Raw genomic sequence first — 60553 nt, forward strand, 5'->3', positions numbered from 1 at the left:
GAACCTGTTAAGATAAATCTAAAGGATAGGTTCACACATTTTCAAGTGTGTCTTAAAACAATAGTCAGGTGTCCATATGAACAGTGAAAGAGGTTTTCCTCACTGTAATCATTCCTCCTGTTCATACTGGCTATTAAAAGATCCCCTTCAAATGTGCTTTCAGTGTGAGTGATGGAGGCCAAAATCCACAGTGTGTCCACACAGTCATTTTGTGCAAAAATGCATTTAAGAGTTGATGTGAAGCTTATATGAGGCGTCAGCAGTCTGAGTTAGTCACATCAAGTAGATATCTGCCACATTTACAGTCTTTTTAGCATCAAATTCCCTCTTTGTGTTTCCCTGTTGAGCTGTGGTGGAAGTATAGTAACAAAAAGAGGGACTTTGGCACTAAAAAGACTGTAACGTTGAAAGATATCTACTTGATTTGACTCATTTGGACGCTGAGGCTCCATATTAGCTTCAGATAAACTTTTATTTACAGGACTGTGAAATTTGGTCCCCATCACTTACATTGTAAGTGCATTATGAAGGGATCTTCTAATAGTCAGTATGAACAGGAGGCACAGCTAAAACAAAACCCACAAGTCTACAATGTAATAAATCAGAGAAGTGTTTGCTCAATTATGATCAATTTGTGGCTCTTGTTTGTGATGTGTGTTCTCGTATTAGATCACACCCGCATTGAGAAAGTGCCAGTTCCATCGCCTGTTAAAACATTCATCACATCAGTTCTCTCATAATGTAGTGTCAGACCACAAGATGCAGCCCAAAACATAAATTGCCTTTGGTGCACAAATTCAGTGGAACTGCCTCCTACTAATTAATTTTTGATAAACTCAGTGTTTCATCCCACTCTCAAGTGTGTCGCTTTTCCTTAGTAGTTAGAGGTTTTTATTTTCTTTTTATTTATTATATTTAAAGGGACACTGTATTCCTCAGACATAAATGTCACCATTTGATGCACCGTACCAGATTATAACTTCAAGCTAATTTGCATCTGTGGTCCCTTGGCAGGTCAGAGCAAAGAAACAGCACAATAACAAACAGTACAGAGTAAAAACAGCATACAAATTTATTCAGAAAAGTACACTAGACACGCAATACAAAACTTACTGAGCGAGTGTACACAAAGTCACATAGTGGCCAAACCATTTCAAGTTTTATAAACTAGGCACAAATTTGAAAATAATTTGAAATTGTCAAAGCTCAGTAAATTGTATTTCTCCAGTACCCTACAGTGATTGAAATGCATTGGCTTTTTGTCCAGAGTTTTTAGAGTTTGTTTGTATGAGGACTCAAGAGGTCTTAAGGCTGTTTCTCCATCCGGCCACCAACATGTGATGCAATGCAGGTTAAAAGAAGTAGCATCTCAAATATAATTCCCTCGTATGTTTAATAGTCTCAAGGTATTTACAGAAAGAGTTCCCAGTTGTTCTCTGACTTTGACCCACACTTGGCCCTCACATGGTTCACTAAATATAGAAATCTTGCAGCACCTGTTGCCCTGGTGCTTGATAGAGGGCAGGACCATTTGTTTTTAGAGATTAAAGAGGCATAATTGCTTTTGCAGCATGTGGGACTTCCAAAAGAAAAGTGGATCAAGCTGATTTAAGTCTATAAACGGTGCATTTACTAAGTACTTATTGAGTATAGTTTTGAGGAATTTGCACTTTACTTAGTATTTCCATTTTATTCTACTTTATATTCTACCCCACTATATTCATCTGACAGCTGTAAAAACTCAAAACAAAACAAAACATGTGACCAGTTTATAAAATACTGCACATTGTTAAAGATTAAACCAGTGGTTACCAACTGTTTTGGCTTATGACTCTTTAAAAAAAGCAGTATAGTTGTTAGATGTCATGGTTTTACTGTATTTAAATAACTGTTTAAGCCCTGATGAGGTTTAATCATCCAATAGTTGTTTTATTTAAAGAAAGAGAAAAGTTCCAAAGAAAATGAAAGAGATTTGTGTTGACTTTGCATTTTCTTATCTCCTTTCCCATGAATCACCTCAGGACCCCTCAGATTTCTCTGGTGACAATTTGGAGGGACCCAACCCTGAGGTTGGGACTATTTGACTAAACTACCTATATGGAGTAGTTAAAAATGTGTTTGGTTAAAAAGTAGTTAAAACATATGCATTGCTCCATCAGTTCTTACAATTTAATAATATCATATATAATAAATATACATCAGTTTCAGGGGCCACTTTTCTGCAGAATGAGTGCTTTTACTTTTGATCTTTTAACTATCAGCCTATTTAGTGGAGATAAATACTTATATATAATATAATATTATTAATATAAATTATTATGTATATATTAGAATAACAGAAAACAACAAAAGTAAAAACTGGCTATAGTTTGATTTTAATTCAGTATTAACTAAGAATCTTTGCGTTTGGATTGCTGAGACTAAACTTATCAATATTGGAGAGATGGTTGATTTCCGGTGTGGTCTGAATGTTTGTGAAGGCTGTCTATGTCATGCTCTCACAGGACCTCAGGCAGTCAGAGAGGCGAGTAATACATTCAAGTCAATAAAGGATCTCCCCGGAGGCCTCATGGTAGTGTCGGTAATGCGTGTGTAGACGCTGTGGTGTTTACTGGCTCAGCAGCCTCTGCGCACATTCCTGGAGCATCAAGCCAAGCTGACGGACGCACAACCGCTCTCCACACGGGCTTTAGGAGCTGTACGGAGGCGAAGGAAGGAGAAAGAGGAGGAGGAAGAAGAAGATGATGTGTGCTGCCTTGAATAGAGGAATAAGCGTTAAGGACGAGTCGAGAAAATGCGCGGCGCGCTCTTGGAGGCTCTTGCCTCACCTTATGCTGTGTCTGTCTCTGGTTGCATACGCGGCGCTGGGTGCGATTATGTTCCAGTACATTGAAGGAGGGAGCGAGACCGATATCCAAAAGGAGTACCATGGCTTCTTGGGAGAGGTTGTCCGCCTTTTCCGGAATGAAACCAGTGAGTGATCACAAATATCCTCAACAACTTATTCAATATGATGGGCCATCTAATATCACGGTGGAACTAGACTTCAGTAACTCATGTAGGGCTATGTTGACTTTCATGGACTTTTTATGGTTGCTGTAGTGATTTTGGTATGTTTTCCTTCAATTCTAATGCTGAAATAATTTGGACTCTAATTAAGCCTAATGTATATAGTATGCGTAATCTCTGTCAGGACCCGTTCACGTTCAAGAGTTAAGAAACTAACGTTTGAACTACGAGCCTTTATTGATCTGTTCTACACTGGGCTATTTTCTCTTTACTTTTAGATAACACAGAGGAAAACATAGTGAAGAAAGTGAAGGATAAGATGGCAACGTTCAAGTCCATATGGTTCCAGAGACCTGACAGATGGACCTTTTTTGGCTCCATGTTCTTCTGCTGCACTGTGTTCACAACGGTTGGTAAGTGACTGGGGATTATGATCCAGCAAGATGATATAGATATGATAATCAATCAAAACGTGAACAATTAAAGGTCTTACAGTGGCTCTTGAAGAATGATTTTACTCAAAGATGGTTATAGTCGGTTAACTTTTCTTAAAATTCTTCTTTCTTTCAAAAAATTCAGAAACGTTCTTAAATTTTAGAAAATAAAAGGTCATGGTTAAAAATGAGCTTTTATTTGAATGGAAGACGTCAGATGTTGCAACTGACCTCAACCCTGGGGAGAGTTGCAACATGATCAGCGGGGTGGCTGCAACATGTTAAAAATACATTCAATTTCACTAATTAACTTTTGCTTTTTGTCTCAATGACTATGGTATTCTGAAAATACGTATTGTTTTAACAATAATATTATAGTATTATTTATTCATACATTAATATTATAGTGTTATTTATTTATTTAGTAATATTTTGGAACCCCCTCTTCCTCACTCATGGCATACTGAAAAACAAACAGAGTACAATTTCTGCTTTTATTCACTGTGTGACAAACAATAATGGCTTACTGTTTGCTAATGGACTATTACAATAAGATTACGTTAATATGAAATAATGAAATGATTGTTATTACATTATTAACATTATTAACGATGATTGTGCACATCACAATGACTTGTGTATGTATAACGTTATAACGTAATATTTTTTTTGCAAAAAAAAAAAAAGTATACAAATTTGTATGTAAATATCATTGTGTGATCTGTTTTGATATAGCTCCTTAGCTTGGGCACAGTTGCAACAACTTGTTGCAACCATCCCCAACCCCATCAGCCATGACAAAATATCATGTACTAGCTGGACACTCTGACCTTGACACATGCTAACCATGTCACTTAGAAGAGTCAAAAGATGTGAAGTGAAAAAGATTACTTTCATGTCGCCAAAACATGTTTTTTTTTCAATAAATGCAGCAGCCAGGGCTGGACTGGAAAAATCATTCAGGCCAGGAAATATAGCATGAAATATAGCCCCAGTCAGGCCATTTTTTAAGCGGGGGGTCTGGGGGTCCCCCACTAGAAAAAATTTAGTTACAAAGACTTGATTTCCTGCATTCTGGTGAATTTTAGTGCATGTAAATAACAAACTAATGAGCCAACAACTGCTTAATACAATGTACTATTATGAATTTCAAATAAAATCAAAAGTACATAACATTAAGGAGGGAGACGACATTAGCATTGGTACAGTCGTACCAATGCTACTCTCTCCACCTTCAAAAAGAAAAAAAGCAAGAGCAAGCCATATCTTTTAATGTATCATTATAGTACAGTCAACCACTCTCTAAACCTATTCAAAGAACAGAGCAAGAACTGATATACACCCATCAGAAGTTTGAGTACACCTGTTTAAAACTATATTTTCCATAAAATTACCATAAACTATATACATTTGTTTTTTCTAACATATCTTGTACCTGCAGGTTGTTCTGAAGTAGTGGGCCTCTGTACTACTGTGGCACTAATGCTACTCTCTCCATCTTCGAAAAGAAAAAAGCAACAGCACAGCACACCATACCTTTTAATGTACCAATATAATACAGTTAACTCTCCTCACTTATTCAAAGAACAGAGCAAGAGCACAATATACTACTCAGTTTACTGATATACAGTATATAATGATAACAGTCACTCATCAAAAGTTTAAATATCCCTTTAACCTACACAAACATTAAATAACATAGATCTTTAAGTTTCAACAAATTACAGTAGTCTGAATAGTGTGACAGAAGACATTATGTTGTCTTGATAATTTTAAATTATGAGCTGAAAGTATGAACTCGCTGACTGAAATTTTCAACAAAATGGATGAATTTTCAAATAATATTGACCATATTATTTAGACTAGATATGCCAATTATGCCATCAATATTTTTGAGGAAATCAGAAAGGGAACTATCACTTTTATTATTGATTGTCCAGTTTCTTGGCAGCTTTAACATTGACAGGGGACGATGATGTTGCATTGGTAACATTAGCTACGCTAGCTAGGTAGCAAATGTTAGCTAACTAGCACATTTATTTACCTTTCTTTTTTGTCTCTCTTTCCCTCTCTGCTCCACCCTTCCTCTTTTTTCCATTGTCCATCTTGTTGCTAAGTCATTTAGCTGCTCTAAATGCACTTGCTCCCAAACAAAACGTCTCTCTCTCTCTCTCTCTCTCTCTCTCTCTCTCTCTCTCTCTCTCTCTCTCTCTCTCTCTCTCTCTCTCTCTCTCTCTCTCTCTCTCTCTCTCTCTCTCTCTGCGGCGGGCCCACCGGGCCATTTAACAGGCCAGGCCACCGGGAAAAGTCCTGGTGCTCCTGAGAGAGGGTCATCACTCAAGCCTCAAGCATGTTTCTGATTGAAGGAATAAGACTTGTTGCAACTGTCCCTTGTTGCAACCATCCCCAGTCTCCCCTACTAATAATCACATTTAGGTATTATGTTATGCTTACTAGTTTTGTAAAAATGAGCTGTGTGTTTTTTCCATTAGGTTACACAGTGCAGACATTAGGTGCGGTTGGAAGTGATTCTTTCTGGCATTCTCTTAGAACGATGATTTGTTTTTGAAGGACTGTTTTTGACTTTATTTCATGAGGTTATGGTTAGGTGCAGCCAATGCCAGTACACCTTTTAGCACTCATCTAGTAGAAATCCTCTAACTTATGCTGAAACTAAACAGACAAGTTTCTTGTCAAGCCCTTAAAGGATAACTCAATTTATTAAAACTTGGGTCTTATTCTGTAGGTGGGGCCATTGGTTGTATTGGTTATGATAAAATGCACTCTCCAAGTATGCTGGGATCTGTGAACAAAGGCAAAATTGTTAAAAGGAAATCTGATGGGACAAGAAATGAGGTATGAATGTATGATGGTTTGAATCTTAGTCTTTGCCCTATTCCCACATCTCAGCAGTTAACATGCAGAGTATAATGTTATTATAACCAATAAAACTGATAATGAAACAAGTTGTAGTAATCCTTTATTAAGTTAACCTTCAACTTGGACCTTTTCCTCATCATCTCTGTATCTTCACTTTGTTGCAGTTAAGTTTTATTTGTATAACAAAGAAACCTCATTTTAACTCATCAGCAGATTATTTGTGACCACATTAGATTGTAGCTTGGTAGGCTACATAGTGATCAAATCTGTAGCAGTTTCAAGATTAACAGAACTAAGAGTCCGCAAGCGTGTTTGCTGCTCTCTTTGGCTGTACTTAGGCACAGCGAATGCTAATGTCAGCATGCTAATATGTTCACAGTGACAATTCTAACATGTTAATGTTTAGCAAGTATAATGTTTACCATGTTCACCATCTTAGTTTAGCATGTTAGCATGCTAACAATTGGTAATTAGCACTTAACACAAGGTAAAGCTGAGGCTGATGGGAATGTCAAAGTACTGGACAAATCAGCATTTTGACATGATGGTGCTAGAAGAAAAGTCAATTATTGCAATTAATTTGAGGGGAAAATGTATGTCTCCAACAAATTTCATGGCAATTGCTGAAAAAGATTTGAAATATTCACTCAAAATCACAAATGTCAATCTCATGGTGGTGCTGGTGAAGAGCCAGGGGATCAACAAAGTCAGTAGGATTTGTCCTCATGGACACCATAAATGTCTGTTTAAATTTCATGGCAATCCATCCAATATATGTTGAGATATTTCAGTCTGAACCAAAGATGTTGGGCAGAATGATGGACATTTCCATCCCTGAACCATGCTGCTAGAATGCTAAAAATTGTACCACTAAATAATACTTTTTGTTTGTTAGTGTGATGTTCTCAGAGCATGATAAGGCTGAATGCCTTCACTCAAATATATCTAAGACTAGAGCAAGTGGAAGTGATGTTGAATACAGTGGAACTGTATAAAAAGAGAGATACTCTGAAAAGGATGGAGGATGTTTCAAGCATTCGGTTCTGCTTTAAAACATTATCAGGAGCAATTAGAGGTATTGGAAAACAACAGCTACTAAATAAGCTTAACATGTTTGCCAGCCAATTACTAAGTTGCATCCATTAGCCTGTTGACGTCTCAGCCTTATGCTGTTCTCACTTTCCCCTCACTTTCTTTCTCTCTCAACCCAACTGGTCAAGGCAGATGGCCGCCCACCTAGAGTCCAGTTCTGCTTGAGGTTTCTTCCCATTAAAGGGGAGTTTTTGCTCATGGTTCAAGTTATTGCTCATGGGGGAATGATGGGTCTCTGTAACTTAAAGTGTATGGTCTAGACCTGCTCTATATGAAAAGTGCCCTAAGATAACATCTGTTATGATTTGGCAGTATATAAATAAAACTGAATTGAAATTGAAACATAAACAGGTCAGCACACAGTGTTCTCAACACTGGGTCAAATGAGTATGTGTAATGAGAAAGGGATCACTAGTATTGATGAAACCACAGAGAATTCAGGTTCAGGTTCAGGTTACTTTATTTGTACCTGTAGGTAGAAGTGTAAAGGTAAAGTGACTAATGACAAATCTAGTGACTTTTTGGGCAGACCGTAACTCCCTTCAAGGGAGTTGCCAATATCCCTCAGTGAATGTGCTCTCATGTGGCTGTCTCTGTGCGCTGACTGTGTTCAGTGGGTGGGACAGAGCAGCAGCACCCTCAGATTTGGTTTGCAGTAGACAAGGCACCCAACTTGACACACATTTTACAGACAACACAGACAATAGACAGACATGATAAAAGTGCTCAAGGCTGCGATAATCAGGACTTGAAAAGAGACAAATAACAATAAAAAAAACACTAAGATAAATAACAACTAGAATAAGTCAAGTAAAATGCAGGTAAAATTAAATAAATAAATAAACATTGCTTCCATAGCAATTTTGACCCGACTCAGCAGTTCTCCTGAGTATGAAGTGTTTCAGCATCTTTCAACTTAGTGTTTTGGTTTTCTGGCCTTCAACTTTACTGTTCTGGTCCAGTTGCATCAACCTTTGTGTCCAGTAGCAGCAGCCAGCTGTTTTCAGTAATAAAGCTTTGATAAACCCACTTTACACTACCTGCCAGCACCAAACAGCAGACATACAAAGACAGAGACTAGTTGGTGAACATGGTGGAGCATCTAGCAGCTAATAAGCCAGATATTTCCCTTGGTAGTTTGTGGAGAATCAAAAGAGCTAAAGGAGAGTGAATATTGGAGTTACATTCATCAGGTGGGCAAAACATGACCACAGTGATTGCTAATGTTGCTTTGTGTCTAGTGGATGTGTAAATAGGCAACTGTTCGCTAACAAGTTCGCCAAATCAACTTTTTAAGGTGATAATATGTCCATGCTGGGTTAATTGCTTCTTCTGCTGTCCGTGTGACCAGAAAAAAACTCAGTAAATGCAGGTTTAAGAAGTAGAATGTCCTTGTATTTACTTTAATAAATTATGTTGGTATTTTTGTGTATAGTTCTGTTGTCTTTTTTAGCAAACCCTCTTTTGTTTATGTCTACTATTATACATCTCCAACTCATTTGTGTTACAGCTGAACCTGTTCTGCCTACAATGGGTACTTTGAATTTGGAGTCTGCATCGTTTACTGTTTCTAATGCCCCAGGCTTGTCCAGGTGCTTATTTTGACTCATCTTTTTCTTGTTTACTGTCATATGGTCTATTAGCTAACAGGCCATATGCAAATAAGAATCACCAGACTGGAAGGAGTTAGAATCTGCTCATGGTCATTCTTTGTAAACATGGTTGTTAAATAGCCTGCGTATGAATCATAACCTGTCAAACTTATGAGTAACATGGAGGGAGTTTAATGGCTTTGACTTTAGCTAAATCCTTAAAAAACACACACACACACACACACACACAGACACTAACCCCACTGTGATCATTTGCTGTGGAGCAAATGGAGTAGTTGATTTGTCAAAAACTATTTGTCAGCATGAGTTACACAGTATTGCAGTTCTTATACTTTCTATTTACTATTTCTATAGTATATTTCTATTTCTATATACTTTCTACAGTCAATGATATTTGTTAAACTGAAAAATGGCAATAATGTAATATCATTCATGTGAGCATGTGTAGCTCACATTCTGAGGAAGCTGTGATCTTTATGTTCTTTCACTCAGCAGGACCAATCAGTTGTTGTCAACTTAGCTCTTTCTTGCTATTTGATGACTTTTAAGACCGCTGTAGTGATGATTTTCTCCAAAAAAGTGACTAATGACAAATCTAGTGACTTTTTGGGCAGACCGTAACTCCCTTCAAGGGAGTTGCCAATATCCCTCAGTGAATGTGCTCTCATATGGCTGTCTCTCTGCGCTGACTGTGTTCAGTGGGTGGGACAGAGCAGCAGCACCCTCAGTTGACCAATCATCAGCCAGACAGAAATGTGAATGATCTTATGATCAAACAATGTTTTTATTCTAAACATTTTAACTTGACTATTTAAGTTTTATTTTCTGGTCAAATAGTTTAAAATAGTGAGTTGATTTCAGTGTCTGGATCATGACAGCTCTACAGTCTGCACAACAACCTATATAAAAGTTTTTGATATTAGAGGTAGATTTAGATGCATATTGATGTGATGATAGCTATGAGAAAATGAGTCATTTTCATTACTTTCATTTTTTGAAATGTGTATATACCATTCAAAAGTTTGGACACACCTTCCTATTCTCTTGAATGAGAAAATGTGTCCAAACTTTTGACTGGTACTGTATGTAGTTACCTTATGATGTCACTAATATGCAGATTAGCATGTGACATCATCCAGCAACATCTAGTGACTTTTCGAGCTGGCTTTAGCCAGAGCTGCCAACTCTCACGCATTGACCGTCAGACTCACACAACCAACACTTTTCACATGCTCTCAAGCCACACGTCCATTTTCCCACGCAGTGAAAAACAAATTTATAACTGATAACGTTGTGACGCAAAAACAGCACGCAGACAGAGAAGACAGAGCAGCACAGTGCAACAGCATCAGAGGAAAACAAGAAATATACACAGATTTATTATATTGTAATTTATTCCCATGCATGCTGCTCAGCATAATCTCAGCCAGCGGCTCTTGGATCAGCAGCATAGCATCTCTTCTAGGGGTGGAGCCAAATACAGTATTCAGAAAAGCACAAAGCACATTTATTTCGTACAAATATTTTTTTAATTATTTGTTTATAAATAAAAGTGCACAGGTCAGGACTCAGTTCCATTGCTCTCTCTGTCTCTCTCCTCTCTTCTGTTCTGCTGTCTGTCTCTATGTCAAGGATGTATAAATAGCTGCAGGTCTAATGGAACTAAGTTTGGGCTGAGTGGTCAGTGCAGTTGTCTGTGGTCTGGGAGACTGGGGTTCAAGACCTGGTGTGGAACCCTCCTTTTCAAAGTAATTTATTGAAGAACACTTATTTTAACACTTTAATATATTAATATTATATATTAAGGTGTATAAATGATATAATATTATATATTATATAACAATTAATATTAATATAAATTAGAAATGTAATAAAAAACAAAAACAGGATTGAAATACAAATATTGCGCTCTCTCCACATCCCTAGTCTCTTCACCCCCTGAGAAAAAATCTCAACCAAGCTGAAGTCAAAACTTGAAACTTCCACTGAAAATAGTCAGCAACATTTAGACCAAGGGAAGTGAGGTGGAGTAGACACACACCTGTCATGCTTCATAGCAATCACAAATGCTAACATGGCAATTAAGTCTGTAGCTTATTCCCATCTTCAGTTTACCCCCTTATATCCACTGACACTCTTCCTTATATTTTGAATGGTCAGCAGACAGAACCCATGTGAATGTGGAGGGCCTTTTCCATTCATTTTACAGTGTGTGTGGCAGGATCTGTGTTTACCTTGTCTAGCTTATTTATTTTCTCGACAACACATTTCGTGGCTGCATAACACAATCCCAAAGAGATCTCAGTTCTGAGGCTGTACTTATACACAGCTCTGCTTTCAACTAAACACTAACATGCTCACAATGAAAACAGTAACATGCTATTTTTAACTTTTGCTAATTAGCAGCAAACAAAGTACTAGACAAATTTCCAATTTGATCAGATGATGGCTCTGTCAGAAATGTTAGGGGATCATCAAAGTTTTTACAATTTGTCTTTTGGTGAACATGAATGTCTGTACCACATTTTATGGCAATCCATCCAAAATTTCACTCCTTACCAAAAAATGCAAACATGCTACAAGAAAGGCTGGGATAACCAAAGTTGTGGAAGTCATCCTCTTGGCACCTTGAATATCTGTAATTCCATGGCAATCTATCAAGTGAATGTAGAAATATTTCACTGGATGATTTAACCTTAGCTTAATAGGAATCAATCTATAGTTGGAACAAAGTGGTGGTCTACACCCTAGTCATCTCAACATTGTCATCTCAAGAGCCATGCTCCTATAGCGGCTAATAAAAACTCCCCAAAGCGCTGTTTTGATATTAGCTTTGAACAGTTGGTGATTTGTAAAACGCTATTTTATTTAAAACTCAAACCAGCAGCATGGAATACGTTAATCTTACAGACTATGGTGTAGATAAAGACACATGCAAGCATTTTGTATATCAAACGAGGATTAGAAGTGTAGTCAGATAACCATTAAGGATTTATTGTTTATCCTGGTGATACTGATTTGAATTTGTAAGACTAAACATAAATATCACTCATGTCTTTTTTCTCAGTAGATATGTTAAAGTAAATTTGCTAATCTCATTATGTGAAACACCCCGAGGTCCGATGACCAAACTGCACTAAAACATACAGCACTTGTTAGTTACAGCACATTCCTGATTTTGTTAATAAATATATTCTTCATTTCCATGCCTGCCAAGTCTCTGCATTTGGGTCCATCTGATCCACAAAAACAGTAAAATTGCAGGTCATAAAACCCAAACATTAAGCTGAAAAACACTAAAACACTGCGCAGAGATGAAGGGAACTGCAGGGTTGTGATAAGTCTTGTCACTATTAGTGACACCTTCATATTTCACAGACATTATTAATGTAACAATATTGATTAATTCAACAGAAGAACCACTACTGATTTAGCAAGTCATAAGCTTTTTTAAATATTGCCAGATGATTCCTAAGGATGCCCATACTGAAAGATTGCTCAACTGCCAAATGGTCAAATGGTTACAGGTTTGGTTAAGTAGGAAAATAAACAAAAGTTCTAACAGCTGTCAAGTTGATGTACAGTATTATTGAAAGCAAACCTAGATCTCCTGACATGTAAACAAATGGCTGACTCTTTGTCACACACAGTCTGAGCACAATAATTTTGCAGTCAGCACTGTCACTGAGCAGTCATTAGCATTAAAGTGCACCAAACCAGAAGTAGCACAGACCACAATAGAGGAAGACTTCTGATGGAAAACAATGACAAGTCAATAAACCCTCAATGTCACACACCCTTGCTTTGAAAGATCTAACAAGTACTGTATGTTTTAGTGCAGAACTAACAAGGAGAAGAGGTGCAGTAGGGAGATGGGTGGAGAAACTCAGGGGAGGGGAGTGAGGTGATGAAACAGGAGAACAGACAGGGAGCCTATTGGCTGGGGGAAACACAGAGAGCAGGGCAGGCCCGACGAGGCTGATACAGGGCAGGTGTGGGGAAAACACAGAGCAAAGGAAGAAGCTCTGATACTGTAAACCCACTGTTCACTACCAGCACCAAGCAGCAGACACACATAGAACATAGTGGGGCAATTAGTAGCTAAATATATATTTCTCTCAGTAGTTATAGACCAAAACAGAGCTAATAGTGGCAACAGGACAGAGCGACTGTTGCTCTGGGTCTGCTAATTATGTAAATAGGCAACTGTTTGCTAACAAGTTAGCCATAACAACTTTATAAGGCAGGGGTAAAACAATCTCCCTGAAACCATTTAGACCCTGGTTCCTGCAGTGGAAATGCATCTATGCATACACATTGGGATGTGTAGAAGCATAGAATGTTTTTTTTCTTTTTTTAGATATTTAAAATCACAACAAGCTTATTCAAATATACTGATTCAATTCAGAACTTAACAAAACAAAATTAGGTTTGTGTGCACTAGGTGCTTCACACAGTGCAGCAGACGTTCTCTCCATTTACATTTAATAGAACACAAGAAGCTATAGCATTGGTGATCTGATTATGTGATTTGTTTCATCCACAGTCTTATGGATCTCAATAGTAAACTGAAATTTTACTGTTCCGATGTGTTGTGGAGCTATCTCCTCAGGAAACAAATGGAAATCTGGCTGATACTTGGGAGTCCACAAAACATTAGGATTTATCATATACCGACCATAAATATTCACTGAAAATTGTGTGGAAATATGGTCGTTATATTTTGCAATACCTAGGGAAAATTTGCCCTGATGGTGGCACTAGATGAGGTCAGTCATTAGAAATCATCTATAACTATCCATACAAGATGACCATGTGGCCAGTAGTTGTTAGTAGTTAGTCATTGAGATACTTATTTCTAGATCAAGAATATATAGTTTACTTTGTACACTACAGACATATAATTATTGCATTACTTACTGAGTAGCAGACTAACAAGCTAAGATCCTAAAAAAAGATTTAAGCTGCCTTTTTGTTGTGTGGCTATGTGTGGCTCATTATCAGCAGGCAGCTGTTTGTGGATGGTTGGAATATGTGAGGACTGAGACATTTGGTTTCTGCATTATAGCCCCTGTGGGACTCATGCCCTCTTCCAAGTATATCAGAAGAAATGTTTTGTTGGTACACTTTGGGAGTGCTCTCAAATGAATCAGAAACCAAATGCAGCTCAGCTTTACATGGTTTATGCATGTAGTCCAGTCAGCCATCTTGTGTAGACGGTGGGAAACAATCCACAAATCACCCAACAGGGAAGCATCTTAAATAGCCTCCATATTTGTCACTCTTGACCTGTTTGAATTCATGTGAATATTTCTAGATGTGCTGTCAGCTGAGCAGGGACCAGTAGTAATAAACAGCAGGTTGCTTCAACTCATAGTTGTAGATTTTAAACAAGACTTGTAAATCTGTAAGTTTTGAAGCTGTTGTCCTCTTACATCTCACATAACTCTGCTCTCCGTGTGGATCCAAACGGAGTACCGAGCCGCAGTTTGTTGTTCAGGTTAAAGTGGGAACGAAGCAGCGGGTCATCGAATAGCTGAGTGAAGTGCAGCCTACGGAGGAAGTACAGGGACTGTCAGGGTGAAACAGTCCACGGAGGGAAAAACAGCCGGATGGCGGAGGCGAAGGCAACAAATCGGCCTCTCATAGCAACAGAAATGTTCATTTTGGGCCGATGCCAATATTTCATTTTAAAGCCTTTATTAGGCGATACCAATGATGTGCCAATATTATCATGAATCCCTGGGGATAACCCTTCATATTTTAGTGACCTTTTATCTAGCGCCACCCTCAGGACAAACTTTACATGTATAGTCCCACTACTGTTATCGCTTTAGGAATAGTAAGTCATCTGTGTCTTCTGTTCCATATTCTAGCATTGTGGGCCTCAAGAGGCCCCAGAGGCTCTAGTTAAGATATTAGAACAACCCATTACACCAATATACCAACTCACCTTTTAGCTTGCTGATGTTTGCATTTAGCTCAAAGTGCCACTGTGCATAAGTGCAGCTTCACAGAGTGCTGAAGATTCATGTTTAACTTCTTAATTTTCAGTCATTAGTGATCTGTGAATCAAATTATTTCTTTCTACTTCTACAAACTGGTGTTTGCTTTTTATTTTGACATGATTTGATGTGTAGGAATGTTGCGATGATACATTAGTACAGTAAGTCTGTTACTTTCTGATATATCATAAGTGGTTAAGGGAAGCCAGCTAATGGCTAATGGCTGAGCAGCAACAGGAAGCCCACGACTCGCTGAAGAGAGGGCACTCTCAGAGAAGAATGCTATTTACACAACCACAAAAAGCCTATTAGAGCTTGTTAGAGGTTGGAGTATATTGTCTTCTGTGCTGTCTTGTTAGTCATGAATTTAATTAATCTCTCCACAACCAGCATAATGTGAGTTTAAGGCAAAGTTTTATGGTATATGGCTCCACTGCTGTCTGCCAAATTTTGAAGCTGATAATTGATAATGGACTCCCACTAGAAAACATTTGTTGGAAATCAATGTTTTACATTCTTATATTATTTAAAAAAACAGTATTTCTTGATGATTATAAGGCATGTACAATAGGAACTTCATTGCATGCTTTGCATTCTGCATGCTTGTACTTTATTTTACTCACTTTATTAATTTTTTTTTTTAATCTAACTGTGCATAAGAATTATTTTAAGTATGTTTACACAGTATATGCACTGGTCAGTACCAGTTCAGCATGGAGGCACACGTATTCTCCACACTATGTGGCAAAGGATAATTCTGGTTATTAAAACTTGGGTTCATAATTTCTATTGGTTATGATTACATGGTACTCACCAAAATAATTGCTGAGTTCCGGGAAGATGGTGACAAGTGAGTGCACCTGAAATGTCTGTAATAATCCCTACTTGCATAGGAAAACTGTGTGCACCACTACGGCCAGTACATGGGTCACATTTGAAGTAGGAAGTAGGTCTGTGAACTGTGGTGGAGTCAGTTTTTATAATAATTTTATGGTTCACCTTCATTTAGTCCTCCAAGTAGGCTTGACTAACGTGGGGGTTTGTTTACAACCAATCTTATGTTTTTTGTGTTTCTTGACCCCTTGGATGGCTTTTTAGCAAGCGTCAGGAGATCTTAGCCATTAACTTGGTGAATAAAATGTTATTATTACGGAAATTATCCTTAAATGTAGATTTTTGTTTTGATAGTGTCTTTCCTCGTCTAGGGGTGTCCAAGACACAATATGAATAAGCCCCATCTTCCCCAAGTCCCAAGCAGCTCAGAGACAAATAGCTCAATATAGAGAAAATGGGTTTATTTACAAAATTAAATAATTTTGATATCAAGCTCAAATAGAGCTTGATTTAACTTCAGGAAAGACATCTGCAGTTAGGTGTTGTTGTACACACTGTATGTTACCATGGTTACTAAATACAGATCACTTATAAGATCACTTCCATGAAAGTTTAAAGCCAGAAGAGGGATTTAACAGTGGTTTAGCTTTTGAGTTCATGCTAAAATAACATATTTACTATCATAACATCATGTGGTGGGTCTGTTTTACTTTCGCAATACAAAGTGTACTAGAGTTTTTTAGAAGTGGCTAATTAGTCTGCAGCGTTAACATCCATATAAACAGAACAAGCTTCACCAGTGTTAGTTTAAACTTAACCAAACAAGTTGAGTGTGAAAGTCTTTCAAGGATGTTCGCAAGGACTATGTGCTAAACTAAAGAAATAACATTACTTGTGCTAATAGAATAACAATCCACTACTATGAACACATAATGAATGAAGGACTGCCTTAGAGAATTGGTGGTCAATATTTTCAGAATTTGACACTGTATGGAATTACAAATTGTTTAGTTTTGGTAGAAGCATGCCTAAAGCCGTGGTTAAAATGCAACTCAGTATTATAGGTAGTATAGTATATATAGGGCTGTTACATAAACTTTGATGCCAATGCTGTGGTTAGAAGTATAGTTTGAATGTTTCACAGAATTTTACACTTGCTCCTTCTTCACAGCACTAAAGTGTCCATTTTTTCCATTGTTGTAGGGTATGGGGAGATCTATCCGGTTACCCTGCCTGGTAAGGTGGTGTGTATCTTGTATGCCATGGTGGGCATCCCTCTCATGCTTCTGGTCATCCTCGATGTCGGAGATTTCCTTGCTATGCTGATGTCCAGAGCCTACATCCGCATTCATGCCCTCTGCCAAAGCCTTTCCTCCCACACCTGGTCACCACGGAAGGCTCAGAAGAGAGCAGGGGACTCGAGCCACCAGTCCCTGGAAGACGGTACTTTTGTTTTCAGCCAAGATGTTGTGGTCCGTGAACCCCTCGACATCCGGCAGGTGCTGCACAGTCAGGCAGCTGTGAGGCACAATTCCATCCAGCTCCAAAACAACAAAGAGATCTTTGAGAAGATTCTCGCCAGGGAGAATTTACTTAGAAAGGGCCCACTGCTCAGGAGCCTCTCCTGTCCAGAGCTAGACCGCTTGCCCCCATCGCCCAAAGGATATGCCATATGGGACTTCACAGGGTTAGGAGATGGTATGGAAATGCTGGATGTACCATTTGTGCTGATTCTGCTGGTCGTATTTGCTTACATATTGTTTGGAGGTTTGATTCTTCCGTTGTGGGAAACAGAATTCAAGAACTTTGACCCCTACTACTTCTGCTTCATCACACTCACTACCATTGGTTTTGGCGACATTGTACCGAAGCACCCCAAGTATTTCATGCTTACCTCTCTCTTTATCATTGTTGGCATGGCCATCATGTCCATGGCTTTCAAGCTGGGCCAAACACGAATTGTAAGCTGCTACCGCCAGTGCATCAAGTTCATCAGCAGGGGAAATTTCAACGCTTTCAAAAATGAAGACAAGAACTAAGTCATCAATGGTGTCTCTGCCTCATGTCCAAGAGTTGTTGAAACTCACAGTCCTGGCTTTGAAACAAGCCCAAAATGGGAGGCTGGGGTCCAGTGCATTCTTTGTGCTGGCTATTCAGTTATAAGCATGAGCAAAATAAAAAAAAGTGTGCATGTGCCAAACGCTTTTGCCCAGTGAAGTGGAATGTTATTCTTCAAATTCTGGTTATCTAGATACAGTATCTCTCCAGGGAATGACTCATGCCCCAATTCCACCTGGTATTATCTGTATGTGGATATGTTATCTGGATAATTACATCTATTCTGTGAGCCTTTGTGATCAGATCTCAATATGCAAATTAGCAAGGCAGAGCTGGTGCACTTGTCAACAAATATGGTGCATCCCAGGTCAAGAAAACTGCAGCCATGAACAGAAGAGGCAGGAAGAGGCGGAGCTAGGTGACCTTTCATCTTAATGGGATGTTATTTTTATCTTGTGAATGTGGTTACACTGTACAGATTGCATTTACATCTGTCTGAGATCCAATCACAATGTGAGCGTGACCACCTCCAAATGTGATCTGGCTGATACAATCACATTCTGATCACAATGTGTTTTGAGTGCATTAACATACGTTTTTCCAGATACAGATCACATGTTCATACAAGGTGTAAATGGGGTATTAGCTGTGCTGTACTGTACTGCCAAAAAGCACCACTGAGGGAGGGCACAATAGTGTTGCATTTGATTATAAGTCAGAACTCTGGATTTATTCTTTGCGGGGTAAATCTAACATATGTTTTGTTTAATTTTTTTAAACTTCACTTTATAACAATGTCAGATGAATATGGCTGCCCACACACAAATATTACCATTTCAAGACTGTGATATGAACCCTAAGGTTAGGGGAAGGGCTAGGTTTAGGGTTTTGACTGTACATTGTCAAAACATGCATACAAGCATACTGATGAACTACCATTAGTTCATTAAACCTGTCCAGTCAAAGGTTTCTGTGAGCAGCCAACACTTTACTGCAGGCAATCATCTTTTCCACCTCAGTAGCTCAAAGGTACAGAAGTCGGCAATGATGCATTTTCTACTTAAAAAATATAAATCAACAAAAATGGTGAAGTAAAAATTATAATCCACTATAATGGGCCTGCAGAAAAACTAGTACAGCATTGCTAATTTATCAACTCAGTAGCCAAAATAACAGGAGCACCTTATACTGGTGATGGTACATCTAATACTGCAGCTTCAATGGTGTGCTCAGCAGGAAGGGCCATTTCTGCTGTGGCTCTGTATTGAAGCTGGTATTGTTTAGTGAATGTGACATCATTGGTTATGTTCAAAGCTTAGTTTAGGATGTACACTGGCATTGGTTCCGGGTGCGCATTCACACTTTGAATATATAAGAGGGAAAATCCTAAAAGCCAGTGAGATTGTGGCAAATGAGATTGTATCATATTTTATGAGTATTGTGTTGAGCCAGGGACCAACAGCTAGGCACATATTTTCTGATATTTTGTTTTGATTTCTCCAAATTAAAATATATACATGGTACTTTTTATCCTGACATTATATCCGTGTCACTAGCATACCCACTGCCTCATCAACAGTTTAAGCAGTATATTTACAAGCATATTCTGTGCCCTCTGCTCAGTTAAAAAAGCATGTTAACTGTCAAAAGCCTGTTCACTGCCTAGTAAAAATATAACATTTATGACACACAGACATTGTCCCACCCTATAATTATGTTTTACTATGGTAAACCATTCGCACAATAGACTGGAATGACACGTGACAATTACTCATCATTTTAAAGAAACTTTAATAGTTGGATGTAGTGTAATAATGCAGATAATTTATTATTCTGCATCAAAGCTGATCATTACCGGGATTGAATTACATCTGCCTCCCAACACAACAACAAAACCACAGAACTGAAAGAAAGCTGTAGATATTTTTTATGTCAGGAATGAGTTCATACTGTTGTTTCCTTCTGTGACACATGTAAACAAATATACAACATTAAATTTCTATTATAAATTAGATCAATTCTACAGTGTTGTTTCACTGTATTTTGCATTGTATAATTATCTGGCCACTTGAACCACCAGAGTAAAACCACAGCATAGGAGTTTAACAGCAAACTGACACAAAATGGTAAGATAATGTCCATGAAAATTGAATTTACCGTATAATCCTTAGCATGTAGTGAAATCCTTTGTAGGGGCACCCTGAGACTCTCACTGACCCCATTGCATCCTCTGCCTCCATTCTCAGCTTTCAATCTGTTTAAATCAGGACTTCCAGTAGGCTAAGCTTTTGTATCAGTGCTCATCTGTGATGCAATGAACTAATCCATATTATGTTTTTCATCACCATACCATGTGCTGTAATTTTCATGTGAGTGTGAAGGCTTGTACTAATAAATTTTCATCACTGGTTTGCTGTATGCTGTCTTTTGTAATATGTAGATGCATGTTGCCTGTAAGTGTGATGTTTTTCTTCTTCTTGTGCAGCTCTACCCATGATTCCACCTCCTGCATGTCACATTACTACAGACCACAAGAGGCTCATTTCTCATATTTTGTTTGTCTATTGGTGTTCAACAAATATGAACTTTCCAAAGCCAGCTTTAATGCAAAGCACTTGCTTTTAGTTTAAAACCTATATATTCCTTTGAATGGATACAGTAATATACAGTATTGAACCATGTTTGTTTTATTTGTAAGCACAAGTACTAGTGGATTTTGATCAGATTTGGATGAGGATTTTCACGAGTGTATTTCTTCAAGGCAACAATAGAAGTTTCATTTTATGACCTGTTGCGCGTCATGGCCTGCATCTCTCAATGTTCCTTGTGTTTTATTCCATTTTATGTGTTTTGATTGTATCTTAATACACTGCCATATATCCATGAACTGTCTCTTGAAAGCTACCTCTAACTTGAGACCTTTGGTATGGTGACATGGTCCAATGGCATCAGGACTTGTCAATATCTATACACTGTTATGCTCACATTTTCTTTGTTGATGCTTGAAGAAGGTTGCTTGAAGCAAAGACTTCTAGCAACATGTCATATTTTGGGAAAGTATCTCCTACTGAATATACAATATTAAAGTTACTACTAACTACAGCTACTGGTTAAATGTGGGGTTGTAAACATATATAACATGGTGTAAGTACATACATGAGTGTAGTTGTACTAGTATCTATAAGTATATGTAGTTCAGTTCTTGAGTTATATGTACTTAGTTGATTTTCACCTCTGCAGTTATGTAATAATTTGGTTTATTGTGCTATTACTCAATTTATTTAGAGGCACATTTGTTATGTTTTCTAGCTGTTATGAACTCATCAGTTACTACATATATTAATGTGAAAATATGTAAGACTGTCGAGTAATTCTGGAGCAGGTCAGTGGAAACCCTGTTGCAGCAGCCTCACAAGAACACAAGATGGTGCTACTGTAAAACCATGAGGAGGTGAGAGAGTGAAGACTCACTTAATACTGGTAGGCTTTCACTGTTTTATTTCTCTCAGTTTTGAGAGACGTTTGGTATTTGAGATGTAAATGTTCATTTAAAAAACACATAAATGCTTTTCTCTGGGTAAAGTCAATCTCCTGTGGAGGAAGCAGAAAGTAGAACCAATCGGCAGGGCTAGGAGAGTGGTGAGAGTAGCAGCCAAGAGGAGTGATGTGTAGAAAGTGAAATGGCTGAAAAGTAAGAGAAAGAGATACAATCTATGAATATGGCATGGAGAGGTTAGGTCTAATCAACAGCTCAGTGCAGAAAGCCAGAATACCAGGTTTTTCGGGATGCTTGGAACACACAAGCATGATGTGGCATCAAATCTAGTCAGCAAAGAGGGAAAGAAGATACTTGACTTACATGTGGTATTCTGGGATTGTTCTACTTAGTCTACTGTGGAAAGTGTTATATTATGCTGACTGAATTACAGCTATGATGAAACATAGTGCTGATGCCTCTCCATTATCTAGTAAAATGAGATACTGAACCTTCAACTCAATTTTAATGCCTGCAAAGGTAGGCACTGAAAGTCATGAACAAGAGAACGGGAAGATCAGTGAACACAAGGAAAGCTGTGTCACTCTTGTTGCCATTGCCTTAAAGATAAACTCCACACTATTTTTTATTATTTCTTTTTTGCGCTATAAACACTTAGATTCTTATTGGCATTTGATGCTAATGTTGATATGGGTGATTTTTTCAACAATGTACAAATTGTGTGTACATTGTACTGCTCAAAATTAACTTGTGTTTGGTTGGAATTTGAAAGTTCTGTTACACCAAATTCTCTTGCACCTCCCTAACCATGACATAACAGGCAAGACTCAGAGGTCTATTTCTTTCTTTGTTGACTCCTCTCAACTACGATAGCAGTTGCTGCGCCTAATTTATTAGCAGAACACTGGCTGACCAGTTTGTGCCTCTAAGCTGCTAGTAACATCAGTAGAAACTGAAAAGCTGAAGTTAGGGACCATCTAAAAATAGACAGCATACACAACCTCCATTTGAGGAGAGTTGTGCAATATGGCCTAATGCAATTCTTTTCCCACTATTGATTTCCACTCAAACCATTAAAAATTAAGCAGCTTTTAGACTCAGTTTAGACTTCTTTTTTGAAGGTTGGGTGTATAAAAGGTGGTAGAAAACAATTAAGGAGACTACAAAATTTCTAACAAAGTCCTGTGTAAACCCCATCCACCTCTGAATACAGATTTTTGTGACATAAATGATTTCTGTAAATTTAAAATCTTTTTTAATCCTGTGTACCACCTCTATGAAATGTGTCACAATGGGTAAACAGAAGTCTGAGGCAGGTTTACCACAAAGTCACACCAAACATGTCTCATTTGTAGCAACGCTGAAAGCACAACACCAGGGATCCAGGGATGGCATTATCAGTTGGACTGAAATATTGGATGGTTGTTATAAAACTTGGTACAGATATTCAAGCACCCCAGAGGATGAACTGTAGTAACTTTGGTGATCCTCTAATTTTGCTCTAGTGTCACCATCAGGTCAAAAGTCTAATTTGTCCAGCATTTGTTTATGACCAAATACTTGCAAAACTAATTGTGACACCTGTCTAGGATCTGATATGAATACAGGTGAACTTCAATAATGACACCCCAACAGACACCAAAACTACTACCAGTGCCATAGCAAACTCTAAATGATAATCACCACAAATCAACAGGTGAACTCTCACTGCACCAGGTGCTCCCATGACTGGAGGCCAACACCAGCCGCAGCATTAAAAAAGGTAAAACTGTAAAGTAGCACGATACTCAGTCTACTAAAACACAAGAAGTAAAACAATGTAAAATGAACAGTGCAAAGTAAATGGCAACCAGCATTTCGCCTGTATATTGAGCAAAGCACATAATCTCAGTCTAACCATAAGTGAACACATCTTAATAAAAAAGAGACATTCTCATACCTTGCCACTGCCACTAGTCCTGCACTGTTACAACCCTTTAAAAAGAAAAAAAAAATTGTTCCAGGCCCACATTTTAAGTTCAATCATTCAATATCAACATGAAAATCCAATACCTCAGGGTGCATTTGCACCCCTACATTACCCTAACAATTAAATAATCCTAGTTAAAACACAAATACTTTGTTTGGCTTACCAAGGTAGCATGTGCAGAGGAGTGATCACAGGAGCAGGAATGAAGCTGACACACCTGTGCTTCATGAGCCTCTTAATGGTTAAGGTGCTCTCAACCTGATTAGCCAAATTGTGCCTGGGTCTTAATATCCCTCAACCACATAATGACATTCCAAGCAACTTCACCTGTACTTTGTGTTTAGTGCGAGTCAACAATTATTAGCATGCTAACACGTCAAACTAAGAGAGTGAACAAAGTAAAACATGTTGCCATGCTGATGCTAGCATTTAGCTCAAAGCATTGCTATGCCCAAGAACAGCCTGTGGTGGCACTGAAGAAAAGTCATAATTCCTTTACTTTAAGAAAGCAGCAACACTATAATCTAAGTTTAAAATCCTGCATCAAAACAAGTAGTGGAGGAAAGTAAAATTCAGTTCAATGTAATTTTAATTACTTTATTGTCATGATCCTTGTGTACAATGAAACGTAGTCTTGTCATTCCAAGCTTTTGCAACTTTCTGACAATTATAAAATTGTATACTGCAAATAGCAGTAAGGGTTTTGTGCTACATTATTTTAGTGGCAGGTTAATTAAAGGCCTTTTCCAAAGCAGACATTTTGACTTGTCATTGTAGGATAAGCACAGGTGTTAGGCCCACTAATAACATCAACAATGGCTCTGTTCTATTCAAGTGTTCCAGTAAGCCATGGTAGAGTGAAAGGACCCTTAAACTGAAGCAGCTAAATGGAATTCAGCCATCATTAATTTAATTATTTACACCTTTGCTTTTCTTACTGTGACATTTCTTCTACGAAAAGGGCCTATTTTTTACACTGGAAACATACGTTCCATACACACCTAGTAATAGTGGGCAGTTAGTGGTTAGCAGAGAAAAAGCTGTTTCTGAGCCTGCAAGCACCTCCCAGACTGCAGTTTGGTGAACAACTGGTGGTAGAGTCTCTGGTAATTGTTATGCCCTCTTCTCAGACAACTTTTGAGGTAGACTGCATGAAAGGACAGCACCTGGCAACCAATTTTTAGTTGTGCTGTTGTAATATTCCTCTGCAAGGCTTTTCAGTCAGCAGTAGAACAGTTGGCGTACCATACCACAATAAAATGTGTTGGGATCCTCTCTGTCATGATGCTGTAGAGTTTAGGGGGGAGGTGGGCCCTTTTCAGCATGCTCAAATGTGGAGAAGTTGCTGCTCTTCTTCACCAAAAAGGTGGTGTTAGGCCAGGTGGGGTCCTCCAAAATGTGAATTTAAACTTAGACTATTTCTACCCTGATGTTATTCATGCAGATGTGTGTCTGCAGCTTTCAGAATTCCTGAAGAAGTGTTTAATACTTTCAGGTAGATTTAGACCTCTAGCAACATTGTTTCATCATTTTTGTTAGAATTCTTTTTTTTTGTTGTTGTTGTTTTTTTTCTAGCTGTTATGAACTTATCAGTTGCTACATAAGATAATTTGAGAATAAGTAAGACTATTGAGTAACTCTGGAGCAGAGTAGTGGAAACCCTGTTGCAGCAGCGTTACAAAAACACAAGATGGTGCTGCTGTAAAAACCATGAGGAGGTGAGAGAGTGAAGATTCAGAGTTACCGCCAGGCTATACGTCTACATGTAGCAGCTCCATCATTGGTAGGCTTTAATTGTTTGCTCAGGAGGAAAATGCATTCAAAAAGTCACACTTTGTTTCTCTTAACCCTAAATATACATCTTTTTTACTGGCCAAAAAAGGATCTACATCAATTCAAGCACAGATAAAACATTTATCCATGTGATTTTGTCATTTCAAGGCATTACACATCAATATGCCCCTTTCAAAGACATATTTTCACCCCCAAATCAAGCAATTTAATGTTTCCTTTGCACCTATTCATGAGCCAAATGTAAGCAGAAACAGTCAGATAAAAATACACTATATTGCCAAAAGTATTCACTCACCCATCCAAATAATTGAAATCAGGTGTTCAAATCACTTCCATGGTCACAGGTGTATAAAATCAAGCACCAAGGCATGCAGACTGTTTCTACAAACATTTGTGAAAGAATGGGTCGCTCTCAGGGGCTCAGTGAATTCCAGCAGGGTACTGTGATAGGATGCCACCTGTGGAACAAGTCCAGTCGGGAAATTTCCTCGCTCCTAAATATTCCACAGTCAATTGTCAGTGGTAGTATAACAAAGTTATGAATGACAGCAACTAAGCCACGAAGTGGTAGGCCACGTAAAATGAAGGAGCAGGGTCAGTGGATGCTGAGGCGCATAATGCGCAGAGGTTGCCAACTTTCTGCAGAGTCAATCGCTACAGGCCTCTAAACTTCATGTGGCCTTCAGATTAGCTCAAGAACAGTGCGTAGAGAGCTTCATGGAATGGGTTTCCATGGCCGAGCAGCTGCATCCAAGCCATACATCACCAAGTGCAATGCAAAGTGTCGGATGCAGTGGTGTAAAGCACGCCGCCACTGGACTCTAGAGCAGTGGAAACGCATTCTCTGGAGTGACGAATCACGCTTCAGCATCTGGCGATCTGATGGACGAGTTTGGGTTTGGCGGTTACCAGGAGAACGATATTTGTCTGACTGCATTGTGCCAAGTGTTAAGTTTGGTGGAGGGGGGATAATGGTGTGGGGTTGTTTTCAGGAGCTGGGCTTGGCCCCTTAGTTCCAGTGAAAGGAACTCCGAATGCTTCAGAATACCAAGAGATTTTGGACAATTCCATGCTCCCAACTTTGTGGGAACGGTTTGGGGATGGCCCCTTCCTGTTCCAACATGACTGTGCACCAGTGCACAAAGCAAGGTCCATAAAGACATGGATGAGAGAGTTTGGTGTGGAATAACTTGATTGGCCTGCACAGAGTCCTGACCTCAACCCGATAGAACACCTTTGGGATGAATTAGAGTGGAGACTGAGAGCCAGGCCATCTCGTCCAACATCAGTGTGTGACCTCACAAATGCACTTCTGGAAGAATGGTCAAAATTCCCATAAACACACTCTTAAACCTTGTGGAAAGCTTTCCCAGAGGAGTTGAAGCTGTTGAAGCTGTTAAAGCTGCAAAGGGTGGACTGACGTCATATTAAACCCTATGGATTAAGAATGGGATGTCACTTAAGTTCATATGTGAGTCAAGGCAGGTGAGCCAGTACTTTTGGCAATATAGTGTATTTCTGATCTCGACATACAAATATTCCTTAAATACATTTTAAAAATACCTCTTGCACACACCCCTTGGTAACTGTTAAATCATTTGCCTTAATTATGTTGGAATTAGATACCTTAAACCTGCACTAATCAATATTAGTGCACTGGGCCAAATACCTATATGTACAATTAATAGTAGCGACAAACCCACAGAGAATTATCACCCAACTCTGCAATTGTCACGATTGTTGCTGTTGCCACTTCCCCAGTCACTTCCTCCCCCTCTCTCTCGCCATGTGTGTGTGATTGTGTGAGCTGAGACAGGTCCACCTAGTATCACACCAAAGCATGTAATACACACGCCAGTCCACCGTGTCAGCATCAAATTTTGCCTGCACCATGTTTGGAGCAAAAATAATTGTTTTCGGGTGTGACAACGCTGTGGTTAAGGTCTGGTTAGGTTAGGTTTAAAAAAACACTTGGTTAGGGTCAGGGAAAGATCATGGTTTGGGTAAAAATGATCACCCCACATGGTGTGGGTCACAGTTACACTACTTCCTTAAAGTTAGGCAACCTTCGTCGTCATGGCAACAGTAAACCCCACAGTAATCATAGTTATGGTTTTTAAAAAACTGTCCCAACTCGCAGTCAGAAACGTGACACTCATGGTTGGAAGTGGGAAGCGAACAGCAGTCTCCTGCAGCTAAGTCCACTTTTTACCGTCTATCTAGCCATCCAACCAACCAGCCTCCTCACCTCTCTTGTTATCTGAATTGCATCACTTCTCTGGTACATAATCACTATGGCTATGCTTTTCACAACTAAGAGAGGCAAAACGTGACACTGACACAGTATCCTCTAGTGGATCAGCATGTGTATTACATGCTTTGGCGTGATCCTGGGTTGGACAGGTGTGCTGCAGCTGCAACCCGTTCCATAATCAAGACCTCTACTTATACTCAGCCCTGCCAGATCTATACTGCCAGATTTTAGCCTCTGCGTCTATGCTTCAAGCCATTTTTCCCGCATTTATAAGTTTTCTTGTTGTTGCCTGTTTTCCCTAGCCTGACCCTGTCTCTTGTTCCCTACAGTCCCGTCTGTTCTGCCTGTCTGCCTTGTCTCATCAGCCCTGCTTCCCTGCCCTGTACCCCTGCTCTACCCAGTTTCCATGGATCCCACTCTGGACCTGCTTACCTCCGTCCCAAGCTGCCTTTGCCCATACCTCAGCATCAGCTACCAGCTTCAGCCTCCGCTCAGCCTGCTGAATACTTGGGAGGCTTTTGGTGTGCTGAGAGACATTCTCCTGAATGAAGAGCCAGACTTTTTTAGGCTCCTCACTTTCATTTCACTTCAAATTCACCATCCACCTGAATGAGAAGTGGCTTCTTTCAGGTGGAAAGTCAATTTAAAGCCTGTTCCTGATCCTGTTCCTCCTGAGCCTGTCATTCCAGACTCCCATGTTTCCCTGGAGTCACCCAACTCCTCCCTGGAGCAGCCTAGCAGCTCACCAGCCATCTCCAAGCCTGTGTGCCAAGCCGTTGGCCTCTCCTGCCAATGCTCAGCCTGTTCCAGTTTCCGAACCATTGGCTGTCCCTGCCGAAGATCAGCCTGTTCCCAAGCTGTCAGCTGCCTTTGCCAACGCCCAGCCAGATCGCCAGCCACCAGCCACCCTTGCCCACACTCAGCCAGTTCCCAGGCAGTCAGCCTTCTCCGCCGATGTCCTGCCAGACTTCCAGTAGTGCGCTTTCTCCACAGACGCCCTGCCAGACCTCCAACAGTCAGTCTTCTCTGCCAACCCCCAGCCTCTTGGTTGCCCTTCTAAGTGGCTTCGTCAACCTCCAGAGCAGTCCTGCTTATATCTTCAACCCCCAGAGCGGTCCACCCTATGTGGTTGATCTCCAGAGTGGTCCTGCCAATCTGTCCTGCCTTTTGGTCACCTTCTGGAGTGACTCCACCCATCTGCCCTGTCTTTTTGTCATGATTTGCTGCCCCCAGGCCGTCTGCCTGAGGGTCCTTGCTCTGCCCCTGTTCTGTCCTCGAGCCACCTACCTGAGCTCCTCTGCCCTGCTCATCCTCCGTCCATCACCTTGGTTCTGCTTCCTGGATAATTTACCCAAACTTCAATGTCCATGAGAGACAAACCGCTCTAACTTGAATATGATGCCATTTCATAAGACAAAGTAGCTAGGGATGTTATAACTGATGCAGACTGCTCGACACAGTATAGACCCTTGAAAAGAGAAGTACAGGTGTTCAGTACATCTTAAAGCTGATCTGACTATCCTTAAATGATCATTGTCACTGACTGAATCATTAGTTTTGATCACAATTGTCAGCTTAATTGTGATTACTAGGATTACTTTCCTTGTTAAAAGCTTATGAAAATCACAAAAAAGAAATAATCCTGCTGCAATAAATCTCTTGCAGTCATGTGAATTTGAACAGTGATGCAATTGCTTAGCTTAGATCAGAAATGAATTGCAGTCAGACAAATCTTTGACCAAAACTAAACAAAACCATTTGGATAAGCAATGTGATTTATTTCCATCATTAGCATCGTTGCCAAGTTTCAACACATCAAAAACTATTTGACCCCCACAAACAAGGTTCTTTCGCACTGATTTTGAATATGGGTGTGCTGTGGGTGTTAGTCTGCAACAATATTTAAAAGCAGAGCTGTAGACTATTTAAAAGTCATCTGTTAAGTCATAATGACACTTTTTGATCAAATAGACTAATTACTTTTGACCCACCATAGTTGCCATGGTTGTGCATATACAGTGAGTGGTTATTAACAACATTCTTGGTGTGTTTCCTTTTCAGCTCTAAGTGCTAATGTGAACTTATTTTTGCTCCTAGATGTCTGCAATGACTTTGGATAGCACAGTGTTATCCGATAGAACAGATGACCGGAGCTACAAAAATAAAACCCAAATAGTAATAAACCATAATTTTCCTTTTACAATTGTCAAATTGGTAGAAGCACAACTCCCAATGAATGTTCATGTTGCTTCGTGTCTGCCAGAAAAAAAACTAACGCAGCTTCAACCCAAAGTTTTTTTAACTCCTTAATCAAACATTTAGGGCTCCACTTTTGGTTTTCTACAGATGAAACTCAGTTGTTTTATACCATAATGTCACTAATTCCATTCACATTTCACATCAAATATTGAAGTAAATTGTAAATAAAACACAAATTTCAGTTGTGTTCAGTAAAACAACACATAAATGTATTTTTTAATCTATATTCATTGATCAGGCCTTTAATTTTTCTAAAAATCTTTAATGACAATCTACAAAAAAATGCTTTCTTGTAGATTTTCAGAGTTTTTAGCTAATCTCTTATATTTTTAAAGAATTGTTGTAAGTGTTGCACTGTTTTAGATTTTTTGTGATTCTTTAAACTTAATCCCAATTATCTGTATAGTAGTTATGTCAACACACAAAGAAGCAAGAAGAATTGCCTTTTAGCACTCTTGTTAACGCTAATGAACCAGTGTGAAACCCCAGATCCTCAGGCAGGTGGTAATAACAAATTTATACCTCAGAGTACAGATTGTGTAAATGAGAGTTCAATGAAACGAGATTAGTTGGATCTCCATCAGAGGTTGTATCTGTTCAGTACTGATCTTTGCATCACCATTAAATCCCAATTTTTGTTTGTGTGTGTGTTGTCTATTCCTATTATTTAGGCTGTATTCTTCTTATTGTGCTGTAATCCAGTAGTTGTAGTTTGAAGACAGGTCTGACGGGGACCTGTACATAAAGGTTGAATGACGTCAGCAGTGGGTCCAGTCAGTAGAAAGACAGCTTCTCCTCCTCCCAGCTCAGCTTCTGCCGCTGTTGGCTCCTGTGCATCATAGGTAAGATTTTCACTCTGCAGCGCTCAGTTTCACACATTTTGAGCAGTTTCTCTGTTATCTCTATGTGTGCCAACTGTCCTACTCAGATACTATGGTAGGATTTTTTAAAGTTACTGACCAATCATCGGCACTTCTCTCTCCTCAGGAGGACTTGTCATCCGCCTGTCTTCTGTTTTCTTGCTCTTTACCGGACTAACATCATGGGGAGATTGGACGAGCTCCGGCAGTTTAATTTGATCAAATGGCTCAGAGAGGAGAGACAGTCGAGGAAACTGATTCTCTTCATCGTTTTCGTCGCTCTGCTCCTGGATAACATGCTGCTAACTGTAGTCGGTAGGTGCAATCCTCCCTTTCTCACCTGTTACACAGATTTGCGTTTGGTGCAACAGGTTGTTCAACTCACCAAGTCTGCTCCAATATGCCCAGTTGTTGTTATTAAAGTGCCGCCGATCGCCCCAATCTGCATAATGCGCTCAGAGTTTGGAGATCAGGGCTTTCTGGACGCTACATCCTCAACTGTGCCAAAGCCCCCGCGTCGAATTCAAAACCTGACAAGATATGCGATGTGGTCCAGGTCAAATATGTCAAGTGTGAAATGTTGCGTAAATTGGAGGTCATCAAAGTGGAACAGATGTAGTTTTTAATTTATTAATAATTTTCTCATAATCCCTGCTCTCCAATAAAATAACCAGATCAGATTTGAGATCAATTCATATTTTTACCTCCACATCAGACGCTCACAAAGAGGTTATTATTTAAAAAATCACTTAATTTTCTAATATATACTCTCTCTCTACATCCATCTAGTCATCCGTCAGATTAGTTCATGTGCTTTGATTTGCGTGTCACCTAATTCGAATTAGGTGACACACAAATATGGGACTATAGCCTAGATAGAAAACAAATTGATGGTTGTTCCTTTTTTTTCGAAGAAAAAAAAAGAACTTTCCAAAACAATACATAAAATATTTAACATTGTGAAGCAACAGTCCTTTTAATTATTGTAATTGATCCTTAATTTACCTCTGAAAACACACCGGTAGCCAGGAGATCCTTGTAATTAACAAATGGAGTACATTTTAAGGCATACATGACTTTCTCCTTACTTCTTCATTTTCATGTGCAAATTAATTATATTTCAAGGAATTCTCACTCAGTATTCAGGTATGAGTAGTTTGTCTCAGATATGAGGTCAGTTAATGGTAATATATGTATTAATGCTTTGTTTAGGGGCATTTAAAGGGGATGGCTTTCATGTTATTTTGTCAATAACAGGGTGCAGATTATACATTAAAAATACCTTAATGTATTACAGCTGGTTGTTAACCCATTAATTGACCTTTTACTTCAATTACATTATTATTAATGGGTAAATTAATGGAATTTTAAGATAAACAGATATTAAGGAACTCTGTTTAATGGTGTAAGAAACATTCATGTTAATGATAGGCTTGGATGAGTTTGAATGATAAGCTACCCTGTTCACCCAAAGACAAACATGTATTCAAAATGTTCTCCACACGCCTCCATTACACAAAGACCTCCAGCTTTTTGCAAGTGTCTGGCAGAACACACTCTGACTGTGTTTCAGATAGATAGAACCATTTTCCTCTATAATGAATTTTATAGAGACAAGATCCTAAATGAAAGCAGAATAAGAGAGATCACTCCACTAACATGAAGTAGGCCACGGCACTTCATCATCTTGATTCAGAATGATTTAAAATTTAGATTTGTTCATTATATGCATCTCTTAAAATCTAATAGCAGTATCTACAACTGTAGATCATATATTTAGTCCCATATCACAATAATCTATGATATTTGAACATTGTATGGATGACAGTGTCGTGCATACTCGTTGACCATATTGACATTATTGAGCTGGTGTCATCATCATTCAACACAACGCTTAAGTTAATGTGCAGTTCATGTGTATTTTTATCTTTCCCTTTGTCTCTGCATATGATTTTCTTAAGTGTGTTGATGAATGATTTTGTAGATATGCTTCTATTGCCTGGCTACTCATATTTGACAGAGGTGTTCACCACAGCATGTTTTATAACAGGATTAAATTTAGTGTTGATTGATAGGCCTGACAAGGAGAAGACTGAAACATCAAACATTTTATTCATCAACACAATTTATTTTCATCTTAAACATTCATCCATGGGCGTATTACTGTCTGCCAGCGTCTTGTCACATGCAGCACTATATTAATATAAACTATATTAACTACTATATTAAATAAAGTTCCACTGTGGTATATCAGAATGTCAGGTTTTCCTGGCGGCCTAGGGGTTTAGGGTTTAGGGCGGTTCCCATTTCTTTCTACTCTAATTTTCCTGTCATCATCAAAGGCATAACCTCCTCCCTAACCCCCCCCCCCTTCCGTAAAAAAAAAAAAATCTGCAACTAGAGTCAAAATAATTTGAGCTGGAGCGGTAAATGATCATCAGTGTAATAATGTACGTTGTCTACACTATTTGCAACAGTTTTTTGTTTTTTTTTAATGGCTGCACCATTCCATTAAATGTAATACTAATCTGGTGTTGTGCATAATTTTATACACATTTTCCCAAAGCTCAGCTTGAACATATTTGGTATCTTTGGAAATTATGAGAAGTGACACGACTCAAGGAGGCAGGACGTTGTTTCTTGGAAGACACGTTGGTTTGTCTCATTTAAATGAAAATATTCAGTGTTTTGAGCACCACAAACAAATTCTTTTCACTTCCATTGTATTGGGTGGTGGCAGAGGTTTCTATTCTTTGAAACTATCTGCATGGCTAGATACTACTAGGACTGAACTTAATTATGTGGGCCCAATTTTTTTTTGTTTGTCTGTTATTTGTGGTGGTTGCTACAGAAACCTTAGCTTCTTTAAGGTTTCTTTCTTCAGGCTAGTGCTTGTGAATCACCCATGAAGAATACTCCTTGTCCTGCTCCCTGTGTGCTGACATACAGTATGTTGCAGTGTCATCCAGATTAGCATCATGCCAGTGAGCATCAGTCAGTGGTCATGTCATATTTGATTGTGTCAATCTCCTCACGCCTCTTTATGCCCGCCAGTGCCCATCATTCCCAGCTACCTGTACAACCTGGATGAGTCAACAGACATGGTGTTGAAGAACAACACATCTCAACAGGGTGCTCCAGGAGCCTTCAACAACATTGTGTCCTTGTATGACAACACCGTGAGGTCTTCAGGCTCCAATGCCACAGTCAGGTCCACTGATATGATCGCTCCAACCTCTACTGCTCCAGAGCTGCCACAGAACTCTTCCGACTGCCCCCACTCCTCCAAGAAGCTGCTCAATGAGAATGTCAAAGTGGGAATGCTGTTTGCCTCTAAGGCCACCATACAGCTGATTACCAACCCCTTCATAGGGCCGCTTACCAACAGGTGGGTTTTTTTTATCATCTCTGTGCTCCATGTGGAGACATTGGTTATGTAGCATTTACACTTGGGAGATTTATCTACCAGAAGATCTTCAACCAGGCAACCTGGAACAACATTGTTGCCTCACCTATTAAACACATGTTCCTATGGTGGTGTCTGTGTAAAATCACAAAGAACAGGACAACATGAGACACATTACTAGGTAAAACCCATTTTTAGGGGATAATATGTTTGGCAGCAGAGAAACGATACATTTATATAATATTATATTTATATAATTGTGAATTAAATTCACAACTATATAAATATTATAATATTTACCCCTTACACATGCCATTAGGGCTGCAACTAACAATTATTTTGGTTTGGTCAGCAAAATGTTGGTTGCCAGTCAAAAGCCAAACATATTTACTATCACGCAAGACTTCTACAATTAAGCTGGATCAAGGAAATGTTTGGCATTTTTGCTTGAAAATGTACTTAAGTTATTACTCAGTTATCAAAGTAGTTTCTGATTACTTCTCTGCAGATCATCCAATCAATTAATTTACTAATCGTTTCAGATCTACACATTCCATAAAATCACAACTTGAGTTTGAAGATACCAGTTCAAGCATGAGCTGACAGCAGATATATCAGAAAAAACTAGAAAATACTGCCTCGCAGTTGTATGCCTCCACCAACCAGTCAAGTTGTAGTTTACATCCATGTCTGTCTTTGTAGTGAAGGAATTTAATAAAAGGTATTAAGTGCATTTTCCTTGTATGTGTTCACATGTTTGGCCAACAAAGCTGATTCTGATAGAACACAAAGTTGTAGCCATGACAGTAGACAAAGCTTCAGATATGGATGTTGCTGCAAAGAAGCTACAAATTCTAAAACGTGGATGCTTCACACATCTTCAACCCAGCAGCACATCTAAACAATCACCACAGTTTCAAGGTAGCACCAAGATCAGTGTTACCAATTCAGTATCTGACCAAAACACTAGAGGTGTTTATTTGTATATACTTTTTCAATTACCTACATCATGTTCCTTCACAAATTGTTATACTGTATTCTAACAAATACAATGACTCTCAATTTAATCTATGTGACAAACACACTTTGAATAACTACAATGATAGGTTTATCTGGCATTGGATACAACTCTTAGTGTGCATTTCATATGACATCATTCAAAAAATGTTAAAGAGAAAAGAGATAAAATGTTGAAGAGGAGATTATTAACTTTACAGCTGGAAGACAAAAGACAGAACAAGAGTGTCACAGAATGACAGGTTTCCTTTCAGACAACAGAGGCTTACTGCTAGCCCAGGGCCAAAATCATGTTTCAAATTTTTCCCTTGTCTTTTAGAAGTCAGTGCAGAATAACATTTATGGTCTTATCTGAGGCAACATCAAACACAAATTGAAGGGAAAGAGTAACAACAGACTCTATTTTTTTTCGAGCTCTAGGGAGGAAAATCAAATGCTGCATATGGTAAACATGTTGGTTGTAATGCTGTTTAAAGGGCATTAAATCATGCAAGCTAGAGCAGATCTATTCCAACTGAATCAAGTCGAGCAGAATTCCTGATTATGTGTGTTTGCATGTGTGTGCATGTGCATTTGTCTGTTTTACACATGGATAGCTTCTCAATGGATGAGTAAATCAATGAAATTAAATGTTAATGGATATAAGTGGAATCTATCATATGTGTGATAGTCTGAGACACAAAACATAGACTGTATATAAATATGGACAATGTATCTCCACTTCCTGCTGCTATGCAAAAGTGAAGCCAAAATATCTCCTTTCCAGGAGCTGCCATCTTACTTGTGTGACATCATTTGGAGCCAGAGTCTGGCCAGTATAATCGGGTGGCGGGATGACGGCCTGTGGGACACGCCCCCTCAGCCGTCCCGCTGCCTGATGGAGGTTTGAGAGCGGCTGTCACAGCTGTCAATCATGATGTCACACCCCCTTTTTATATTGTCAAATAACTAATTAAAAACAAACTTATCATAAAAATGAGCACTTGAACAAACATCAGCATGATAAGAACGACCTAAAATGACAGAAACCATCTTTAGGAAAACTGTATTTGACGTGAACTTTTCAGTTTGGCTCATGTCCCATCTGCTAACATGGAGGGGGCGGGGTTTATGACCTATATTGCAGCCAGACACCAGTGGATGATGAAGATGTTTTGGCTTCACTTTTGGCAAGCTGTCATGACGTCCATCTTTATATACAGTCAATGGCTTTTAAAGCCTTAAACTCCATTAAGTGAATAAATATGGCCAAAACATCAGTTATTGCAGGTTTAAACAAACTGAATTGGTTTTTGAGACCGTAATGTGTTTAGGAAAAAAAGTGGGGCTTTATGCTGTTTTTCTTTTTGAGAGAGAGGCTTGAGGATGTTTTTAATACTTTTTCAATTTGGGGCCGGCAAAATTTTGGAGCCAGCATTTAGCAACAATTGGTGCTACTATATCTTGTAAAAGAGGTTATTTGTTGTGCCAAACCCACAGAGAATAAACCCAGCTCAGCAGTTCTTCCCAGTTCAGCTCACTGATTTGTTTTTAACTTTAATGTTTTGGTTCAGTCTAACCACACTTATCAACCATGCTTCCAGCTACAGCACTGTAAACTTACTGTATGCCACCTGCCCATCACCAAATGTCTGACAGATATAGCAACTAGCTGCTGAACTTAGTGGAACATTTAACAGCTGAAGATACAAGTTGTATTTCTTAGATGTAGGTAGAGACCAAAACCGCAAAAAGAAGAGGAAATAGTGGACTTACTATCCCTTTTTTTAAAATTCTTGCAGGACCTAATCTTATAAAGATGGGCCAAAAAAAGAGAAGTTTAAAACCTGCTAGAACAGAGCCAGGCTAAAGATTGTTCTAACATAATGTAAGATAAATGTGTGAATGCTCCAACATTATTGGCATACACCTCAAAGGCAGTGTTTAGTGTCTCAGATGGGCACTCTGATATGCTGTTATTGAGTCCCATTACTGGTCCTTTGTCACCTTCCCTCCTGACAGAGGACAACACAAGGCAAGTCGAGCATGTCAGGTATCTACGGGGGAATACAAAAGCTCTGTTGTGCATGGCAGCTTTTAACCTTTTAATGAAAAAGATGTTGTCATCCTCCTCCAGTGTTTTGGTTAAAATGTCAGGCTAACAATTGTAACCGGCAAAATATGTCATGCAAATGCAGAATTTCTATAAATGCTGTGTTCCTGGTGTTACAAGACATGTATTTTCTATGCAGTTTATTTTTGTCAATGTTCACTTGCAGATGTTGATTTTCGTTTACTATGTAGTTGTCTTTGCTATTTTGACACCTCCATACCTGTCCTGATTGACCAAGGCAACAATGCCTATACAGAGCAGTGAAGCCTGAAGCCTCACCGCTTCTGAAGGAGACAATACACTGGAACTGACTTTCAGTTTTAAAATAATCAATTTATTTAATGTATATTTGTGTAGACATCTCAAATCAATTAGATGCTTATAAATGTAACGTCTGCCTTTCTTTCTGTTTTTCCCTTCAGAATAGGATATCAGCTTCCCATATTCGCTGGCTTCTGTATCATGTTCCTCTCTACTATCAGTAAGTGCATGCTCTGGGCACATGTCTTCATAATTACAAGATCAGAATGCTTGCATCATGTCTGATGTTTCTTTGTCTATATTTCTGTTATTCTCACTGTTGTGAAGTGTTCGCCTTCTCATCGAGCTACGCTCTGCTGTTTGTGGCCAGATCGCTTCAGGGTGTGGGTTCCTCCTGTTCGTCTGTGGCGGGTAAGACCTCAATTTACAACTCAGCATACCTGAGTTCATGTACATATTCAAAACAGTGTTGTATTTTGGGTTTTTTGTGACATACAAATGTTGCCAGACCACTTTTGTGGTCTCTTCAACTCTTTCTCATACAGGGTTGTTGTTAGCCTGCTTTTATATGTAGGAAAACAGTCACCAAGCGAAAACCTAAAATTGTTACTTGTAAAGTGGTAAATGTGAAAGACACTTACAGTATATTGTAAGTGTATTATGTATCTTATCTTATGTATCTTTTAATGGTCAGTATGAACAGGAGGAACAGGAGGAATGATTACAGCAAGAAAAACATGTTTTAATGTTCGTTTGGGCTCCTGACTGTTGTTTTAAAACAGACTGAAAAACTGTGAACTCGTGAAAGCTGATATAAAAGGACAAATACAGTAGTATTTGTTATAACTGGTGGGTCTGTTACGTTGAAAATCTGTATGATGTAATCTATACATATGTGTTTTCAGGGATGGGAATGCTTGCTAGTGTGTACACAAATGATGAGGAGAGAGGCCACGCCATCGGGATCGCCCTGGGAGGTCTGGCATTGGGAGTGTTAGGTATGTGTACATATACATACAGTATAAATACATACATAGTCCAACCAAGAGATGTTTCTGTAAAGGGAACACACCAGATTTGAAATGTAAAAAAACACAACAATGACACACACTTATCATTTTTGAGCTTTTACATATATATTAACATTTATTATTTTACTAAGAATTTTTTGCAGTAAGTAAATTATACCACAGAAATTACAGATAAATGTTTAGTGTGCTTAATCTGAAAATATTACAACCATAATATATTATCAAGACAAGATTCTTCTATAAAAACTGTCTGGTTTTCTGTGAATGAAATGTTGTTGCTTCTCTCTACATGCATCAATTCCAAATCAAATCATTAACTAACAGTAAAGCTGCTACCAAAGACATTCAAATATTAGGAATCATGTGTACATATATGAATGCATGTATTCCATAGTTTTGCATGCAATCAGAATGCACACACACTGGAGGGGTGAGGAGGAGAGAAAGAGCGGTTATTGTAGAAGCAGAAACACAAATGACCAGCAGGAGAAAAAAACACAATAATGACCAAGGGTCATAACAGAATACGTCCCCTGCAAATTTTTTAACATGCATGTCATGGCAAGAGTAAGGTTTTCAAAACTAATCTGACAGACCCGTTGCAATGTGAGCTGTATCATAGAGGGGAAAGCTGCAGTAACTACTGTATATAGTGATTGTAAAGTTGATCTCTCCATCACTGACCATCCAGTGTATTCTCCACAGTTGGACCCCCATTTGGCAGCGTGATGTATGAGTTTGTTGGGAAAACTGCTCCTTTCCTTATTTTGGCATTCCTGGCTCTGTTTGATGGAGGTACAGTTACAATCCTTCTTGGTCACTGTAGAAGTAATGGTAAAAATATTGTATAAGATTTATAATGTTTAGCATAATTTCATCTTAAAAAATATCTATTTATGTAGATATCAAAGGCTTACATTCAGGTGATTCACTGTTTCTTTTCAGCTCTGCAGCTCTTTGTTCTTCAGCCCACCAAGGTGGAACCAGAGGTAAGTGTGTTTGCCTTGATGACTCATTTCCTGAAGGTTATCTCACTTCATTAAGATGACCTTTACAGCTGCAGAAGACCATTTCTATGGCAGTTTTTGCTTAATTAGATTGTAAATACAGGAAATATGAAGCTAAATAGAGAAGTTATATGGACTGCAATTACTGTTTAAAGCACTTAACCTGACACTAGCACAAAGTACTTAACAGTGCCTCACAACACTGCAATTCTTGTTAAGGAAAAGTTAACATTACTGTTTTTAAAAGCTATGAGCGCACAAAATCTACATTAAAGCAACAAAGTTTACATTAACAATGGCTACCAAGGAGGCATTAGGCAAAATCCAATTGGGAGGCTAGATATAATAAGTACAAGGAAATAAGAAGTATGAAGAATATCAAGTATGAAGAAGTGGACTTGTGTGAGGTGTGACACAAGTTAATATAAAAATGGAAGAGCCTATGAGTCAGTGCCAGTTTAGTGCTTCTCTTGTTCACTTGTTTCCTTACCACAAACTCATTCATTTTTGAAAGAATAGATAAACACTGAACAGTCCAAATGTATGAACAAATATCTCTACATTTATATTACAAACATGGTAGTAGCATCAACAACATATCTTCAGTGTCTAATGGACATGTTTGACTAAATATGTCAATGGTATTTCTTACATGTATATTGAATTTCCTGATCTCCTCACACCTCTTTTGTGTACTCTGTTACCGTCCTTATTTACAGTGACTTGAAACTTTTGTACTGCAGTGTAAGACACTGGTTAATGAAAAAAATGTCATGTACTCATGTAAATGTCTGTAATCATTGAGTGAGGTAAGGTATATGCATGGCACAATTAGGCTTAAAGAGAGAGCGAAAAGCACTCGACAGATGCTTCAGTGATCTCATTAGACACAGTTTTTGAACACTAATTAATGACTCCTACAGAAAAGAGAGAGAATACTTTGTTGCTTCTTTTTAGGATAACATATGATCTTATATATTAGTGGAGATAACAACCAAACAGAACTGCTAATGGAAGCAAAGACAGCTGTTTCTGGTCATTAGCAGATTCTTTCACCTTTTCCATGTCCTTCATTTCTGGCATACTAAGAAATGTCCAGAGGCCTGCTTGGAAAAATTAAAAAAGGTTCTGTAGAGATTTGCTGCAAGACACAATAGTTCCTTTCAATGAAGGAATAAGCTGCATTAGGCTCACATATGTGTTATTCTGCTTGTATTCAGCAGGAAATCTCATTCTCAATTTCACATGTGTAATGTTTTTGACTTTTCATTTGCTAAATAACAAATAACAAATAACAATAACATGACAATTCTTCAAGGACACAGATATTTTCACTTACATTTTAGAAATGTTACAGATGCTTGAGTCTGTCAATAGTCTGTCAATACAATATACAGAACTGACTCTGAAATTTAAATGTCAAAATTTACATTTGATTTATACTTAAATTAACGAACCTTTTAAAGGCAGTACTGTCAGCTAATTTTCATACATTTCACATGTGTGATTGTTACTTAACTGCCTGCTGAAAAAGAATAATATTGCTGTGGGTGTCAGTGGAGGATTAATGTATATGATGTGTGATGTCAATCATTATATTAAATATTGTTACAAATATGATCTCATAGTGACTTCAATTAGTGCTCTGTCTCTCAAACTGTAGATTAGTTCACAAGGTTATATTTAACAGGGAAGAGGTGATTAGCTTAATGGTAGAAAAGAAGTGTAAAAAGGATTTTTCCAAAACCAGATTTAATTGAGAACTGTAACCTGTGTCTTTTACTCATGGGGGTTTTGGTTGGTTTTTCCATTTAACATGGGATCTTTGTCCATCACAGAGTCAGAAGGGGACCCCACTGCTGACACTCATGAAGGATCCATACATTCTAATTGCAGCTGGTAAGAAAACAGCACAGTAGATGTGAGAAAACCTAATGTCACCCCACTATGGAGGAGTATCTGTGGGATATTGCATTGTTAATGGTTCTGAGGAAAGAGCTGGGAAGAATAATTGACTCAGATCTCATTTTTTGTTTACTGGATATGTCAGCCAAATACAAACACAACAATTGATTTGCTGGTTACAGAGAGGGAATATGGCTTGAAATTGTGTGGTGAAGTGAGTGCTGCATAAGGAGGGTCATCTTTCCATCAGAAAAACCTGTGTGAACAATGCTGCGTGTTTGTGTGTATTGTGTTGGCCAGTGCAGTTTCAAACAGATATTGTGACACAAACACATGTTGCACATGTTGTGACACTGCTGCTTGTTCGCACAGCAGTCCTCCAAATTAATTTACCAAATATATCGTCTTACCATGTGACTCCAGAACGACACCTAATCTGGCACCCCTAAGGGCAGCAATCACTTATCATTTTTCTGTGCTTTCCAAAGCCGTTACAAATCACTGTTAAAAAATAATGATGTTTTATGGTGTGACAATGCTGTGGTTAAGGTCTGGTTAGGTGCAGGGAAAGATTTTGGTTAAAATGATCACTTTGTGGTGTGGGTTAAAATTACTACTTACTTAAAGTTAGATTACCTTTGTTGTCATGGCTACAATAATAACCACAGGATTAAGGTTAGGGGATGATGGTAGTCACATTTTTTTAAAAACTGTCCCAACTCGCAGTTGGAAATATGAAATCGCAGTTGGAATTGGGAAAGGTTGTCTCCACTGTTGGGTTATAACCACCAACCACCACACCCCTTCCAAATGAGGACAATTGTCAACTTATATATATGTCATCTGAACTGCGCCACTTCTCTGGGTCATAAATGTGACTATATGTGGGTTTTGGGTGACTGACATTACGACCCATTGTGTCGTTTTTCTTGGGAGGACAGTCCCAAAATTACACAGCTATTACAGAAAACCTGTGTGTCAACCTCAGTTCAGTTGTAACTAATTCCTTTAGTGATGATGTTTTTTGTCCCACATATTAGTCAGTGCTGTGACATACAGTATATCCATATATCAATCAGGGTTGCAGCGTTAGCAGGCTAAGCAAGCTTCTCCCTAGCTACTTCCCCAAGCTTTTCCTGGGGAATCGTAAGATTTTCCCTGGCCAGATGGGATATAGGATCCCTCCTGTGAGCCTGCCACAGTGTCTGCTCCCAGTTCAACGTCCCTGGAATACCTCCACAGTAAGGCATCCAGGGCATCCTACCAGATGTTAACTTATTTTGGTTGATTGTGTCCTCTCATTCTTACCCTCACTACCCAAAGCCCATGACCATGGAGTAGCACTGAGAACACAGACTGTTAAATTGAGAGGGTTGCCTTCATGCTTAACTGCCTCTTCACTACAACAGTCTGATACAATGCTCAATCATGCACAAATCCACCTTTCGATCTCATGCTCCATTTTAGCATTGCTCATAAACAACACCCCAACTTGAGCTCTCTCTCTTGGGGCAACAATTAGTTCAAAGGGGCCATCCTCAGTTTATCAGCAGAGTAGCATGGCCTCATGGCCCATGGCACCTTGGAGGTGCTTCACACACAGATGCAAACCACCCCAAAGCACACTGGAGGTGTCAGGTTGATGAAGCCAGCAAAACTACATAATCAACAAAAAGCAGAAATGCAATCTTGAGGTCACCAAACTGGATATTCTGCACTGCTCTGCTGCTGATAGAGATGCTGTCCTTTACAATCACAAACAGAATCAGAGATAAGGGGCAGGCTTTCTGGAAAAGCTTTCAGACTTCGCAGTGGAGAAAGGAGTTTCAAGAAATACCAGCAGCACTGAGGTCAAATTTATGTTCCATCACTTTATATCACACTGATTACACACTTCTCATAATTGACAACAAGCCTAATGTTTTTCTTGGTGAACAAAATTACTAACTTTCATTTCTCACCACAGAGATTTACATCCATACACCCTCAATGTTGTCTTGCACTTCTTCAACCACTAGTGGCACAGATTCCCAATGTTTCCAAGGTGTCTTTTCAGGTTATGGCCAGGGATTAGGGAATTAATGTGGTCACTGTATGGTCCTCACAAGTAGGGTAGTACAAGTTTGAGCCTGTCTCACCACCTCAATTACTGTGACAACAGAGTAACAGAGAGAGCAGGGTGTGTGTTTGTGTGTGTGGGTGTGTGTTCGGGGGTAAAATTGGGAGGTTGTAAGAGTAACACATAAGGACCAAAGTACAAAAACAGATCATAATTGACCATGTGTCCCCTTATCCTCAATCTTCCTCCCCAGGTGCCATTTGTTTTGGAAATATGGGCATTGCCATGATGGAGCCAACACTGCCAATCTGGATGATGGAGACCATGTGTGCCAGGAAATGGCAGCTAGGTATTTACAAAGCTCTGTTCAGTACTCACACACAGAAAACACACATGATGTGTACAGTGTATGTTGTTACAACAGCTAAATGCCCACAAAACCTCCAGTCCTTAAAAATACACACGCAAACAGCATGCCCCACACAAAGACACACATACACACATATTGTGTGGTGAAAAAAATGCTTTGCTAAAAACCAAATTGAGTGTATTAAGCAGATATTTATATCTATGTATGAGGATCAGAAATCAAAATGCAGCAATTTCTCAACAGTCCTGAAGGACCATAGCAGTGTATTTGCATTCTTGAGCCTATTTATTACAAAATCATGTATACTTTACATTGCTGCCAACCATTTTCTAAACCATAGTGCTTTAGACTTTCCAATGTGTTTCCTGTCTCTTCTGGGCAACCACTGACTTCCTTTCATTTTAAAATCAGCCTGCAAAACTAGTAAATTGCCAAAGTAATCCATCACAATTATTTATTATAAAATGTAAAACCTCATGGTATGCTTTGTATAATAGTCAGTTTATTTGTAAAAAATCACTAAAACTTAGAAACTTGTCTTGCAAGACCAGCCTACAGTTTTTGCCTCTCTGAATGTGTTCTGGTAACACTCAATAGACTTTTGCTTGGTATCATTCCATCACTCAGACATTAACAGAAACCTGTTTCCCGTCTTATAGGACATGCAATGCATCAATTGCTTAACTGTCAATAAATCATCAGCTATCAACCAGAATCAACACTGAACAGATAGCTGAAGTCATTGCCTTCTCCTCAGCTAGTTTCTGTTCCACCATATATTTTACATTGTGGGTTTCATACCCACCCATCCACCTATCCATCCATACATTTTACAATGCTAATGTGGGTCAGCTCTCAAAAGTCTGCTACAATGCCCACATCACTGGAGATGCCGCTCCAATCCACATGTTTTCACACACATTTCATCTTGAACTGCTTCCTCTTAACCAGAGGTAGAGTACTGATACCTCAGACTTGGAGGTGCTGATCCTAATTGCAACTGCTGATATTCACACTGCAAACCTCTATTACTAGGACCCCATTCTCAATATGGCTGAAATAATCGAGACTACCTTGACCTTTACCATCTAAAATGATTAATGTTAATTCTTATCCAGCTAACATGGTTCTTTGAACAGAGGAGGTTTGATTTGTTCATTTTAGGTAAAGTTATCTTGAATAAGAGAGCACTCCTACTGTGAAATAAACATGAGGTGAGTTGAAACCACAATTAGCACTCACATGATATGCTGACTGCTAATCATATGATTGTACTCTTGAATAGTTGACATGACGAGCAGATTTTTACTGCAGATGCATAGTCAACAATGGAAAAATGAGGAGCCACCTTGTAATTTTGCAATAAAATAACCACAATTTCTCATTGGACAGCTTAAATACAATTTATAACATTAAGTTAGTTAGTTAGTTAAATCAAAATGTCATAATTAACCACCATGTTTTCTGGTTCCATTGGTCTGATAAAAAAATATATTTCTTTTGTTCATAGTGTTCTAAACTACAGTTCAGATTATTTCTAACAATTTACATGTTCTTATCTAAAATTAAATCCACATTTTTCTCTAGGTGCCTCTACAGACATTCACATATGTGAAATTTAGAAAGTCTTGGTTATGATCCAGCTAACTGTGCTAAGCCTGGTTTGGGCTTAAAAGGACTTGTTGCTCTGACAATACTTCTAAATGATTTTAAGCCCCTTTTGAAGAACTGAAAAATCCAGGCTTGTTTCAAATCGTCAAACAATCAAATCAAGCTAACTCATGTCCAAAGAAACAGGGCCCAGAATGCAATATATATTGTTCCTCCTGAACCTGAAGTTCAGCAGTTGACAGTTGAGACTCCTTTCTGGCACCCAGGCATAAACCTTCCATGCATAGACTGAGCAGTGTGATACCCAATAACTGGAGCACCTCCCATCCCCTCCCATAGTCCCCAGCTCCCAAAAAAGCAAGTCATCCAAAGTTCTGCCTTCTCCATGAAGAGCTTACAGTCAGGCTAGGAGTTCCTCAAATTGATGACTTGCCTAACTATATATCCCCAGTTGACGCCAGCAATTTGTATTTCATTTACCTTATAATGTAGTCAGAAAACCCCCAGTATCATGTTTTAATTTTTCTGAAGAATTGATTCAAAAACATAACTGCTGTCATCTATCAGCTATCACTGAGGGTTAACTTGCAGTTTCTTTGGTTACTAATTCATCCCATATACAAAATATCTCATCAGGCATTGATCCACATTGTTTCTAGAGATTTTTATTTTTACTTAGTGACTTGACGTCGTGCAAAAGTGTCACTCCTCCATACTTCTGGATGTTTTCTATACAGACGCTTCCTGCTGTCTTTGGTCTCATTAGTTTGTTCCTCCAGTCTGTTGTATATGAAGTCTAGGTCAGATAAAAAAGGATGAACAGGATATTAGGGTGTCATATGCTGGCAGGTGGAAAGCACAAGTCTTCATTACAGACAATGGAAGATGTACAGCAGCTCAGCGATGAGGCACTGATAGAGATCTGCTTATCTCAGAAAGCCTTCCCACACCTTCGGTCTCTCATCCCTCTGTGTGTGTGTGTGTGTGTGTGTGGCCCAGGCGTCGCTTTCTTACCAGCGTCTATCTCCTACCTTATTGGAACCAACATCTTTGGGACGTTGGCGCACAAGATGGGGAGGTAGGAAGGGAAATGATCCTCATCTACTCTCTGTCTCTGCCTCTGTGGATTTGATATCTGTTTCCGCTCCTCTAAATGAGTTTTCAGTGTTTTTAATGTTTGTGAGGCTAGCTTTATTGAAGCCTTGATGATACAGGGCATCAATAATTTCTCTATGTGCATGTCTCTGTGAAATGTATTGAGGCTTTGTACATTCAGAATGTTCTTTTGTTGTGTTTGTTGTTGAGTATGCCAGTAACCAAAACTGTTCAATACTATGGATAACATTCCACGAATGTTAAGACAAGACTTTCAATATCCCAACTTCACCATCACAAACCAATATTTCTACTACTGTAACACTGCTGCTGCTGCTGCTGCTGCTGTTACTGCTTTTAATATATAATATGTATTGCTCCTATTATTACTACAAGTTTAATTATGCCTCTACTGACTTTACCACTGGTACAACCTCACTATTACTATTACTGTTACTAATAGTACATAAGAAAAGAAATTGTTTGGGTGTCAGTGTATAAAAAGCTTATTGACGATATAAAGTTTATTTATATGACTGATTAACCATCATTCATTTATTGCTATGACAGTTGTCTCCCTATTCACAAATAGAGTACTTGTTGCAAGTTTGGAAGGACGGTGTTTTTCATTAGACAACACTGATCAGTTGTGCTTCTTTCCCTTACAGATGGCTTTGTGCCCTTATTGGAATGATGGTGGTTGGATTCAGTATATTATGTGTAAGTATGAGGGAGGCAACACTGGTGTGAATTCAGATATCACCTGGGGGATATGAGCAGGTCCACTTTGAAAATCAGTGGTTTAGAAACCAGGACCCTTTGACAGCAGGTATTATAAATGTAATTGTATAGAGGCACTGCTCATGTGAACCAGGACAGGCCTACATACAATATGATACATGTGGTTTTAAGATGCAGTATGTTACATGTTGACATGATCAGCAAAGACACTGGTGGGTCACTGAAGAATTTACAGTGGAGCAGAAATGGTGCTGATTAAAATAAGCTGAATTTTAAACAGGGTTTGTAGGAAATACATGACCATTTTATTTGTATAGAATATACCACAGGTAAACTCAATGGGCTTTGCACTAACAAGCAACAAGTGACATGAGAATATATTAAATAAAATTTCTGTTGCTGTCCCTGGTTTTTCAGACATGCTAGTATCTCAGTCTTGTCTTTATCAGCTGTAAAATATAATAATAATAATAATAATAATAATAGCTTGTCAGTTGTAGAAAAAAGAAATGAAGTCTTATTTTGGTTATTTGCAATTAGCTGAGAAAGAAAGCTGAGAGTCAGGGAGATTCATTTTATTGTTATAATCATAAATTTAATTTATGTATGTGTTAAAGTTGACTTGAAGGGTGGTTTTGTAGTCCACATTATTGTTTAGTTTTGGTCTACAAATGCCCAAAAGTATATGTAATTAGAGTCCTGCTTGTCCTGCGCTAACCAACCAGCTGCTTCTGTTGAAGATGCCAGTTTAGCATTAGCATGAGCCTCAGATAGCTAGCTAAACTGGACAGCCACCAGACAACAACTCTGTGGAATTTTAAGAACTATGCCTCAGAGTTCAACACAACTGCCACAGTTAGCAGAGTGAGGCACAGGGCAACTTTTGCCACCAAAATCTAAGATTCATCCATCTAAAATTATTTCTCATTCCTCAACTAGTAGAAACAATAGTACAACAATAGAGCAAGCCACTAAATGTGGATTTGAAAGTGCTGTAACATGTGCACTTGGTATAATTTTCATGTTCAACAAAGCATTGAGGTGCTTGGGTTAGAACCAGTGTTATTGCTCTTAGCGTTTCTGGGGTAAAAACATCCAGATTGTCCAAGCCATCAAGACGCTCGCTCTGGCCTTGCACAGCAGCAGGAAATCTCTTCTTTATCTCATTACTCTCCCATTACCAGCGTCTCTCCGCATGCAAAGTGTTTATGATTTACACTCACATGCAATGAATAGGATTAAATTAAATGTATATATATATTTCTCTCATATTTGTATGTCTGTTCTAGGTTCCATTTGCCAAAGATATCTATGGCCTGATTGTTCCAAACTTTGGCGTTGGTTTTGCCATCGGTAAGTGTGCTACATTTAATACTGTGCTAAACAAACACCACCAGTGGCACATTCCCCACTGAATGCTGTTTGTGTTTTGTTACAGGCATGGTTGACTCTTCTATGATGCCTATAATGGGATACCTGGTGGACCTGCGGCATGTGTCTGTTTATGGAAGTGTGTATGCCATTGCTGATGTGGCTTTCTGCATGGGATTTGCTTTAGGTAAGCAGGACCCCGAAAGACAAAACCTAAGCACTACTACAGAGTGTTAAAATACAGGCTGATATCTGAATGTGAACAGCAACAGAGTGTCCAAGAAAGAAAATTTTCGACTCTATTTAAATAAGATTTTGTACAGAATTTTGGTCTCTAAATCTAGTATCACAGACACCCCATATGTATTTCCAGGTAATTACTTTGTCTCTCAATGTTTAGTAAAAAATAAGCATTTCTGTAACATTATTACATTTAAACTATCATATTTTTCTAGATATTGTCCCTTGCTTTTGATTTTTAATGTAACAAAACATGGCCTTAAATTAAGCAACATCTGGCTCTCAGTTTTTATAGTATTATTACCAAAAAATGAGGAAACATGCATTTTCCCATGCTGATCCATGGTTTTTCCGTTTGTGTTCCCAGCTAATATCTACCAATAGTTGGTTTTGTATTTTACAGCCCTGAATCATGGTTATTACATAGAAATTTCCAGTTTCCAGCTGACCATTCTGGTTCTTGGTGTATAGGTTTAAGTGGTATAAACATAACATTAACTAGAAAGAAGTGGTTATGCATCTTCTAGTGCTGATTTGTGGTTATTGCACAGACAGTATAGTATTTGCTTTTAAGTTTGTTTTATTCTCTTTGTTATCTCTTTGCATTTTAAATGTGTTCTGTTTTTACTGTAAAGCACTTTGTAACTATGTTTTGAAAACTGCTATATGAATAAAGTTATTTATTATTATTGTTGTTGTTGTTGTTGTTGTTGTTGTTGTTGTTGTTGTTGTTGTTGTTGTTGTTGTTGTTGTTATTGTTATTATTATTTGAAGGGAATATTTAGAATGGTGAGGGACAAGGAATTTCAGATTTTTTACATTACACCATTATTGTTTACCATATAACCATATTATTCTAAGCATTTAGGCCATTGTTACCCCATTATTACTAAGTAAGTACCTCTACTGTATACCATGTATTTACCCAGCATTACTCTATTGTTACAAATATGATATCTTGTTAGTAGTGAGTTAATATCCCTTATCTAAACAAAGCAAACTAAAGCAGTATGTGTTTTTCCTCTACTGATGTAGGTCCGTCCATTGGAGGATCCATAGCTGAGAGTATTGGCTTCCCCTGGCTGATGACCATAATTGGAATAGTGGATATCCTCTTTGCTCCTCTTTGCCTCTTCCTCAGGAATCCACCTGGACAAGAAGAGAAAATTGTAAGATTTGAATCACGCTCAAATACAGTCAACCAAATCCTACATAAACATACAAAAACATGGAAGCTCTGGAAGGCAAGGTCAACAAACAGATTCCTCAAGAACTTTCTAGTTTGGGGGGTGTTTTTGGATGATGTGTTTAACATCATTTTTCTTGTATTGCCTTTAACTTTGAATAACATGTAGTTCCATATAGCCTGAAACAGATGGTGTATCCACTGTGCTGGAAAACAATAAGTATCTTATCAATCCATTCTATACTTATTTGAACATCAAGACTGTGAAAACAGTACCAGCATATTATTTCAAACAGGGGCTGTTTTGTTCCTTTAGGAGTCATAACATGTCAAATGACTTTATTTTTAAAAAACTGTTTGCACACATATCATGTCACAGACTCAAGGAGAGCAAGGGCCTCTCAAGGACTGACCAAAATCTGTTATTAACACTTTGTTAAATATTTTATAATCAATTCAACATACTGTGTAATAATTTGAAACATAATGCACAATGAAAAGGCTGCTTGTTTCTGCGGGTTGCATTATTTATTCTGCATAGCATGGACACTTACAGACAATGAAAGTAACAGCATTTTAATTTATATTTTGGGGCAATTCAGTCTTTAAATAGAAACCAGTACTTTATCAACCATGAACAAATTCGAAAGGCAATGCAAGAAAAAAAGAGATTCCTTGAGGTTTATATGTATATTTCATCAAAGCAACCTCATAATTCATCCAAATGGCTTGATAACTCAACAAGTTGGCTGGTGTTGATGAACACATTTTGACATTCCCTTCAAGGGCTTCACATAAACACTTCTGTCATGTTTTACAGGCTATAAAGATGGGAGATATGAATTACCTTAAGGGGCTTTCACACCGCCGTGCAGTAATTAGCCGCCTCCAGTCATTTCAATAGGGGAAGGTGGCAGAGGGAAAGCAGTTTTGGTCACAGTGGTAGGGTTATGAAGTGGTTGCTGTCCAAATGAACACGCACAGATTTTGATCTGCTGCCCAAAGTTCACTGTGCTGAACTTCTGGCAGTAACCACCTGGCTTTTGCCAATGGGTTGTACCAATGCTATGATGTTCACCTGCCTGCCATCGCAGCCTTGGACTGTAGTGGCAGCAGACGCCTTTAAAAATGATTTGCTTTTTTGGGTAACACTCTTGCAGGTAGGTGGTTGTCAGGATGGTTAGCAGCGGTGTGAAAGCCCCTTTACATCATTGGGCTTCATGCAAATCTCCACCCTGCATGCATGTGGCTGAACCCCCTCATCCTGTAGCTCCACCTGCCTGCCTCCATATCCATTTGCTAGTCTCCATGCAGCATCTGCTATCATTCATCACTTCTCTTCTCCATTAGATTCTGTCTGTATCCATCCCCATCCCTTCACCTTGTCTGCCATATCCTTCCAATTTGCTTTACCATTTGAGTTTTCACTAAGGATGCTCTGATCTGTTGGATCAGTACTGACCCTGACTCCAGTAACCCTACAGCAGGAATAATAAGTTAGATGTATTAGACAAGTTGAACATCACGGTGTGTCTGCCCTCAGATCAGGTCATAGTAAAAATGTAGCTGAGGTGTAGCACTATAAAGATGCATAAAACGCCTTGAACAATATAATTTCAAATATGCACAAGCCTAAAAGACTGATGGTGTATGTCTCCACTTAAGATTACAGTTACAGTCTCACATTACCTTAGCTTCCATGCAGCAAGGAAGTGCTATTTTAATTTGGAAAACTGGTATCAGATTGCTCTTTAGTATAACCTGACACCCCGAGTGTATCAGAATCGATGTCACATGAGAAACTCGTATCAGGGCATCCCTAGTTTTCACCTCTGTCAATCTACCTCAATCGCAATTTCAACATGCCTGCTCTTCCATACTGTACATGAATGAAAATTTCATGTTTTAAAGTTTCTGCGTGATGTGTTGAATTTAACAAAAGAAGAAGAAGAAGAAGAAACATGCTGTGATGCTTAAAACTCTTATGTGTGCAATTTTTATGTGATTTTTCAAACAATTCTGATGGCATATATTTTTGTAAAAAGAGAAATTTGGTGCAGTCTGTGGGCTCTGTTTTCGTGCAGGAACACAGCATAAAGTGCAACACACACAGCTGGCATGCTGTATGAAGGCCCTCCCTTTACAGCCATGTCTGTGTTCCATCTGCAATTTCTAAATGGAGTGATGCTTGTAATCAAACTGCAGTTACACGTCACATACCCTGGTGACTTTGATTAAATGTTAAGCAACCAATACAAGGCTGTGGCAAAATTTTTATGGAACTAGTTTATAGAGTGCAAATAATTAGAAATGTTGCATTAGGCCATGATGCATTTGAAACCCTTCAAACATTTCAATGAAAGCTTGTAGAACAATGTATCCTCTCCTCTAAATATGTAACTTATGATTCTGACTTAAAACACTCCTATAATAACTCAGAGTAGGACATGAGTTATTCATGACACTTCCTCCTCTGACTTTTTACAGAATTTTGACTCTGACTTTTGACAAAAAAATGGAAGGAGTTTTACTCTCTCAGTCGCAAAATAGAAATTATGATGAAATTTTGTAGTTTTCTGACAGTTTCTGTTTGAAATATTATAGGAGACATATTATGTTTTTTGTGATTTTCTGTTATTTATATACTGTTATGATGTCAGATGTTTAACATGGTCAAAGTTCCAAAACTTGTAAAGATATTCCAGTAGAGTCCCAGAATAAAAATATAGACCTGGAAATGTGCATATGTCCCCTTTAAGACAATGGTACAATTCCAAATGCAGCCTACACAGCCTTCATCTGTAGGCATTATGTGTACAGACATACAGTAGGTAGGTAATATAGGTAAATTATGCTGACAAATTAGCTTCAATCTCATTATGATTCAGTATTTACAAATAAGCCATTTGTTTAGGCACATTGGCAGGCCTTGCACATGGCTTAAAATGTATATGAACCTACACTTAACTGTTCGCCAAACCCCTCCCCAAAACCACGATTGTCCAACGATAGCATGTCAAGCTTTGGATTTCACTCATGTGCCAATGTGGGCTAACTTTAGCAACTCTGTCCTCATCTTTATTGGGTTTGGGAAGGCATGTACTCCAGCAACCCCATCTCACGTTACCTGAAATAGCATTACATTAGGTTAGTGTTTTCAAACACATTGGTTAGTCCTCATCCTAAAAGCCTTTTCTCTCGAAGTGTAAAAAGTGAAACTGTTTAAACATACAAGCGTTAAAGTATAAATCTAGCTATTGTCTTGCTTGTCCAGATATGTAAGCTAAGCAGCCAAAAGGGGTTATGTTAGAATGAAATTTGTTCATTTTCATACTTAAAATATTAGGACTAACAAGCTCTACAATGCAGTACATGAAAAATGAGGTCTTGTCTGGCATACTGAGTTTTAACTTAAGTCTTTTGGTACACTAACATATATGTGGCCATTAAGTACATATTTAAGACCCCTTTTACAAGATTTTCATTTTAAAACAAGTCAGCTGGAAACATTTAAAAGTCATTTGGAAACCATTTCCAACTAACTCATATAGCTATTTGGCAATTTGGCAATGACAGTTGTCATTTCAACCAGCAAAATTAACACCTAAATTAACCAGCAAATTAACACCAGGGGCAGATATACCACCTTTCAGTGGTATATCTGCCCCTGTTATTGTGAACTGCATATATGCTGTGCAAAAATGGAAAACTTGATAGGAAATAATGACTATGGGGATTTAGGGAACCATCAATTTAAAATAGTCTGTAATTTGATACAGCAGCGTGACATATACTTGTCAGCCCTCACCTCATTTTACAATGCTTATTATAGTGCTCAATCTTTCACATATTTTTCAGTATTGGACATGCAACAATGATGTTGTAAACCCTTATAGATGGGGTTAAGCATTATTTATTTCTGTAATATTACAATATGACCACACCTCTTCAATATTATATCCCTACAATCTGTAATTTTAGATAAATAAATAGATTAAATGATCATTTACATGAATGCAACTTGTCAAAATGATTTTATCTGACGTACTATAAAAGTTTGAGTTATTATTGCTAGTATGGTTGATCGTGACATACCCAGATTATCAATTTTGTAAAGTCATCTGTGGGCATCTCCACCCACAGAATGTGCGTTCATGCCTCTTCCTGAATGTCATCTACTGGCAGCTCCAGTAGATTTCACATGAGTCATTTTGTAAGTTAACAAATTTGATAAAATGCTTTTACTCCAAGTCCTATAAGTAGGATCAAAAATGTATCCATTTTTGGCCAGTTACATTCCTACTTTGAAATGGACCCTGCAATACTCTTCCAAAAGCTCCAGGGTGTGGCTAAATAGCTGTGGTACAATCAGCACAATTAGAAAATTAGTTTTCACTGGAGTGAATGTGATTGGCCATGATTGTCCCCAGCTGCTAACACACCCACCAATAATGTTTGGTAATGTATTCTTTCTAATCCCACCTCATATTCAAGTGCACCATATGGCTCTGGCTACAAAATACTAAAACTGCATCAGCATGCCCTCAGTGCACTTGCCCTCCACCTTAATACACGAAAATAGAGCCCTATGTATGTGTGTCTTTCAGCTCATTTATTCTCTGTGTAGTCAGGTCAGCTTTATGTGAGGTACTGTATTGCTGTCTCCTTTAGTATCCTGCCACCAGGAGATGCTAAAGTCAGGACATGTCAAATCTTACACATAGGGGTTTTAATGACATAAAACTAGCTACATTAAATGTATTGTTCCAACTTAACTTTCCTGGAGCCTTGTCACACATTGCAGATTATAACATAATCTATATGATTTATCACTTCAAACACTTTAACCCAGAGTCTCCTCAAATCTGGAACATGAACTAATTTTAAAACTGCTCTGGGTTTTTCTCAGTAACAAAAAAAAATCAAGGAACTTTGACAGATTTATTCATGCAACAATTGTCTTTTCAGGCAATTTTGATGGATACCAACTGTTCAATGAAGACGAGGTCCTACTCCACACAGGGGACGTACTACCAGGGTGAAAACATGGATCCAGAATATGACGATTATGATTAACAGGACACCAGCCATGCAGGTTAACCCTTCAGAGGATCTATTTTGTTGTACAAAAAAAGGAACACAGAAGAAAAAAAAACAGCAATGAAACAAAACAGCCAAGATATTTCCATGTGAATGTCCTGCATTCAGTCTTCACTGTTCAGTGTCCTGTTAGCGCTTGTACTGGAGCAAACCAAAGTTGTTCTTGATCTGTGTTTGCAAGCGCATTGTGTGAGAGATATTTTTTAGCCAACAGCCTTATTCAGTAGAGAGATGTGTCCAAAAGCACTTTTTAAACAGTAAGAGCTGAGCAACAAGTACGCTTTGCTGGTTTATTTTGAATACAAACCCTAATTCAAAATCTTAATTCATGTCTCAGCCATTAAAAGCCTGTTTTTATCCACTGTATGTCCAAGATACTTTTTATCATTACCTGAATTCAGTTTGAATAATTGTATCATTATGGGTCATTGTGTGGTATGTCAAGAAACTGTTATTTCTTTAAAATTCAGAAAGATATGTTGGGTCCCAGTCTATGGTCCTTGTCATTATTCATACACTTGGAAAAGTACAGAACACCCAACTGTTCTGTCTTGGATGTGTGGGAAAGTCAGCACATTAAGTAACAGTTTTCTAACCTCTGCCTGAAGACTTTGAGTACTGTGAGTGCCTGGAACATTTGAACGCCATGTCAAAATCAACAAGGAGTGTTGACTTTTGAGCTTGCATCTGATTTTTTACAGCATTTCAGTAGAGGGGAGACAGAGAACACAGGCACCTCCTCAGGCCCCAGACTCAAAGTACACAAATGCAAATGGCAATGCCTGGCTCAGCCACGCAAATGTGTTACCCTGGTGGAAATACTCAACCTGCGCTGATCAATCTCAGTCCTCAAGGAGGTGATATAGGCTAGTTAAAGCTAATCTGAGCATTTCCAAGAGCACAGTAGTAAACAAACATGGTGTCTTGTGGAGGAATGTGTTCTGCGCAGAAGGAAGTAAGAAAAAAAGTAAACAGACTGCGATGTGTGACCTAAATTGTCAAAACACAACAAATCCTCTGGAAGGAAAAGGTTTCACCCCATATCCATATTTTCACAAATGAGTATTACATTGACCCAGAATTATAACACTTAATAACAATTGCAGTAAATAAACAGCACACTTCCACAATATATTTCACAATACGTGAGTTATTTATTCCAGCTTTAATATCATATGCCACTTCACTAAACAGACATGCAGCCAATGCTGACATTAGGCTTGGATGCTAAGCCTACAAGTCAGAGAAACATTGCTATCAGTTGACCTGGTCACCAGGAAGGAACACAGGAAAATTCATCAGTGTGTCCTTGTTGAATAGGTGGTGCTGAGAGGGTGATGGCTTAGTGATTTATTGCACAACAAGATAGCGAACTACTGTAACTGGCTAGCTATCCGATAAAATGCTACCTTTATCTAGTTACAGTAGCTCTCAACATTGATAGATTGCTCGCTATCTGCTAGCTAGATTGCTAACTTGACAATAAGTGAACACAGTTTATTCAAGAAATGTATTTGAAACACTGACTCACGTCTCACTGAATGCAAAGTATGTCTGTTGTGGAGCAGTTTATTCTCTATTATTCCTTCAAAAGACTGCACTGTCCAAAGGGTTTACTAATTTGGTCAATGACAAAGTGTGTGTCCAAGTTCACAGATTTACTGTGTGAGAGGATTCGATGACTGAACAGACCTTAATTTTATTTTTTAATGATGTCACTGCAAATATATTTAGTCAGCTGTTAAATCACTTATTGTAACTTCAATGATTGTGAAATGTTTTAATGCTCAAAGAGCATTGTAGCAGCAGTGTTCAGCTCGGCTTAATTCAACATCAAAATACCTTTAAAACATGTAAAGATAATGTCTGTTGTTGAAGTGTTTTAAGGTTTCGATATATTATATGTAGGAAGATAGGGATTTAAGGGAATACTTCACCAAAAACTTGTTTTGATCCCTATACGCATGACAGATGCGATCTACTCCTCCATTATCCATCTACACATTTGCCTACTTATTTTTTCTGTCAAAATATGGCAAAATATAACAAAATACAGAGAGCTGTTTAATTTGGACATGTCGTAAGAAAGCACAGGTGTCATTAATAACATTTTGGTGAGCCAGTTCCAGGGTCTTTGGATAGTATCTCATAGTAGCTGTAATGGCTTAGATGGACACTTAGTGGACCTGAGGGTAAAAACACACAGAAAGCAGAGCTGGCTCCCATTCATTTTCTATGAGAAGCATGGATTGGCAGTTCGATGGATTTGCCCACCAGCAGCTGAGTGGAGGAGGTTTTGGTTGCTGGCGACCTCACTGCTTTCAGTGTATTTCTGCCCTGAGCCATCATTAATGTTATTACTCACTTGGAAAAAGTCTGTTGTCACATTGTGACAAGTGGTTTGTGTGCACAAACTGGTTGGTAGTTGTAGTTTTTGGCTTTTTTTTTTTTTTTTTGGATGAGCTGTATGTATTCAGTATATACAGTACATTCACTTTGGGTTTGACCAATCATCATTAAGTGTTTATATTTAATATTCATCCATTTACAAATTCCTTGAAATTCTTCCATTCCAAAAATGAAAAACATATAAACGTAAGATATAAAAAGGTGGAAATGTCATTCAAAAATATTTTGGGACTCCATAATGAGCCACTTTTCCTACTACTAATTGTAGTTGCCTAATTGTTGGTCATTTTAAAATGTCACACTGGAATCATTCATGTTAAGGGTTTCTTATAGACAATCATGACCAGTCATACAATAATACTTTAATCATATTGCATTCTACACTGACCACAGACCTGATGTATACTAAATGATCAATATCCACCTTATAGATAAGTTGAACACAGGTTGGATCATGTCCAGGGGTTTTGATCATGACCTTAAGTCTCACTACGCCCTTTTCTGCAATGGATTTGGTAAATAAATGACAACACTGACACATTCACCAATCATTTTCTCTGTTAAGACCACTGATAAGTAGACACAGAGAAATTTATAAAAAGACTGTGAATCAGAATCCTTTTCTGAAGAACCTGCATAACATCTGTTTATCATGCCTTAAATATTTATGTTGTTGCAGTAATTGTACAATAACCAATCATTATTTTTGTATCAGAAAACAGAGACTCTCCTCAATAACTGGAAAATGAATTTCTTGACTTTCAAATGGACAGAAAAAGGGTATTCAGTGCTACGGTATTGGTTTTTCCTCTTTTGAAGTGTCTTTTAAAGTGACATTTGTTACTGTCTATTTTGTGTTTATCTTGAAAATTTGTCTGTCTTGAAATAATCTCAGTGGGTTAACCTCAATGGACAGAGTCAACAACATTTAGAGCAATAGAGTGAACAAAGAAAAGTTAGCTAATATTGTGAAGTTAAGCATGGTTAGCGCTAACCCTAGTCGCTATAGTACAGTACTACACAAGCAGGAGTAGCTCTTAATTCCATAATGCAATGAGGAGCTAGTTGTGGCTGAAAATTGAAAAATGTTGAGCACTGAAAATTCAAAATGAACTAAGAAATCTTTGGCAATAGCTATTTATCCTTATTTTATTCATTATTTGTGGAGTTTGGCTGGCAGTAGAGAGCTAACGTGAAACCGTGACTTCCGGGTTCTCGTCAAAAAGTAAGAAAACCTCACTCAAAAACAATAATAAATGAATAGTTTAACAGTTCTAATATCAAATGCAACAGTTGGCCTCATTTATCTTAGAATATAGATAAACCCAGGAATATGTTCAAATTTATTTAGAAAGACTGCTGAAAGAAACGTTAAATGACATTGTATTAAGTTGCAGAAGCTAGCGGAACAGCAGCTAGCCTGGAGGTGATGTCAGGACTCCGGCTGTTTATGTCGTTCTGAATTTGGAGTTCAATTTACATTTGAATATTGTATAATTTCTTGTCAGTACAATTTCTTCAAAATGATCTATCAGCATGAGTATACAGTGTATTCATTATATTAGTGGGACAAAGTAACCTTCCATGTTCAAAGCTACTGTAAATTAACTATCTTGATGAAGACTAAGATAGATATTTAGATTAGTAGACCAGCTAACCTCACAAGATGAATGTCATGACTGTATGGAGAAACAGGAATTCCCTTTAAATTGTTTATTTTATTAGATATGTTGTTACACTATATTTTGGCCATTTAGCTTGTTAATGCTTTTGAAAAGCTCAGCCCACTGAGATTTAACTCAACTGTTGAGATTATTTCACCTGATAATATTTGATAGATGGATGAAATGAGATTATTTCTGTCTCCAGATTAGCTCTGCTCCTCAGAAATGTTTGGAACATGAAACTATCAACTGATTTGTTCTTAAATTTTAATGAACTTTTATTCAAAGATAGCTGTAATGTCCACTGTGCTTATATTATACTGTAATGTTCAGAATGTTGTATTACATGGTGTTTTTTGATTTCCTCATAAACTTGCTGATGGGCTGTGAAAACTGTACTGGACTGTATTGGATTTCAGTAAAGTGGTAAAATCATGACATAATTATACAAAACCAACTGGAGAAGTCACCTCTATAAATGTGAAAGTCAGCACACTAAGCAGCTGGTCTGAGCAGGGACTGACACACCAAACTCTCCTTTTTTCATCAGTCTATTACAATCTACTGTGTGTGGATATTAATACTTCTTAATTAATACTTGTTAATCCTAAATCAATTGCAAACATGTACAAATGTACATATGTGTGTCCGTGTCAGTATGTGAGCCTTCTTACATGCATGTCATTGGCTGGATGTATTTTTTCTTTTTCTTACCTTCTTTTTTGGTCAGATGTGTAATATGTTTTCATACCAAGTGGGAACACCATATCATCTATTAAATGTGGTATACTCTGACAGACCAGTTTTCTCCTCAAAAATGTCAACACTGAAATTGAATAGAGAGACCGGATTTTCAGCATCATTACCCTTTGGTGCATTTAAAACACTGAGCTGTTACTGACATGCCAGGTTAAACTTGAACAAGGGGGTTACATGTATGGGTACCATGAAAATATCAAGCGGCTAAAAACACATCTGTGCTTTTCAGTTTGGTAGCATAAATACTCATGTTGCTTGCCTGTGCCTGACGGTGGAAGACAGCAGAATGAGTTGGCATGATAGGGAAATGTGGGAGCAGACACACTGTAATCAGCCTGTCCATCTCAACACTGGCCTTCAATTACTTTGCAGATGCTTGCACAATACTTTCCTTTATTTCCATCTTGGCTAAGAACCTTGAAAACTATGGTTCTTACAGCAAAGTAGGTGCAGGGAAGCCTTTTCCTAAATTGTATTATTTTAGCAAAAAGGTTTTTGGGATGGGCAACCTCTGACGGGAGGTATAATGTACTCAAATATGTAAAAAAGAAAAAAGTTTTGTATATCTTAAAACGTTTTCCACATTTTCTTGAGCTGTAGGAGTGTAGTGTTGTACTTTCAGGGGGGTTCTGCAGGGGATAGTGAACTCTTTTAATGGTACATGGCTACACC

The 60553-nt window shown here is 38.3% G+C and overlaps 2 protein-coding genes across 2 annotated transcripts; both read left to right on the forward strand.

Annotated features, from left to right (window-relative positions):
* Positions 1-2473: 2473 nt before the first annotated feature.
* Positions 2474-21609, forward strand: kcnk18 (potassium channel, subfamily K, member 18). The gene is made up of 3 exons (XM_067609307.1): positions 2474-2973; positions 3288-3422; positions 17071-21609. Exons 1-3 carry the CDS (start codon positions 2742-2744, stop codon positions 17904-17906), a joined length of 1203 nt encoding a protein of 400 aa, XP_067465408.1. The 5' UTR covers positions 2474-2741; the 3' UTR covers positions 17907-21609.
* An 8408-nt stretch (positions 21610-30017) lies between these two features.
* Positions 30018-56734, forward strand: slc18a2 (solute carrier family 18 member 2). Its single transcript, XM_067609309.1, has 16 exons — positions 30018-30539; positions 30685-30872; positions 33612-33945; positions 37495-37553; positions 37661-37744; positions 38239-38331; positions 39070-39159; positions 39310-39353; positions 41210-41270; positions 43589-43684; positions 46316-46394; positions 47080-47131; positions 48442-48505; positions 48591-48710; positions 49799-49932; positions 54918-56734. The coding sequence occupies exons 2-16, from the start codon at positions 30740-30742 to the stop codon at positions 55023-55025; spliced, it is 1551 nt and encodes a 516-aa protein (XP_067465410.1). The 5' UTR covers positions 30018-30539; positions 30685-30739; the 3' UTR covers positions 55026-56734.
* The last annotated feature ends 3819 nt before the right edge of the window (positions 56735-60553 follow it).

This window comes from Thunnus thynnus, chromosome 14, assembly GCF_963924715.1.
Source record: "Thunnus thynnus chromosome 14, fThuThy2.1, whole genome shotgun sequence".
In the NCBI taxonomy this organism is placed as follows: domain Eukaryota; kingdom Metazoa; phylum Chordata; class Actinopteri; order Scombriformes; family Scombridae; genus Thunnus; species Thunnus thynnus.

Coding starts and splice junctions, on each gene's coding strand:
- slc18a2 (XM_067609309.1), top strand. CDS start 30,740: ATGGGGAGATTGGACGAGCTCCGGCAGTTTAATTTGATCAAATGGCTC. Junction 30,873..33,611: donor CATGCTGCTAACTGTAGTCG/GTAGGTGCAATC, acceptor TATGCCCGCCAG/TGCCCATCATTCCCAGCTAC. Junction 37,554..37,660: donor CATGTTCCTCTCTACTATCA/GTAAGTGCATGC, acceptor ACTGTTGTGAAG/TGTTCGCCTTCTCATCGAGC.
- kcnk18 (XM_067609307.1), top strand. CDS start 2,742: ATGATGTGTGCTGCCTTGAATAGAGGAATAAGCGTTAAGGACGAGTCG. Junction 2,974..3,287: donor CCTTTTCCGGAATGAAACCA/GTGAGTGATCAC, acceptor CTTTACTTTTAG/ATAACACAGAGGAAAACATA. Junction 3,423..17,070: donor CACTGTGTTCACAACGGTTG/GTAAGTGACTGG, acceptor CCATTGTTGTAG/GGTATGGGGAGATCTATCCG.